This window comes from Gavia stellata, chromosome 39 (genome assembly GCF_030936135.1).
Source record: "Gavia stellata isolate bGavSte3 chromosome 39, bGavSte3.hap2, whole genome shotgun sequence".
Lineage (NCBI taxonomy): Eukaryota > Metazoa > Chordata > Aves > Gaviiformes > Gaviidae > Gavia > Gavia stellata.
The window spans coordinates 551,902-613,457 of record NC_082632.1 but is presented as its reverse complement, the minus strand read 5'-3'; the positions used below and the strand labels follow the sequence as shown (position 1 = coordinate 613,457).

The following is a 61,556-nucleotide window of genomic DNA, read 5'->3' as shown; positions in this document are numbered from 1 at the left end:
TCCCATGTCCCTGTCCCCACAGCCCCACATGTCCCCACAGCCCCACGTGTCCCCCGTGTCCCCCATGTCCCCCGTGTCCCCTTACGTCCCCCGTGTCCCCACACCCCCCATGTCCCCCGTGTCCCCTATGTCACCCGTGTCCCTGTCCCCACACCCCCCAGGGTCCCACATGTCACCATGTCCCCATGTCCCTGTGTCCCCATGTCCCTTATGTCCCCGTGTCCCTTATGTCCCCGTGTCCCCCGTGTCCCTTATGTCCCCGTGTTCCTTATGTCCCTGTGTCCCTTATGTCCCTATGTCCCCCATGTCCCTTATGTCCCCGTGTCCCCATGTCCCTTATGTCCCCGTGTCCCTTATATCCCTGTGTCCCCCATGTCCCTTATGTCCCCCGTGTCCCTTATGTCCCCGTGTCCCTTATGTCCCTGTGTCCCCCGTGTCCCTTATGTCCCCGTGTCCCTTATATCCCTGTGTCCCCCATGTCCCTTATGTCCCCGTGTCCCCATGTCCCTTATGTCCCCGTGTCCCTTATGTCCCTGTGTCCCTTATGTCCCTGTGTCCCCCGTGTCCCTTATGTCCCCGTGTTCCTTATATCCCTGTGTCCCCCATGTCCCTTATGTCCCCGTGTCCCCCATGTCCCTTATGTCCCCGTGTCCCTTATATCCCTGTGTCCCCCATGTCCCTTATGTCCCCCGTGTCCCTTATGTCCCCGTGTTCCTTATGTCCCTATGTCCCCCATGTCCCTTATGTCCCCGTGTCCCCATGTCCCTTATGTCCCCGTGTCCCTTATATCCCTGTGTCCCCCATGTCCCTTATGTCCCCCGTGTCCCTTATGTCCCTGTGTCCCTTATGTCCCTGTGTCCGGGTGTCCCTTATGTCCCCCATGTCCCCGTGTCCCCCGTGTCCCTTATGTCCCCGTGTCCCCATGTCCCTTATGTCCCTTTGTCCCTTATGTCCCTGTGTCCCCGTGTCCCTTATGTCCCCGTGTCCCCCGTGTCCCTTATGTCCCCCGTGTCCCCACACCCCACGTGTCCCCGTGTCCCCTACGTCACCTGTGTCCCTGTCCTCACACCCCCGTGGCCCCACAGCCCCACATGTCCCCGTGTCCCTTATATCCCCGTGTCCCCGTGTCCCTTATGTCCCCGTGTCCCTTATGTCCCTGTGTCCCCCGTGTCCCTTATGTCCCCGTGTTCCTTATGTCCCTATGTCCCCCATGTCCCTTATGTCCCCGTGTCCCCATGTCCCTTATGTCCCCGTGTCCCTTATATCCCTGTGTCCCCCATGTCCCTTATGTCCCCCGTGTCCCTTATGTCCCTGTGTCCCTTATGTCCCTGTGTCCCCCGTGTCCCTTATGTCCCTGTGTCCCTTATGTCCCTGTGTCCCCCGTGTCCCTTATGTCCCTGTGTCCCCCGTGTCCCTTATGTCCCCCGTGTCCCTTATGTCCCTGTGTCCCTTATGTCCCCGTGTCCCCCCGTGTCCCTTATGTCCCCCATGTCCCCACACCCCACGTGTCCCCGTGTCCCCTACGTCACCTGTGTCCCTGTCCCCACACCCCCGTGGTCCTACATGTCCCCCGTGTCCCTTATATCCCCGTGTCCCCATGTCCCTTATGTCCCTGTGTCCCCCGTGTCCCTTATGTCCCCGTGTTCCTTATGTCCCTATGTCCCCCATGTCCCTTATGTCCCCCATGTCCCCCGTGTCCCTTATGTCCCTGTGTTCCCCGTGTCACTTATGTCCCCTGTGTCCCTTATGACCCTGTGTCCCCCATGTCCCTTATGTTCCCCATGTCCTCACACCCCATGTGTTCCCGTGTCCCTTATGTCCCCGTGTCCCCATGTCCCTTATGTCCCTTGTCCCCATGTCCCTTATGTCCCCGTGTCCCTTATGTCCCTGTGTCCCTGTGTCGCTTATGTCCCTGTGTCCCTTATGTCCCCCATGTCCCTTATGTCCCCGTGTCCCTTATGTCCCTGTATCCCTATGTCCCTTATGTCCCTTGTCCCCATGTCCCTTATGTCCCCGTTGTCCCCTGTGTTCCTTATGTCCCCATGTCCTCCGTGTCCTTATGTCCCCGTGTCCCTTATGTCCCCCATGTCCCCCGTGTCCCTTATGTCCCCATGTCCCTTATGTCCCTGTGTCCCCCGTGTCCCTTATGTCCCCATGTCCCTTATGTCCCTGCATCCCCCGTGTCCCTTATGTCCCCATGTCCCTTATGTCCCTGCATCCCCCGTGTCCCTTACATCCCTGTGTCCCTTATGTCCCTGTGTCCCCCGTGTCCCCCATGTCCCCGTGTCCCTTATGTCCCCGTGTCCCCACACCCCCCGTGTCCCCCGTGTCCCGTGTCCCACATCCCCGTGTCCCCTCCCAGGCCACGGCCACCCACGCTGGGCTGGGGCCGGATGGGGACCGGGCAGACCGGCCTCGCGGCCCGGTGATGACACCGTCACCCGTCACCGTCCCTGTCACCCATCACCGTCCCCCGTCCCCCGTCCCGGGGATTTAAGGGCGGCCCCGTGGCCCCGCGGCACCGACGGGACCTTGGGGTGAGTGGGGACACGGGGACGGGAGGGGGACACGGGGACAGGGATGGGGACACGGGGACAGGGATGGGGGGACAGGGACGGGAGGGGGACACGGGGACGGGAGGGGGACACGGGGACAGGGATGGGACACGGGGACAGGGATGGGGGACAGGGATGGGATGGGGACAAGGGGACGGGAGGGGGACACGGGGACAGGGATGGGGACACGGAGACAGGGATGGGGGGGACAGGGATGGGAGGGGGACACGGGGACAGGGATGGGGACACGGGGACAGGGATGGGGGACAGGGATGGGAGGGGGACAAGGGGACAGGGATGGGGACACGGGGACAGGGATGGGGGGACAGGGATGGGAGGGGGACAAGGGGACGGGAGGGGGACACGGGGACAGGGATGGGGGGACAGGGATGGGAGGGGGACATGGGGACAGGGATGGGGACACGGGGACAGGGATGGGGGGACAGGGATGGGAGGGGGGACAAGGGGACGGGAGGGGGACACGGGGACAGGGATGGGGGGACAGGGATGGGAGGGGGACAAGGGGACGGGAGGGGGACACGGGGACAGGGATGGGGGGACAGGGATGGGAGGGGGACAAGGGGACGGGAGGGGGACACGGGGACAGGGATGGGGGGACAGGGATGGGATGGGGGACACGGGGACACGGGGGACACAGGGATGGGGACCTGGGGATGGGAGGGGGACACAGGGTCAGGGATGGGGACACAGGGACGGGATGGGGACATGGGGAGGGGGACATTGGGATGGGGACCTGGGGACGGGAGGGGGACACGGGGGACAGGGATGGGGGACACAGGGACGGGATGGGGACACAGGGATGGGATGGGGACACGGGAATGGGGACACAGGGACAGGATGGGGACACAGGGATGGGAGGGGGACACGGGAGGGGGACATTGGGATGGGGATGTGGGGATGGGAGGGGGACATGGGGACAGGAGGGGGACACGGGGACAGGATGGGGACACGAGGATGGGGCAGGGATGGGGACGTGGGGACACGGGAGTGGGATGTGGGGATGGGATGGGGACATGGGGACAGGATGGGACAGGGACATGGGGATGGGGACAGGGACACGGGGACAGGACGGGGACTTGGGGGATGTGGCGATAGGGATATGGGGACAGGATGGGGACACGGGGACGGGGACAGGGACATGGGGACAGGATGGGGACACGGGGATGGGGACAGGGACATGGGGGCAGGATGGGGACGTGGGGATGGGGGGGGACACAGGGATGGGGACAGGGACATGGGGGCAGGACGGGGACACGGGGACAGGATGGGGAGACGGGGATGGGGTGGGACACGGGGATGGGGACAGGGATGTGGGGATGGGGGGGACCTGGGTACGGGATGGGGACACGGGGACGGACATGGACACAGGGATGGGGATGGGGACAGGATGGGACACGGGGACACGGGGGGACATGGGGACAGGATGGGGACATGGGGATGGGGACAGGGACATGAGAGCAGGACGGGGACACGGGGACAGGATGGGGATGTGGGGATGGGGGGGGACATGGGGATGGGGACAGGGATGTGGGGATGGGGGGGACCTGGGTACGGGATGGGGACACGGGGACGGACATGGACACAGGGATGGGGATGGGGACAGGATGGGGACACGGGGACACGGGGGGACACGGGGACAGGATGGGGACATGGGGTTGGGGGCATGAGGACGGGGACACGGGGTTGGGGGGACATGGGGCCGGGGGGGACATGGGGACAGGGGGGACACAGGGATGGGGATGGGGACAGGATGGGGACACGGGGACAGGGGGACGGGGGGGACATGGGGATGTGGGGACATTGGGGGACAGGGGGACATGGGGACAGGGGGACGTGGGGACATGGGGACATGGGGACGTGGGGACGTGGGGACATGGGGACGTGGGGACAGGGGGACGTGGGGACACAGGGACAGGGGGACAGGGGGACATGGGGACGTGGGGACGTGGGGACATGGGGACGTGGGGACAGGGGGACACAGGGATGTGGGGACGTGGGGACAGGGGGACGTGGGGACGTGGGGACAGGGGGATGTGGGGACGTGGGGACGTGGGGACGTGGGGGACATGGGGACGTGGGGACAGGGGGACGTGGGGACGTGGGGACAGGGGGACACGGGGACGTGGGGACGTGGGGACGTGGGGGACGTGGGGACAGGGGGACGGGGTGCTGGCCTCTGCCCCCCGCCCCTGACGCCCGTCCCCCGCAGGATGTGTGCGGTGTGCGCAGTGTCTGCTGAACCTCCTGCGCTGGGCCTGGGGGTCCTGCGGGGCCTCTGGGGGGGCCACGGCGGTGAGGGGGGGCCCAGGGGGGCACGGCACGGGGGGGCACGGCACCCATGGGGGGGTACGGCACCCACGGGGGGGTATGGCACCCATGGGGGGGGCACGGCACGGGGGGGGCACGGCACCCATGGGGGGGCACGGCACCCATGGGGGGGGTATGGCACCCATGGGGGGGTACGGCACCCATGGGGGGGTACAGCACCCACGGGGGGGGTATGGCACGGGGGGGCACAGCACCCATGGGGGGGTACGGCACCCACGGGGGGGGTATGGCACCCATGGGGGGGGTACGGCACCCATGGGGGGGGTACAGCACCCCACGGGGGGTATGGCACCCATGGGGGGGGTACGGCACCCATGGGGGGGTACAGCACCCACGGGGGGGTATGGCACGGGGGGGCACAGCACCCATGGGGGGGTACGGCACCCACGGGGGGGTATGGCACCCATGGGGGGGGGTACGGCACCCATGGGGGGGTACAGCACCCACGGGGGGGTATGGCACGGGGGGGCACAGCACCCATGGGGGGGGGTACGGCACCCATGGGGGGGGGTATGGCACCCATGGGGGGGGTACGGCACCCATGGGGGGGGTACAGCACCCATGGGGGGGGTATGGCACCCATGGGGGGGGCACGGCATGGGGGGGTTATGGCACCCATGGGGGGGTACAGCACCCATGGGGGGGGTACGGCACCCATGGGGGGGGTACAGCACCCATGGGGGGGGGAACGGCACCCATGGGGGGGGTATGGCACCCATGGGGGGGTACAGCACCCATGGGGGGGTCATGTGGGGTCTCTGGGGGGGGGCACAGTGGTGAGGGGGCACCGGGGGGGGGCAGAGGGACATGGGGGACACCGGGGTGCCACGGGGGGGGGGGGACACCCCCGGATCTCGGGGGGGGGCACAGTGGGGGTGGGGCGGGCGGGGCACCCCCACATCCTGCCCGCAGCCACCGCCCGGGGGGGGGGGGTCAGGGGTCAAGGCCGGGGTGAGGGCAAGGCTGGGGTCAAAGGTCACCACTGACCCCCCCCCCCGTGCCCCCCCCGCAGCGAGCCCCCCCCCCCCGCCGGCAGAGAGGAGGACGCTGGTTCCCGGCAAAGAGGACTGAGACAACCGGGACCCCCCGGGACCCCCCCGGGACCCCCAACACCCCCCTGACCCCCCTCTGACCCCCCCCCGGCGGACCCCCCCCCCGACCCCCCCCGACCCCCCCCCGACCCCCCCCGACGCAATAAACGACCTTGAACCCGCGGCCGGGCTCGTTTTTTTGGGGGGGGACACACTTCGTACTGGGGACCCCGTCACCCCCCGCCCCCCCCCGGCACCCACCCCACCCCCACCCCAGGGGACCCCACCCCACCCCCACCCCCGGGGCGGGGCGATGGGGGGAGGGGCGATGGGGGGGAGGGGCCCCCCGGGCGGGTCCCCCCCCGCCCCCCCCCCGCCCCATTGTTCCCCCTGAGCGGCGCCCATTGACCCCGATGGGCCGTTAAGTGCCGGCGGGGCCCCGGGGGGGGCACAGACCCGGGGGGGGGCACAGACCCGGGGGGACCCCGACCCCCCCCCCTCCCCCCCCGTGCCTCAGTTTCCCCGCGCGGGGATGGGAGCGGGGGGGGGGGCGGGGCGGGCAGGGAGGGGTTAACCCCCCCGGGGTGGGGGTGGGGTGGGGGTGGGGGGGGGGCTGTGAGTGTGACCCCCCCCCCCCCCCCGGCACCGCCCCCTCACCCTGAGCGCGAGGAGCCGCATCGGACGTCTGCGACCCCCCCGCGCCCCCCCCGACCTGTGGGGACCCCCCCGAGCCCCCACGGACACGAGGGACACCCGACCCCCCCCGGGGACCCCCCGAGACCCCCGAGACCCCCCCCCACGCGACCCCCCACGACCCCCCCCCACGCGACCCCCCCCTCGACCCCCCCCGACCCCCCCCCGCGACCCCCCGCGACCCCCCAAGACCCCCCCGCGACCCCCCACGACCCCCCCCCCCACTCGACTCCCCCCCGACCCCCCCCCCGCGACCCCCCCCGCCCCCCCATGGCGGCTCCCCTGGGGCAGGACCCCCCCCCCGGGACGCCCCTTCCCCCCCCCGGGCACCCCGGAGCCCCCCGACCCCTTCGGCCCCGGGGGGGGGTTTCGGACTGGGCGCCCCCCCCGGCCCCGAGGGCGGCTCCCACGCGTGGGGGGCGGCCGAGCCCTGGGGGGGGGTCCAGAGCCCCTTCGCCCCCCCGGAGTGGGCTCCCCCCCCCCCCGCGCCCCCCCCGGAGCCCCCCGAGTCCGGCGGCGCCCGCGGCCCCGACGGCGATGCAGAGGTGGGGGGGGGCGGGGGGGGGCGGCAGCACGTGGGGGGGGGCCCGGACACGGGGGGGGGGGTCGTGGGGCTCCTTAGACGGGGGGGTCCGGGGGGTCTCGGGCACTGGGGGGGGTCCCCGGGGGGTTCCGGGGGGGGGGTCCCGGGGGGGGTCCTGTGGGTGGGGGTCCCTGGGGGGGGGTCGTGGGGGGGTCCCGGGGGGGGTCCGGTGGTGGGTTCTCACGGGGGGGGGGAGTGTCCGGCGGGGGGGGGTGTCCATAGGGGGGTCCCATGGGGGGGGGGTCCCTGGGGGGGGGGTCCTGTGGGGTCCGGGGGGTCCCTGGGGGGGGTCCATGGGGGGTCCCGTGGGGGGGGGGGTCCCGGGGGGGTTCCCATGGGGGGGGTCCCTGTGGGAGGGGGTCCATGGGGGTCCCATGGGGGGGGGGGTGTCTGGGGGGGAATCCATGGGGGTCCCGGGGGGGGGGTCTCAGGGTGGTTCCCTGGGGGGTCCCATGGGGGGGGGTCCCTGGGGGGGGGTCCCATGGGGGGGGGTCCCATAGGGAGGGTATGGGGAGGGGGGTCCCGGGGGTGGGTTCCCATGGGGGGGGGGGGTGTCCTGGGGGGGGGTCCCATGGGTGGGAGCCCCGTGGGGGGGTCCTGGGGAGCCCTGGGGGGGGGGTCCATGGGGGTCCCGTGGGGGGGGGGTCCCCGGGGGGGGGGTCCCATAGGGAGGGTATGGGGAGGGGGGTCCGGGGGGGGGTCCCTGAGGGGGGGTCCCATGAGGGGGGGGTCCCGGGGGGGTCCCGGGCGTGGCACCCATGGGCGGTGCCCCCCCAGGCCCCGCCCTCCCCGCAGGAGCTGGAGCGCTTCGCCCGGGAGCTGAAGCGGCGGCGCGTGACCCTGGGCTTCACCCAGGCCGACGTGGGGCTGGCGCTCGGCCTCCTCTATGGTGCGACCCCCGACCCCCGACCCCCGACCCCTGACCCTGGCCGCGGGCTCAGTCCCCGGGGTCCCCACGGCCCCTGCTGACCCCTGACCCCAGGGCGGATGTTCAGCCTGACCCCTGGCCCTTGGCCTTGACCCCTGACCCCAGGGTGGACCATCAGCCTGACCCTTGACCCCTGGCCCTTGACCCTGAGCCTTGACCCCTGACCGCAGGGCGGATGTTCAGCCACACCCCCTGACCCTTGACACCCGACCCCAGGATGGATGTTCAGCCAGATCCCCTGACCTTGACCCCTAACCCTTGACCTCTGACCCAGGGCAGACAGTCAACTTGACCCTGACCCTTGCCCCCTGACCCCAGGGCAGATGTTCAGCCAGACCCCCCTGACCCCTGGGGCGGATGGTCAGTTTGACCCCCCTGACCCTGACCCCTGACCCTGACCCCTGACCCTTGCCCCCTGACCCCAGGGCGGATGTTCAGCCAGACACCCCTGACCCCTGACCCCTGGGGAAGATGGTCAGTCGGACCCCCCTGACCCTGACCCCTGACCCCTGACCCTTGCCCCCTGACCCCAGGGCGGATGTTCAGCCAGACGACCATCTGCCGTTTCGAGGCGCTCCAGCTCAGCTTCCGCAACATGTGCAAACTGCGCCCCCTGCTGGAGCGCTGGCTGCGCGCCGCCGACGAGGGGGGGAACCTGCAGGAGGTGGGGGGTCATGGGGGTCATGGGGGACATGGGGGTCATGGGGGTCATGGGGGTCATGGGGGACATGGGGGTCATGGGGGGTCTGGGGGGGCATGGGGGACATGGGGGACACGGGGGGTCATGGGGGTCATGGGGGTCATGAGGGGTCATGGGGGTCATGGGGGTCATGAGGGGCCATGGGGGGCATGGGGTCATGGGGGACACGGGGGGTCATGGGGGGTCATAGGGGGTCATGGGGGACATGGGGGTCATGGGAGACATGGGAGATGGGGGGTCATAGGGGTCATGGGGGACGTGGGGGGTCATAGAGGACATGGGGGGGTCATGGGGGACATGGGGGTCATGGGGGGTCATGGGGGGGTCATGGGGGTCTTAGGGGGTCATAGGGGTCATGGGAGATGTGGGGGGTCATGAGGGGGTCATGGGGGGAGATGGGGGTCATGGGGGGTCCTGGGGGTCCTGGGGGGGGTCCTGGGGTACATGGGGGTCCTGGGGGGCCATGGGGACTTGGGGGTGAGGGGCTTTGGGGGTCCTTGGGGGCCCCAGGGGGGTCCGGGCCCTGACGCCCCCCCCCAGCTGTGCCTGGCGGGAGAGCGCGGCGCTGCAGGCGCGGAAGCGGCGCCGGACGAGCATCGAGGCGGGGGTGCGGAGGGCCCTGGAGTCCTCCTTCCGCCGCTGCCCCAAGCCCCCCCCTGCCCGAGATCGCCCGCATCGCCGCCAGCCTGGGGCTGGACAAGGACGTGAGCGGGGGCACGGGGGGTTTGGGGGGGCTGGGGGGGGTTTGGGGGGGGCACAGGAGTGGGATTGGGGGGCTCCAGGGGGGTTTGGGGGACCCCCCCTGCCCGAGATCGCCCGCATCGCCGCCAGCCTGGGGCTGGACAAGGACGTGAGCGGGGGGCACGGGGGGTTTGGGGGGGGCACAGGAGTGGGATTGGGGGGGGCTCCAGGGGGGTTTGGGGGACCCCCCCTGCCCGAGATCGCCCGCATCGCCGCCAGCCTGGGGCTGGACAAGGACGTGAGCGGGGGGCACGGGGGGTTTGGGGGGGGCTGGGGGGGGTTTGGGGGGGCACAGGAGTGGGATTGGGGGGGCTCCAGGGGGGGTTTGGGGGACCCCCCCTGCCCGAGATCGCCCGCATCGCCGCCAGCCCTGGGGCTGGACAAGGACGTGAGCGGGGGCACGGGGGGTTTGGGGGGGCTGGGGGGGGTTTGGGGGGGCACAGGAGTGGGATTGGGGGGGCTCCAGGGGGGTTTGGGGGACCCCCCCTGCCCGAGATCGCCCGCATCGCCGCCAGCCTGGGGCTGGACAAGGACGTGAGCGGGGGCACGGGGGGGTTTGGGGGGGCTGGGGGGGGTTTTGGGGGGGCACAGGAGTGTGGGATTGGGGGGCTCCAGGGGGGGCTTTGGGGGGGTTTGGGGGGGTGGAGGAGTGGGATTAGGGGGCTCTGGAGGGACTTGGGGGGTTTGGGGGGACACAGCAGTGGGATTGGGGGGCTTTTGGGGGGCTTTGGGGGGTGGGGGAGTGGGATTGGGGGGCTCCAGGGGGGGTTTGGGGGGGGGTTTGGGAGGGCGCAGGGGGCTTGGGGGGCTTCGGGGGGGGTTTGGGGGAGGCGGGGGGAGTGGGATTGAGGGGCTTTTGGGGGGTTCCAGGGGGGTGCAGGAGGGCTCTGAGGGGGCTTTGGGGGGGTTTTGGGGGGTTGGGGGGGTGCGGGAGTGGGATTAGGGGGGCTCTGGGGAGGGTTTGGGGGGTTGGGGGATTTGGGGGGGCACGGGAGTGGGTTTGGGGGGGTTGGGAGGTGCAGGAGTGGGATTAGGGGGCTCTGGGGAGGGTTTGGGGGGGTTGGGTGAGGGGCTCAGGGCTCGGGGGGGGGTGGGGGGGTGCAGCGCAGCGAGGGGGGGTGTCTCTGGGCCCCCCCTGACCCCCCCCTTCCCCCCCCCCCCCAGGTGGTCCGGGTCTGGTTCTGCAACCGGCGGCAGAAGGTGAAGCGCAGCACCCACGGCAGAGGGGGTCCCCCCGGGGGCTGGGGGGGGCCCCCCGCCCTTCCCCGCCCACCCCCACCCCCCCTTCGGCCCCCCTGCCCCGCCCCCCCCCTTACGGCCCCCCCTACGCCACCTTTCTACCTGCCCCCCTGGGGCCCCCCCGGCCCCCCGCCCTGCACGGCTGAGGGGGGGCCCCTCGCCCACCCCCCCAAATAAACCTCTGCTCTGGGCTCCGTCTCTCACTGGGGGCTCCGGGGGATGGGGGGGGCTCTGGGGGGGGCTCCGGGGGGGGGCTCTGGGGGATGGGGAGGGCCGGGGGGGCTCTGGGGGGGGGCTCCGGGGGATGGGGGGGCTCTTGGGGGGGCTCCGGGGGGGGCTCCGGGGGATGGGGGGGGGCCGGGGGGGTTCCAGGGGATGGGGGGGGGCTCTGGGGGGGGCTCGGGGGGGCTGGGAAGGGGCGACGCTGCCGGGACGGGACCTCCACGCACGGGGACCCCAAAAAGCTTCAGAGGTTTTTCCACCCGAGAAATTCCATCTTCATCCCCATCCCAATCCCATTCTTATTGTCATCCTCATCCCCATCCCAATCCTCATCCCCATCTTCATCCTCATCCCCATCCCAATCCTCATCCCCATCCCAATCCTCATCCCCATCCAATCCCACCCCCATCCTCATCCTCACCCCCATCTTCATCCCTGTCCCAATCCCATCCCCATCCAATCCTCATCCCAATCCCCATCCTATCCCCATCCCAATCCTCATCCCCATCCTCATCCTCACACCCATCTTCATCCCCATCCCAATCCCATCCCAATCCTGTCCTCATCCCCATCCCAATCCTCATCCCCATCCTCATCCTCACACCCATCTTCATCCCCATCCCAATCCCATCCCAATCCTGTCCTCATCCCCATCCCAATCCTCATCCCATCCCATCCTCATCCCAATCCCACCATCCCAATCCCATCCTCATCTCAATCCTGTCCTCATCCCCGTTCCAATCCTCATCCAATCCCACCCTCATCCTCATCTTCATCCCAATCCCATCCTCATCCCCGTCCCATCCTCATCTTCATCCCCATCCCATCCTCATCTTCATCCCCATCCCAATCCGAACCTCATCTTCATCCCCATCCCAATCCCATCCTCATCCCAATCCCATCCTCATCTCATCCCCATCCCAATCCCATCCTCATCCCAGTCCCATCTTCGTCTTCATCCCCATCCCATCCTCATCCCAATCCCATCCTCATCTTCATCCCCATCCCAATCCCATCCTCATCCCAATCCCATCCTCATCTTCATCCCCATCCCAATCCCATCCTCATCCCAATCCCATCCTCATCTTCATCCCCATCCCAATCCCATCCCAATCCCATTCTCATCCCAATCCCATCCTCATCTTCATCCCCATCCCAATCCCATCCCAATCCCATCCTCATCCCAATCCCATCCTCATCTTCATCCCCAATCCCATCCCAATCCCATCCTCATCTTCATCCCCATCCCAATCCATCCCATCCCACTCCCCTCTCCAACCTCACCCCCACCCCACCCTCCCTCACCGCAGCACCCCTGTCCACGCACACGGACACACACGGACACACGTGGATGCACATGGACACACGCTCACACACGGACACACACGGACACGTGTGGATGCATATGGACATACACGGACGCATACGGACACGTGGACACACACGGATGCACACAGACGCACACGGACACACACGGACACACACGGACACACACGGACACACGCAGATGCATATGGACACACACGGACACACGCGGACGCATACGGACACATAGACATACACAGATGCACACAGACGCACATGGACACACACAGACGCACACCGGACACACACGGACACACACGGACACACGCGCAGATGCATATGGACACACACGGACACACGCGGACGCATACGGACACATAGACATACACAGATGCACACAGACGCACACGGACACACACAGACGCACAGGGACACGGAACCCCCCGGCACCCGCGGCGCCCCGTCCCTCGCTGCCGGAGCCCGGCGCCCCGCTCCCGCCTCCTAATCCGCGTGCGCCTTCCCGTGGGACAGCAGGGAGCCCCTGCTCCGGTAGCGGATCCCGCAGCGGGAGCAGCGGTAGGGAGCTTCTCCGGTGTGGCTCCTCTCGTGCTCCAGGCACTTGGAGCTGACGGCGAAGCCCTTCCCGCAGCGCCGGCACCGGAACGGCCGCTCGCCGGTGTGGATCCGCTGGTGGACGACCAGGTGGGAAGCGCTGGCGAAGCTCAAGCCGCACTCGGAGCAGGCGTGGGGCCGCTCTCCGGCGTGGAGTCTCCGGTGGAGCTTGAGGTTGAAGCTCCGAGTGAAGCTCTTCCCGCACTCGGAGCAGAGGTGGGATTTGGCCGCCGCGCGCCGGCTCAGCCGGAAGGGCGTGGGGCTCGGCGCGACGCCGGGGCGCGGGTCGGACGCCTCCGAGCGGCGGAGCTGTTGGCGGGACGCGGGGTCGGAGACGGCGACGAGGCTCTTCCCGCCTTCCGGGGAGCGTTCCTCCCGGGCGCGGAGCTGGACGTTCCCGCCAGCCACGGGGTGCCGGATCTGGCGCGTCCGCTCTCCGGCGCCGGCCGGCTCCTGGGGGTCCCGCGCCGCGTCCCCACCGTCCCGCCGCGGCGGCTCCTCTCCGACGGTGCCCCCCTGGGGACCCCAACACCACGCCCCCTCCCCGCCACCCCCGGGCTGGATCCCTTCGGATCGCCGTGCCGGGAGTCTCCCGGCCGGGAATTCTCCGGGCAGCCACCAGCACCTGCCAACAGAGAACAGGGGCGAGGAGTGACCCCCCCAAAAAACTGGGGGTCTCCACGCCCGGGGACCTTCTGCCCTGTGGGTTTGGGGGGGTCCCATGGGGTGTGGGGGGGGCTCCCTGTGGGTTTGGGGGGTCCCATGGGGTGTGTGTGGGGTCTCTGTGGGTTTGGGGGGGTCCCAGGGGTCACTATGGGGCATAGGAGGGGGCCCTGTGGGTTTGGGGGGGTCCCCATGGGGCATGGGGTGGTCCCTGTGGGTTTGGGGGGGTCCCAGGGTTCCCCATGGGGTGTGGGGGGGTCCCTGTAGGTTTGGGGGGGGTCCCTATGGGGTGTGTGTGTGGGGGGGTCCCTGTGGGTTTTGAGGGGTCTCAGGGGTCCCCATGGGGTGTGTGTGTGGGTCCCTGTGGTTTGGGGGGGTCCCATGGGGTGTGTGTGTGGGTCTCTGTGGGTTTGGGGGGGTCTCAGGGGTCCCCATGGGGTGTGTGTGTGGGTCCCTGTGGTTTGGGGGGGTCCCATGGGGGGTGTGTGTGGGTCTCTGTGGGTTTGGGGGGGTCCCAGGGGTCCCCATGGGGGTGTGTGTGGGTCCCTGTGGCTTTGGGGGGGTCCCATGGGGGTGTGGGGGGTCCCTGTGGGTTTGGGGGGGTCCCCATGGGGCATAGGGGGGGTCCCTGTGGGTTCGGGGGGATCCCAGTGGTCCCCATGGGGTGTGGGGGGGTCCCTGTGGGTTTGGGGGGGTCCCTATGGGGTGTGTGTGGGGGGGGTCCCTGTGGGTTTTGAGGGGTCTCAGGGGTCCCCATGGGGTGTGTGTGTGGGTCCCTGTGGTTTGGGGGGGGTCCCATGGGGTGTGTGTGTGGGTCTCTGTGGGTTTGGGGGGGGTCCCAGGGGTCCCCCATGGGGTGTGTGTGGGTCCCTGTGGGTTTGGGGGGGTCCCATGGGGTGTGGGGGGGTCCCTGTGGGTTTGGGGGGGTCCCCATGGGGCATAGGGGTGGTCCCTGTGGGTTCAGGGGGATCCCAGTGGTCCCCATGGGGTGTGGGGGGTCCCTGTGGGTTTGGGGGGGTCCCCATGGGGCATAGGGGGGTCCCTGTGGGTTTGGGGGGGGTCCCAGTGGTCCCCATGGGGTGTGGGGGGTCCCTGTGGGTTTGGGGGGTCCCCATGGGGAATAGGGGGGGGTCCCCATGGGTTCGGGGGGATCCCAGTGGTCCCCATGGGGTGTGGGGGGTCCCTGTGGGTTTGGGGGGGGTCCCCATGGGGCATAGGGGGGGTCCCTGTGGCTTTGGGGGGGGTCCCATGGGGTGTGGGGGGGTCCCTGTGGCTTTGGGGGGGGTCCCATGGGGTGTGGGGGGGTCCCTGTGGGTTTGGGGGGTCCCCAAGGGGCATAGGGGGTGGTCCCTGTGGGTTCGGGGGGATCCCAGTGGTCCCCATGGGGGTGTGTGGGGGGTCCCTGTGGGTTTGGGGGGGTCCCCATGGGGCATAGGGGGGGTCCCTGTGGGTTCGGGGGCTCCCCGGGTCGCTGGGGAGCCCCACGCTGTGGGATGCCCCCCCGCCCCGGACCCTCACCGGTGTCCGGCAGTCGCCGGCAGCTCCAGCCCGGCTCGGCTGGAGGCCACAACCGGCCCCGGGTTTTCGGGGACGGGCGCTGCCGGGGGGGGGTCCGGAGGGGAGAGCCGGGGCGAGCGGCGGTTACCTGGGGGTGCCGCGGGCTCGGGGCTGTGCCGGGACGGCGGTCGGTCGCCCCCCTCCTGACCGTGGACCTTCTTGTGGGCGTTACAGCGGAAGTTTTGGGTGAAGCCCTTCCCGCAAACGGGGCACTTGAAGGGCTTCTCGCCCGTGTGGACCGTCTTGTGCCGGACCAGGTCGGAGCTCTTCCGGAAGCTCTTCCCGCAATCCCGGCACTCGTAGGGCCTCTCGCCCGTATGGACGCGGCGGTGCATGAGGAGGTACTGCTGTCGGGCGAAGCTCTTCCCGCAGTCGGGGCAGACGTAGGGTTTCTCGTCGGTGTGGACGGTTTGGTGGGAGATGAGGTGGGAACTTTGGCTGAAGCCCTTCCCGCAATCCAGACACTTGTAGGGCTTCTCCCCGCGATGGAGCATCTCGTGGATGAGGAGCGGAGAACCGTCGCTGAGCCTCCTTCCCGCAGACGGAGCACTTGTAGGGCCGTTCCCCGGTGTGCAGGCGCCGGTGCCGGACGAGGTGGTTCCTCCAGTTGAAGACCCGGCCGCACTCCTCGCACCGGTGGGCTTTCCTCCTGGATTTCGCCGCCGGCTGCGACTCGACGGAACCCGCCTCGTCCGCATCCCCGCCCCCGGCCGGCGTCGCACCACCTCTCCTCGGACGGTTGCCGCTTGCCGTCGCGCCGCGTTGCCGCCTCCTCCTCTTCGCCCTCCGCCATCTCCTCCTCCGTCTTTGCCTGGACACGCTCCGGGGTCTCCTTGCGGGCCCACCCCATGCCTGTGGGGACGACAGGGGGCGGGGCGGGGCGGGGGGGGTCACCGACACCCTGGCCGACGCCCTGACCGACACCCTGACCCCCTCACCGACACCCTGACCGACACCCTGACCGACGCCCTGGCCGACGCCCTGGCCGACGCCCTCAGCCAACGCCTTCACCAACACCCTCGCCGACACGTTCACTGATGCCCTGACCAACGCCCTCGCCAACACCCTGACCGACACCCTGACTGACGCCCTGACCGACACCCTGACCGACGCCCTGACCGACGCCCTGACCGACGCCCTGATCCCTAACCGACACCCTGACCGACACCCTCACCGGTGCCCTCACCAACGCCCTGGCCAATGCCCTGACCGACGCCCTCGCCAACACCCTGACACCCTCACCGGTGCCCTCGCTGACATCCTGACGGACACTCTGACGGACACCCTGACCGACACCCTGACCGACACCCTGACCGACACCCTGACACCCTCACCGATGCCTTCACCAACACCCTGACGGACACCCTGACCGACGCCCTGACCGACGCCCCTCGCCAACACCCTGACACCCTCACCGATGCCTTCGCCAACGCCCTGACGGACACCCTGACCGACGCCCTGGCCAACGCCCTCACCAACACCCTGACACCCTCACCGGTGCCCTCACCGATGCCCTGACTGACACCCTGACCGACGCCCTACACCCTCACCGATGCCTTCACCAACACCCTGACGGACACCCTGACCGACACCCTGACCGACGCCCTGGCCAACGCCCTCGCCAACGCCTTCACCAACACCCTCGCCGACACGTTCACTGATGCCCTGACCAACGCCCTCACCAACACCCTGACCGACACCCTGACGGACGCCCTGACCGACACCCTGACCGACGCCCTCGCCAACACCCTGACACCCTCACCGATGCCTTTGCCAATGCCCTGACCGACACCTTGACCAACACCCTGACTGACGGACGCCCTGACCGATGCCCTCATCAACACCCTGACACCCTCACCGGTGCCCTCGCCGACACCCTGACGGACACCCTGACGGACACCCTGACGGACGCCCTGACCGACGCCCTGACCAACGCCCTGACCGACGCCCTCCCCACGCGCCACGCCCCGCCGCGAAGCCGCTCGGCCGCTCGAGCCCCGGGGGGGACACACACACATGACGGAGCCCCCACCCATGGGTGTCCCCGATCCGGCAGCGGCGGCGGTGGGGGGCCCATCCCCAGGGAAAACGCACCATCCCCCACCCCCCCTCCGGCACCTCCGCGCGCCCCAAAAATAAAAAAAGGGGGAAAAGGGGTTTTCCACGCGGGGGGGGGGTGCGCATCCCCACCCCCACCCCCCGCGCTCGGGGTGGGGGTGCGCCCCGCGGGTGGTGTGTCCCGTCCCCCCCCCCCCGCCCCCCCGGCCCGGGGTTGGGGGTCCCCCCGGCGCGGCCGCCGCCCCCCTCCCACCGCCGCGGCGGCTCCGGTTGTGCCAACCCCTTCCTGTGCCTCCGCGCAGGCGGCCGTGCTGCAACCGGGGCTGCAACGGGGCTGCAACGGGGCTGCAACGGGGCTGCAACCGGGGCTGCAATGGGGCTGCAACGGGGCTGGAACCGGGGCTGCAACCGGGGCTGCAACCGGGGCTGCAACGGGGCTGGAACTGGGGCTGCAACGGGGCTGCAACGGGGCTGCAACCGGGGCTGCAACGGGGCTGCAACGGGGCTGCAACCGGGGCTGCAATGGGGCTGCAACGGGGCTGGAACCGGGGCTGGAACCGGGGCTGCAATGGGGCTGGAACCGGGGCTGCAACGGGGCTGCAACCGGGGCTGCAACCGGGGCTGGAACCGGGGCTGCAATGGGGCTGGAACCGGGGCTGCAACCGGGCTGGAACCGGGGCTGCAATGGGGCTGGAACCGGGGCTGCAACCAGGGCTGCAACAGAGCTGGAACCAGGCTGCAACCAGGGCTGCAACGGGGCTGCAATGGGGCTGGAACTGGGGCTGCAATGGGGCTGGAACCAGGGCTGCAACGGGGGCTGCAACGAGGCTGCAATGGGGCTGCAACGGGGCTGCAATGGGGCTGGAACCAGGGCTGCAACGGGGGCTGCAACCGGGCTGCAATGGGGGCTGCAACCGGGCTGCAACAGGGCTGTAACTGGGTTGCAATGGGGCTGGAACCGGGGCTGCAATGGGGCTGGAACCGGGTTGCAATGGGGCTGGAACCGGGGCTGCAACGGGGCTGGAACCGGGGCTGCAACCAGGGCTGCAACAGAGCTGGAACCAGGCCTGCAACGGGGCTGCAATGGGGCTGGAACTGGGGCTGCAATGGGGCTGCAACGGGGCTGCAACGGGGGCTGCAACCGGGCTGCAATGGGGCTGCAACGGGGCTGCAATGGGGCTGGAACCAGGGCTGCAACGGGGGCTGCAACTGGGCTGCAACGGGGCTGGAACCGGGGCTGGAATGGGGCTGTCGTGTCGGGAGGGAGCACCGCGTCCGCCGGCCTTTGGTGTGTGACCCCCCCCCGGCGGTTCTGGGGGGCGGATTTGGGGTTCGGCAGCCGCTGCCGGCGGAGGTCGGGGCTCCGCTGCCGACGGCCAAACGCCGGAGGAATGGAGACGCTCCCCACCAGCCGCCTCCGCTCCCGGCTTGACCCCGGATCCGCTTCATCCCTGCGGACGATCCGGCCCCTCGGCTGTCCCCCAACATCCAGGCAAACCCCAATCTCCGGGCGATCCGGGGAGGTCGGAGCCCAGTACTTGCCAAGATCCTGGCTGGAGCGGTTGGGTTGGTGCGAGCTGCTCTCTGCCAGCGCAGAGAACGGCCCCAAACTCAGTTCACTTGTGAGGAGCCTTATGAAACCTCTGGGTCTGCCTCTTCCCCATCCCGCGACCCTCTTCCCGGGGGAGCTTGGCCGGGAGCGCCGTCCGTCCCCTCCTCTGACACCCCGCTTCCACACGCGCCGGGCTGGGCGCCGAGACGCCGGCTCGTCGGAAATTGCCAAAAAAACCCCAAAAAAGGCAGAAAAGGACGGGGCGCAGACACGCTTCGCTTGGGTAGACCCGAATTTAACGTATTTTACCACGTAGACGCGTCGAGGCGGGGACCTGGACGCCGGTGGGGTTCGGCGGTGGTTGTCCGCCCCCCCCCCAGCATCTGCATTCCCCTTTTTGCCCCTTTTCTCCCCCAAAATGCTGCGCGACGCCTCCCCCCGTGCCGCGGCCCCCCTCCGCCACCAGCCGCGGCGGCTTCGCGGGGGACCCCAAACTGGGGTGTCCCCCCCCTTGTCCCCAGGGCCGGTGGGCGGTGGGGGGTTCCCCCGCCCTCACCGTTACCTGGGGGGGGGTTTGGGTGTCCCCGATTTTGGGGGCGAACAGCCTCGTCCCGGAGCAGCCGGTGCTGCCTCCGGTTGTTATTTTTCCCAGCTCCAACCCCTTCCCGTGTCCCTCCGTACCCAACCCGGCCTGCAACCTGCGCCCGAAACGGGGTCCGCTGGGTCCGGAGGGGGGACCCCAACCCTCCCGCCGCCCCCCCTGTGCCCCACAGCAGTGGGGCAGAGTGGGTCCGTGGTCTCCTCGGGTGCTTGGGTGGGTGTAGGGTCCCTTTTCCCGCCTCTCCCAAATTTCCCGGTTGGGTCGATGGATCCGGAGTCCCGAATCCCCCTCTGCGGGGCCACTCGCCGCCCTCCTGACACCCTTTCCTGCCCCAGTGCGCCCCATTTGGCCCAGCAAACTGGTTGTACTGGGACGGAGGTAGAGCTGGGAGCGGGATCCCACCCGGGATAAAGCATCGTCAGTGCCGCCATCCCCAAAACGCCCCTTTCCCGCTCCCGTCTCCCCTCCGCGTCCCAGCGGCGGCCGAAGCCCCGGGGAATCCCGGGGGGAAAATCCCCCCAAAATTGCTAAAACGAAGAGGAAAGACATCTTTTTTTGTGTGTGTGTTTTTTGCAGCCTGATGGGAATAAATTCATCCCCCGGATAATAAACGGGGAGAAGCGGAGCCGCCGGGAGCGGGGGTCTGCGGGGACTCGGGCGCTGTCGGGGGGTCTCGCTCTCGGACCCGCTCTTTTGGTGTGAAATTGGGGGGAAAAGGGTCCGCGCCAGCGCTCGGGGAGGAAAAGCGCTGCCTCCCGCTGCGGCCTCTCACATTCCGGGTTTTTTCTTGGCTTCCGAGCAGGGCAGAAATTTGGGGTTCAGGCAGGTGTGTGTGTGTCCCCCCCTTTTGGGGCAGAAAACTGCTTTTTTTCCCCTTTATCTTTTAGCTGAGGAATTTCAAATGAATGGGCAAGAACCCGCCTTAAGGCATCCAATTCATGTGCAGGACCTTCCGTTGTCTCACTCTCCTCTCCGTTAACCCAATCCTCCAGGAACCTGAAATCTCGGGATGTAGGAAAAGCTTTTAATAAATGGTAAAAAACATTTCAATATCCACTGTACAAAAATTAGACGATAAACCCTCTTCCCTATGATCGGCGCGTGAGGCGACGGAATTTCCCGTTATTAAGGGTCTGAAGGAGACGGTTGATCCTTCTGAAGTTATTTTGGGGGGGATTTTCATTTTTGTGGGCTGCCCAGTTGCCCGCTGAAGAGGATGCGCGTCGGAGGGGTCCGTAATAAAATATCCCGTGGACTTCCCGACTTTGGGACCTAAAGCCGCGTTAAAGCCCTTTCCAGCCTTGGCCAGGGACGGGGTTGGCGTGCCGGGGGATGCGATCAAGGCTCGTTTGGGGCGAGGGGGGCTCGTCTCCGGGGCAGGACTCATTTTGGGGTGAAAGCAGCGGGTTTGGGAGGATATTCCCAACCTGTTGGCTCTTGCCGGGAGGTTTCCCTTCGGCTCCTGGCGGGAAGGGGAAGGGTTAAGGCCGTCGCTGCTGGAGGGGCCCTTGGGAAGCTGATGGGGCTCTGGTTGGGCACAATGGGCAGGAATGTCCCGATGGCAAATTGACCCCCTGTGGGGTGCGGAGCCCCCGGGGCGTGGGGGGAGAAACCGCCTCCATCCCGGCCCTGCGGCCCTGGCCCTGCCGGTGTTCCCGGGGTGATCCCAGTCCTGGAGATGTCTGGGTCCCTGGGGTGATCCCGGTCCTGGAGATGTCAGGGTCCCCGGGGTGATCCCAGTCCTGGAGATGCCGGTGTTCCCGGGGCGATCCCGGTCCTGGAGATGTCCGGGTCCCTGGGGTGATCCCGGTCCTGGAGATGTCAGGGTCCCCGGGGTGATCCCAGTCCTGGAGATGCCGGTGTTCCCGGGGCGATCCCAGTCCTGGAGATGTCCGGGTCCCTGGGGTGATCCCAGTCCTGGAGATGTCAGGGTCCCCGGGGTGATCCCAGTCCTGGAGATGCCGGTGTTCCCGGGGTGATCCTGGTCCTGGAGATGTCGGGGTCCCCGGGTTGATCCCGGTCCTGGAGATGTCGGGGTCCCCGGGGTGATCCCAGCCCTGGAGATGTCAGCGTTCCCAGGGTGATCCCAGTGCTGGAGATGTCGGGGTCCCTGGGGTGATCCCGGTCCTGGAGATGCTGGTGTTCCTGGGGCAATCCCAGTCCTAGAGATGTCGAGGTCCCCGGGGTGATCCTGGTCCTGGAGATGCCAGTGTTCCAGGGGTGATCCCGGTCCTGGAGATGTCGGGGTCCCTGGGGCAATCCCGGTCCTGGAGATGCTGGCGTTCCCAGGGTGATCCCGGCCCTGGAGATGTCGGGGTCACTGGGGTGATCCGGTCCTGGAGATGCTGGCATTCCCAGGGTGATCCCAGTCCTGGAGATGTTGGGGTCCCCGGGGTGATCCCGGCCCTGGAGATGTCAGCGTTCCCGGGGTGATCCCAGCCCTGGAGATGCCCATGTTCCCGGGGTGATCCCGATCCTGGAGATATTGGGGTCCCCGGGGTGATCCTGGTCCTGGAGATGCCCTGGAGATCCCGGGATCTCCATGGGATGCCGAGAGAACCAGGATGGGAGACCTGGAGCCAGTGGGTCAAGCGCGAGGCCAAGCGCCTCGGTCTGGAGAACTCCGCGTGGGATCGCTTCCCGACGGACGTGCCTGAATCCCACCGACGCCCAAAACCGAGCTGCGTTTAGGGCGGCCGGTTCTCGCTCCCTGTTTTTGCCAGGTGTCCCAGACTTCCGGAGCTCCTCCGTCAGCGGGGGCACGGGGCTAGCGAGAAAATACTCCGGAATGCCCGGATTTCATTCACCTGAGGATGTCTTTCCGCTCAGGGGGCTGATGGGTTTGGGTTGATCGTGCCCCAATGGCAGCCATGGAACGTGGCGTTCCTCCAGGAGGAGCTTCCGGAGGGATTTGCCCCCTGCTCAGACCTTTCTGGCCCCAAAAATGGCCGGCAATGGCGGAGTTGGGAAGAGGGGACCAGCCGCTGGCCGGAGGTGGCTGTGGCCCTCGGAGTGGCCACCGTGGAGGTGACCACCGGCCTTGGATGAGTTGGAAGTTGCCCACGGCCGCTCCGGCTGGCGCTGGGGACCTGCTGCCCGGAGCCCAGCTGTGGGCAGGATTGGGGCCGCTTCCCATGGGAATCCCCTCCGGTCTCGGGGCTCCGGTCAGGGCGACGTGGGGACGGTCACCCCTTGGCCAAACCGGGCGGGACATCCGAGATGTCCAGGACGGGACGGGGGAAGGCGATTTTCCCCACCGGCAGACGCTTCCGGAGTTATTTTTGGGGAGCAGGGAGCCTGGCGGGGTGTCCGCTGGGAGAGGGGGGGGAAGATCCCTTTTTTTTTGGGGGGGGGGGGGATCCCCCTTTCTGCTGCGCTGGAGCTGCGGGGGAAGCCGCCCGCTCCAGGGGGATGGGATAACCCCAGAAAACATGGAAAAATCCCAATTTTCGCTGCCCAGGTGAGCTCGGGACAGAAAAAAAAAGGGAATGCCCTGGGCGCTGTGGCTCGGGTGCGGGTTGGGGTGTTTTTCCATGGAAAAAAAAAGGGAAATAATCCAGGTGGGATTTATTATCCCCTTTGGGGGGGGGGGAGCGGGCAGAGCCCCCCGCCCTGGGCCCTGGAATAGCCTGGGAGACTTCCCGGCGGAATTTGGGATGCATCAGAGGGTGATTTGGGGAAGAAAGGGCAGTTGGCACCTGGGGGTGGTCCGGGAGAGCCGGGAGATAAGCGGGATTCCTTCCTCCCGCGGGGAGGAGGAGGAGGAGGTTTTCCAGGGATGAGGAGACGGCGCCTGGAATTGGCCCGTTTGGAATTGGCCCGTTTGGAATTCCCCCTTTGGCCCCGGACCCCCGGAGGTGCCCCCTCCCCTCCAGACCCCCCGCAGGGGGGTCCCACCTCACCCCGTCCTGCCCCGGCCCCCCCAAACCGCTCCCCTCCGGCGGGGGGCAACCGGTCCGGCCAGTGGGCAACCGGTCCGGACCGTGGGCAACCAGTCTGGGCGGTGGGCAACTAGTCCAGATTGTGGGCAACCAGTCCGGATGACGGTGGGCAACCAGTCTGGATGGTGGGCAACCAGTCCGGACTGTGGGCAACCAGTCCAGACAGTGGGCAACCAGTCTGGACCGTGGGCAACCATTCTGGACCGTGGGCAACCAGTCCAGATGGTGGGCAACCAGTCCGGACTGTGGGCAACCAGTCTGGGCGGTGGGCAACTAGTCCAGATTGTGGGCAACCAGTCCGGACGACGGTGGGCAACCAGTCTGGATGGTGGGCAACCAGTCCGGACTGTGGGCAACCAGTCCAGACAGTGGGCAACCAGTCTGGACCGTGGGCAACCAGTCTGGACCGTGGGCAACCATTCTGGACCGTGGGCAACCAGTCCAGATGGTGGGCAACCGGTCCGGACCGTGGGCAACCAGTCTGGGCGGTGGGCAACTAGTCCAGATTGTGGGCAACCAGTCCGGACGACGGTGGGCAACCAGTCTGGATGGTGGGCAACCAGTCCGGACTGTGGGCAACCAGTCCAGACAGTGGGCAACCAGTCTGGACCGTGGGCAACCAGTCTGGACCGTGGGCAACCATTCTGGACCGTGGGCAACCAGTCCAGATGGTGGGCAACCAGTCCGGACTGTGGGCAACCAGTCCGGAGCAGCTGGCCTGGGGAGCTCCGGTGGCTGGTAAAAAGGGTAACAAGTGGGGGGTAAAGGGGGAGAAAAGGGGGAAAAAGGGGTAAAAATTGGGAAAAAAGGGGAAAAGGGGTAAAAAGGGGGAGCAAAAGGGTAAAAAGTGGGGGAAAAGGGGTAAAAAGGGGGGAAAAGGGGTAAAAAGTGGGAAAAAAGGGGGAAAAGGGTAAAAAGTGGGGGATAAGGGGGAAAAAAGAGGGAAAAGGGGGGGGGAATGGGAAAAAGGTGGAAAAGGGGGAAAAAAGGGGCAAAAAGAAGGAGCAAAAGGGTAAAAAGTGGGGGATAAAGGGGAGAAAAGGGGGGAAAGGGGGAAAAGGGGGGAAGGGGAAAAAAGGGGAAAAAAGGGTGAAAAGGGTGAAAAGTGGGGGATAAAGGGGAAAGGGGTAAAAAGTGGGGAAAAAGGGGGAAAGGGGTAAAAAGTGGGGAAAAAGGGGAAAAGGGGGAAAAGGGGGAAAAAGGGGGGAAAGGGGAAAAAGTGGAGCAAAAGTGTAAAAAGTGGGGGATAAAGGGGGAGAAAAGGGGGGAAGGGGAAAAAAGGGGGAAAAAGGGTTAAAAAGCTGGAAAAAAGGGGGAAAGGGGGTAAAAAGGTGGGAAAAAGGGGAAAAAGGGGTAAAAAGCTGGAAAAAAGGGGGGGAAAAGGGGGGAAAAAGGTGGCTAAAGGGGGGGAAAGGGGGAATGGGGAAAGGGGGCGAAGGGGGGGAGGGGCGGGGGGGCGGGGGCCGGGGGGGGCGGGGTCGGCTCCACCCCGCCCCCGGTGCAGGGGCTGCTCGGGGCCCCCCCGGAGCGCGGGGGGCTGCGGGCGCTGAGCCCGACCATGGCCGCGCCGGAGCCGGCCCAGGTGGGGCATGGGGGGGCAGTGGGGGGCGATGGGGGGTGATGGGGGCAGTGGGGGCAATGGGGGGCAATGGGGCAATGGGGGGCTGGGGGGGCAATGGGGGCAATGGGGGGCTGGGGGGGCTGGGGGGCCGTGGGGGCAGTGGGGGCAATGGGGGCAATGGGGGGCTGGGGGGGCTGGGGGGCCGTGGGGGCAGTGGGGACAATGGGGGGCTGGGGGCAGTGGGGGGTGATGGGGGGCAATGGGGGCAATGGGGGGCTGGGGGCAGTGGGGGCAATGGGGGGCAATGGGGGCAATGGGGGGCAGTGGGCGGTGATGGGGGGCAGTGGGGGCAATGGGGGGCAATGGGGGCTGTGGGGGCAAGGGGGGGCAAGGAGGGGTGATGGGGGCAATGGGGGCAGTGGGGGGCAATGGGGGCAGTGGGGGGTGATGGGGGCAGTGGGGGCAATGGGGGGCAATGGGGGGCGATGGGGGTGATGGGGGGCAGTGGGGGGTGATGGGGGGTGATGGGGAGCGATGGGGCAGTGGGGGGTGATGGAGGGTGATGGGGGGTGATGGGGGCAATGGGGGCAGTGGGGGGCAGTGGGGGGCAAGGGGGGGCGATGGGGGTGATGGGGGGCAGTGGGGGGTGATGGGGGCAGTGGGGGGTGGGGGCTCAGCCCCGCTCCTCTTCCCGGGGGTCTCCCCGCACTTGGGGGTGTTTCAACGTCCTCTCTCGGGGTGTGGGGTTCATTTCTCAGCTGCGGTTGTTTCATTCCTCACGCGGTCTTTTAAACTTTATTTCTCACCTTTGGGACCGCGTTTCTGCTTCGGATTTTGCGTTTCTCTTCACTTCGGCTTTTGGAGCTCCATCTCCCGTCTCGTCCGTCTATTTCCCACCGGGATGTCTCAGCGCTCCCTCTTCCTTCCGCTCTTCCACCTCATTTCTTACTTCGGGGGGTTTAATTTCATTTCTTCTTTTTTCCTCATTTTATTTCTTACTCGGGATTTTCAATTTTATTTCTCACTTTTTAAATCGCGTTTCTTACTTCCTTTTTTCTTATTTTATTTCTCACTTGTTTTTTATTTTATTCCTTCCTTCGTTTTTTTTAATTTTATTTCTTACTTCCTTTTTTCTAATTTTATTTCTCACTTGTTTTTATTTTATTCCTTCCTCCGTTTTTTAAAATTTTATTTCTTACTTTCTTTTTTCTAATTTTACTTCTCACCTTTTAAATTGTGCTTCTTTGCCTTTTCCTAATTTTACTTCTTACCTGTTTTTTTACCTTTATTTCTCACTTTCTTCTTTTTGATTTTATATCTCACTTTGGGTTTTTTATTTTTTTCCTTACCTGTTTTTTCCTAATTTCATTTCTTGCTTGCTTTTTTATTTTATCTTGTTTTTTTCTAATTTCATTTCCACTTTGGGTTTTTGATTTTATTTCTTACCTGTTTTTTTCTAATTTTTTTTCTCACTTGCTTTTTAATTTTATTTCTTACTTTTTTTCTAATTTCATTTCTTGCTTGCTTTTTTATCTTATTTCTTACTTGTTTTTTTCTAATTTCATTTCTTGCTTGCTTTTTTATTTTATTTCTTACTTGTTTTTTTTCTAATTTCATTTCCCACTTTGGGTTTTTGATTTTATTTCTTACCTGTTTTTTTTTCTAATTTTTTTTCTCACTTGCTTTTTATTTTATTTCTTACTTTTTTTCTAATTTCATTTCTTGCTTGCTTTTTTATCTTATTTCTTACTTGTTTTTTTCTAATTTCATTTCTCGCTTGCTTTTTTATTTTATTTCTTACTTGTTTTTTTCTAATTTAATTTCCCACTTTGTTTTTTTTATTTTATTTCTTACTTGTTTTTTTCTAATTTCATTTCTCGCTTGCTTTTTTATTTTATTTCTTACTTCGGTTTGTTAATTTTAGTTCTTGCTTGGCCTTTTATTTCTCCTTTTGTTTTTATTTCAGTTCATGGTTTTCTAAAAACTTCAGCTCTCCCCCGCTTTTTAAATTTTCCTTCGGAACGTCGTGGTTTTATTTTAGTTCTTTGGTTTTTTTTCCTTTTTCCTTCCTGCTCTGGGATCTTTTATTTTGGTCCTTCGGGTTTTTCCCTGTTTTTTCCCCCCGGATCCCCCTCCCTCCCCTGTCGCTCCCTACTCGGCTTTTGGCGTTTCGCCTCCCGAATTCTGCCCACGCGACTCCTTCCCCCTCAGGTGCCCGAAGCTCTCCAGGAGGTGACCGTCACCGCCACCGCCACCACCGCCACCACCGCGCCGCCGCCGTGGCCACTCTCCCGCCGCCCCCCAGCAGGTAGAGACCCCCACGGTCCGTGGGGCACCCGCGTGGTCTCCCCGGTGCCTTTTCGTGGGCCGTGGGGGGCGGAGGACCCATCCAGCCCCCCCGGCACCCCCATTCCCCGGGGGCCTTTCCCAGCGGATCCCGCTTCCCACCGGCACGGCTCCTTTTAAGAGAAATCCTGCTTTTTCTCCCGTTTCTCTTGATCGCGGTGTCTTGCGGCGGAGAGCCGTGGCGGGCTTCCACGCTCCGTCCCCTTCGAGAGAATTGCTTGTCCTTGCTCTTCCACCTCGATTCCGGGGATAAATCCCTGCTCCCTGCTGGAGGGATGTGGGATCTGCTGGAGGAATGTGGGATCTGCTGGTGGGATCAGCTGGAGGGACGTGGGATCAGCTGGAGGGATGTGGGATCAGCTGGAGGGATGTGGGATCAGCTGGAGGGATGTGGGATCTGCTGGTGGGTTCGGCTGGAGGGACGTGGATCAGCTGGAGGGACGTGGGATCTGCTGGAGGGATCTGCTGGAGGGACGTGGATCTGCTGGAGGGACATGGGATCTGCTGGTGGGATCTTCTGGAGGGATGTGGGATCTGCTGGTGGGATCTGCTGGAGGGACGTGGCGTGAGCTGGAGGGACATGGGATCTGCTGGTGGGATCTGCTGGAGGGACACGGGATCTGTTGGAGGGACGTGGGATCTGCTGGAGGGATGTGGGATCTGCTGGTGGGACGTCGGATGTCCTGGAGGGATCTGCTGGAGGGACATGGGATCTGCTGGAGGCACATGGGATCTCCTGGAGGGATGTCAGATCTCCTGGAGGATCTGCTGGAGGGATGTCCGGCCGCGCCCTCTCCCGACAGCTCCTGGCCACCCGAAAAGGGACCTTAATCGCACCCCACCACACGTCTCCCGATGGTTTTTTAGGGTCCCTCTTGCTCTTTTCCCATCCCGTTTCACTTTGGGACCGGGCACCGTCGGCACTTAACCCTTCAGCTCAACCTTCCCGGTTACTGCTGATTTTTCTGGACGGTGCCCACCAGGAGACCGTGCCGCCCTTGGGCACGCCGGGCTGCTCCCGCCGGGAGATAATCCGCGGCAACAATTCGGTAAAAGTGGATAAAAACCACCAGCCACGCTGTCGCGCGCAGCTGGGTCCGCCAGCGTCGTCTCCTCCCTCACCGACTCCGGCTCCAGCGCCCTTTCCGCGGCGTGGGTGTCCGATGGCCCCAAGCGGCTGATTTCCCTTAATTTGGGAGCGCGGCTCGTCCAAAAAACGGGGTTTTTTTCCTCAAAGGAAAATCGGGGTCACGCGGGCGAGATGCCTCCAAGCCGCGCAGCCGGCGTGCCTGGTTTTACTCCCGGTGTTGCTCCCGGAGACCCCCGGGATGCTCCTTCTCTTCTTGAAGCGGGATGGCTTCTATGGTCTGCGACGCCGCGTCGCCCGTGACGCGGCATCACGGAGGGTTGTCCCCCACCCAATAACCCACCGCTCTCCGCCTCAGCAGGTTTCCCCGCGTATAACCCCGAGCTCCTGGCTCGGCCGGAGCGAGGGGAGGAGGTGTGGATCCCCGACATCCCCAGCTCCGAGGAGGAGGAGGAGGAGGAGGAAGCAGCCAGACCCCTCTTGCGGCTGTGGGCGCGGAGAAGGAAAGGGTGGAGGAACGGCCGAGATGCCGGCAGCTCCTCCGGCTCCCACTCCTCCCACTCAGGTAAGGGACTCGCTTTCCACCCCGACAAGGGAGATGCCAGGCGCCGCTCCGCGCCTCCGGCAAGCGGGATCCTGCCGGAAACTGGCGTAACTGGGAATGGGGGGGTGCAGGGGCGGGAGGACCCCCTTGGGTGTCGGCAGACGGAGGTGCCGACGCACCTCCTGGCAGAAGGATGCGGCTGCTTCTGGGTCAGCGTGGCCAGGTGGGACGGAGGGAGGAAAGCAGCCACGTTTCGTGGCGGAAAGCGTCCACGTTTCGTGGATGAAATCAACCGTGTTTCTTGGGTGAAAAGTGACCACGTTTCGTGGATGAAATCCACCAGATTTGTGGAGGAAATCAACTGTGCTTCATGGATGAAAGTAACCACGTTTCTTGGGTGAAATCAACCACGTTTCGTGGATGAAATTGAAATCAACCACATTTTGTGGATGAAATCCACCAGATTTCATGCATGAAAGCAACGATGTTTCATGGATGAAGTCAACCACGTTTTGTGGATGAAGTCAACCACGTTTTGTGGATCAAGTCAACCATGTTTCATGGATGAAAGTAACCACGTTTCGTGGCTGAAAGCAGCCACGTTTCTTGGGTAAAATCAACCACATTTTGTGGATGAAATCCACCAGATTTCATGCATGAAAGCAACGATGTTTTGTGGATGAAAGTAACCGCATTTTGTGGATGAAGTCAACCACGTTTCTTGGATGAAATCAACCACATTTTGTGGATGAAAGTCACCACGTTTCGTGGATGAAACCCACCATGTTTTGTGGATGAAATCAGCCATGTTTCTTGGATGAAATCAACTCTTTTGTGGCTGAAAGCGACCGCGTTTCATGGATGAAAGTAACCGCATTTCGTGGATTGAATCCCACCCCGTTTCGTGGATGAAAGCGACCACTTTTCGTGGATGAAATCGGCCACGTTTCGTGGCGCTTCTCTCCATCCCCCCTCCAGCACCCTCCCCGACACGTTCAGGGCAGAGGGAGAGGGGGTTTCCCTTTCTCTTTTTTTCTCCTTTCTCTTTTCCCAGCGGAGGAATGGTGGACGAGCGAGACGGAGGAGGACAGTTCCCAGGAGGAAGACGGCGAGGCGCGCGGCGGGTCGGCGAGGAAGCCCAAAGGTGGCGTCTCCCTGGGCTACGAGCACCACAAGAACCACTCGGGACGGAGATCGGCTTCTTCCAGCCACAACGGGAAAAAGCCTAACGCCAAGAGCCCCTCGGGGGTGCGGCCAGGGCAGCACCGGCACGCCTGCGGCAAGTGCGGGAAGAGCTTCAGCCGGGGTTCATCCCTCAACCGGCACCAGAGGGTCCATCTCGGGGAGAAATTCACCTGCTCCAGCTGCCGGAGAAGCTTCACGTGCAGCTCCACCCTGAAGGACCATCAGAAGACCCACTGCCAGGAGAAGCCCTACAAATGCCCCAGCTGCGAGAAACGCTTCGCTTCCACCAAGACCCTCAAAAAGCATCGCAAGCTCCACCTGGAGAACGGGGCGTACCGCTGCTCCGACTGTGGGAAGAGCCTCACCTCCAACTCGGCTCTCACCATTCACCGGCGGATACACACCGGGGAGAGGCCCTACCAGTGCCCCGACTGCGGGAAAACCTTCATGGCCAACAAGTCCCTCAACAAGCATCGCAAGAGCCACACGGAAGGTGCGGTCTTCGCCTGCCCCGACTGCGGGAAGAAGCTGACTTCCAAGGCCGCCCTCGTCATCCACCGCCGAATCCACACCGGGGAGAGACCCTACGAGTGCCCCGACTGCGGGAAAAGCTTCATGGCCAAGAAATCGCTCAGCAAGCATCGCAAGACTCATATGGAGGAGGGGACCTATAAGTGCTCCGAGTGCGGGGAAACCTTCCCAAAAAACTCAGCCTTTGTAGCCCACCTCCGGACCCACAGGCGCCAGCCCCCGTTTCCGTGCTCCGACTGCGGGGAAGCCTTCTTTGAAAGCTCCTCTTTCAAGCGACACTGCAAAAAGCACTTGGTCAAGAAACCCTACCAGTGCTCCGACTGCGGGATGGGCTTCACCGTCCACTCGGCCCTCCTCCTCCACCAGAAGAGCCACATCGGACCCAGGCCCTACGTCTGCTCCGACTGCGGGAAAGCTTTTCGGGAAGGCACCACCCTCCGTAGGCACCAGCGTATCCATACGGGTGAGAAACCCTACCAGTGCTCGTACTGCGAGAAGAGCTTCCGGGCCAGCTCCACCCTCATCATCCACCAAAGGATCCACACCGGCGAGAAACCTTATAAATGCACTAAATGCACCAAGTGCTTCATGTCCAGCTCATCCCTCATGAAGCATCTGCGGACGCATCTCCGCAAGGAGCTGCTGGTGGGTCCCGATCAATGACTTCTTTCGCCCGACCCCTTCGAGGTGCCTTTGGGTGTCCACCTCAGCCACGGGCGGACGGACGGACAGACAGACGGATGGACGGTTGGATGGATGGGTGGTTGGGTACCCCCTTCCACGCCCCCATCCACCCCCAGAAATGCATTTCAGCGGAATTTTCACCCTTCCTCCAAAGACACGCAATGGCGGAGGACGCTCTCCGGACCAGGCGTGCGGCGGTGGGTCGCGGCACGGTGCCGGGGGATGGCGGTGGCTGCTCCGTCCCCAACCCTGGGGATGCCGATGCCCCGGCGGGACGGAGGGCTGTGGGGTTTGGGGACCTGGCTCGGCTTGGCTCCTGCGTGGGGGACCCGCCGGAGGAGAACATCTAGGTCCGCCTTTAGAAGCTAAAAAGCCTCTTTTTAGCTTCCCACCTTCAAAAACATTTAAATATTTTAAGAGAAGGCCCATCCTGAAACCGAGGGGTCTCCGTCCCCCCCGAGGTTTGGTCTGTTCAGATCATCTGCTTTTATGGGATACAGCGTTTTCCAAACACACGTTTCCTTCCCCGATTTCCCCCTCGTGCTCGCTGTCTCTCGTCTGTTTTTTTTATGCTGCCGCCTTCAAAATACACCACGATGAATCCGGCTGGGCTTGTTTGCGGGAACCCGCTTTAAAATGAGGCGCAATAAAGTGGAACTGGGTTTCCGGGAGTGCGGGATGGTGATTCGATTGCTCACAGTCGGGAAAGCTGGAGGAGAGAGATGGAGAGGGGGAGAACCCCGTGGCTCCTCTGCCCCACATCTCCGGCTGGTCCTGGCGCTCTCCTGAGCGGGTACGATGCTCCCAGCTGGCAAAAAGCCGAGCTGCCATCGGAGGTTGAGCGCGCACATGGGGTACGTGGGGACGTGCCGGGGGACATGGTCCTGGGGACCACCTGCGCCCCAAACAGGAGCTGGAGAAGCCGTTGGAGCTGGGGCCGGAGAGCCGGAGCCCCCGATCGTGGAGCTGGAGGGGACATGCCGGCAGGTGGGGTGGCCTCGGGGTGCTCCTGCACCCGGGGAGGGCTGAGATGGGTCCGAATTCCTGTGGATCCCAGCTCCACGGGCACGATGGAGCTGTGGGATGGCGGGGACAGGCTCTGGGATTTGCTCCAGCCCCGCTGTTGGGGGGGCTTTGCCCCACAGCGCTCCCCATGTGGGACCCCACGTGCTTCCCTTCTCCAGGACGTGCTTCCCTTCTCCAGGACGTGCTTCCCTTCTCCAGGATGTCAGGAGCGCCGTGTGCAGGTATGTCCCATCCTGGGCATCCTCACCATGGGGTGGGATGCGGGTGGGCTCCCGGAGAGGTCCGAGAGGGACCCCCGGGTGGGGAGAGGCAGGGCGGTGGGCACCGCGCTGCGGGGAAAGGTTTGGGGAAGGCAGGAGCTGCTGCGCGGGGTGAAAATACCCCACCTGAGTCCAGCGTCTCCGCTGGATCCCGCACGCCCACGCTCATCTGGTCCTGGGGAAGCCCAAAAGTGGGCAGGGAGCGCTCCTCCAGATGTGGTCTCCCCCCGCCCCGTTCCCCGCAAGGCTCCAGATGTGGCACCAGGGCCACGCTCCAGCTGTGCTCCCCGCCGAGCCCAAAAGGGACCTGGCAGCGGTGGGATTCGAACCCACGCCCCCGAAGAGACTGGAGCCTTAATCCAGCGCCTTAGACCGCTCGGCCACGCTACCCTGCTGGAAGGAAAATGGGCTGGTTTTGTCAGGGAAGAAGGAAAAAAATTGGGGAATTCTGCAAAATTCCCAATGGGGCTTTTTAAAGGGGGGCGGGAGGGGGGTCTCAGCCCCAGGGTGACGCGACCCCGGGGGGAAAAATTGGGTTTGTTACGCAGAGCAGTTCGGAAAAGAATTTGGGAATTCTGCAAAATTCGTAACGGGGTGTTTCGAAGGGGGTCGGGAAGGGGGTCTCAGCCCTGTCCTGCCGCCCCGGGGGTCGTGCGCGGCTCCTCGTCCCTGTGGGAGCCAAAGGACGGAGCTCTGGGTGGGTGACGCCAAGGAGGGAGCTTGGGGACGGTTCCCAGAACCGCCTGGTTTTGGTCTCTTCCCCAATTTTTCTGCTCAGCTTCGCTCCCCCGACTTACGCAAAAACCCCGGCAGCCTTTTTTTTTTTTTTTTTAAAGCAATAAAAAAGACCTGGAATTTCCAAGACAGGATGGTGGATGTTTAGGGAGACTTGTCCCAAACACCTGTGGGTTGTTTTTTTTCTAAATACCAGTGAATTAAAATCACATCGACACCCCCAGGAACAAAAAAAAGGAGTTTCATAAGGGGGGGAAAAAAACCCCATTATTTTCTGCCGTGGCTTGGTTGTCATCCTATTTTAGGGACATGCAACTGCTCTGACCCCAAAACCTCCCCAGCGTGGGGACCCGAGGCGAGTCCCCCAGGATTTGGAGGTGGGGCCGGGCAGCCAGCTGCCCTTATCCCTGCTCGGCGGCCGGGCGGACCACGAGGGGCTCGGTGTTGCTCCCTCCCTGGGACAAGCCGGGGCTGAAGAAGGGTCGCAGGACACCGGCGAAGACCCCGCTGTAGGTGTAGAGGTGGGTCTGGTCGGTGGCGTTGTAGAAGGTCACTTCCCCGCCTTTGTAATCCAGGTAGATCCCCACTCTCCTGGGCTTTGCTCGGACGGAAAGGGTGATGGGGTGGGTGAGCAGGACCTTGTACTGGTTGCTGTTCCTCAACCACATCCTCCAGAAGCCCGCCAGTGGGGAGAGAGGACCTTTCCCCTTCCTCTTCACAGCCTCCCTGCACACCCCGATATCCCACTCGGTCTTGTCTCCCACCTCCACCTCCCAGTAGCACCTTCCGGACGCGATCCTTGGAGATCCCAGCACGAAGACGTACGGGTCAAACCTCTCGGGGTGGTCCGGCAGGTCCTGCCGTGCACCCCCGTGACTCACGCTCCTGCCGTCCTCGGACAGGAGGAGGCTGGGGTGCGCAGAGGTGGGGTCCAAGGTCACGTCCACTGGAAGGAAGAGCAGAAGAAGGTCAGAACTAGGGTGGGACGGTGCTATCTGCTGCCCAGCGCCTACTTCCAGGACCGCAAGGTGTGGAGACCCAGACGATCGCACTCCGCTTTGGGAGCTGCTGGCCTTCGCTACGCCCTGAGAAGGTGCCTCCAAGCCTGGTTTTTCTGAGGTCTTCTGAGCTGAGATGTTTAATTGAGCGCCAACGTCGTAATCAGTCATCAGTCTGAGCAGGGTGCTCCCCGATGAGAGACGTCTCCTCCTGCGGACACTCTTGGGTGGTTGAGCTTTCACCCAACCTCCCTATTGACAGAGACTCTAACTGGGTCCCCCTCCTCTACGTGGGACACCTGCTCATGAAACCCACCTCTGAAACCTCCGGGTGGGACAACAGCCGGCTGAGGGATGGAGAAGGTGCCAGCGCACCTCCTTCCAAAAGCGATGGGTGCTGAACCCCCCCGGCGCTGCAGACGGATGGGCTCCGTATTACACCCGCACTCGCTCACCTTTAAATCGGTTTAGAAACTGAAAAATGCCGCCGGTGGGAACATCATACGCGCCCCGCAGCTCGGTGGGAAGAGCTGCCGGTTTCAGCGCCCGGATAGTTTCGCTCCTGGGAAGAATGACAGGGAAGCGGTGACTCACCTGCTGCTTCCAAACCCTCCTGCAGGGAACCCTGGGGGAAGATACGGTACCTGTTCAGCAAGCTTTCCATGTCCTGGAAAGGAACAAAAATCAGGCAAAAAAGAGGGATTTACACTCTGCGTTTTCCTTAGGAGAATATTCCGATTATTTACAGGCTATAACCTTGCCTTCAGCCTATCCTGAACTACAAGCATCCCATTTTCCAACTTTTCCTCTGCAGGAAAATAGGAAAAACATGGTTATGGAAACCCAAAAAGCCGCAGCTTTGCTCTTTGAGGGTCCGTCCTCTTCCTCCACCAGCCACGCTGCCGGACAGTCATTGCATAAATGACTAAGGGCCTTTTGGGCTTGGGTCTTGCTAAAAATGAGGGGAATTTGGTGTCGGCAGTCGCTGCAAAAAGCAGGTCCTGGGAGCTGTAGGAGCGGCACGTGTGAAGGTAGCGGTAACCCCTCCCCAAAGCTGGTGTGGTCAATCCAAGGAGGGTTCTCACCTTCAGCAGCCCCAAAGCTGGCTGCTGGCACCTCTTGTTGATCTCATCGATGAGGTCATCCAGTGCCTGGCTCTGCTTGGTCATCTGGGCGACGTTGCTGCGTAGCTTGGTGGCCGTGTCCTTCGTCTCCCGCTTCAGCCTCCGCTGGAGCTCCTCCTCCTCCTCGTCCAAGAAGCTGTGCAGCTTCTCAAACTCCTTGTTGATCTTCTCGCTCTCTCTGGAAGTTTTATTCTTTGCAAGGGGAAGGAAAGAAAGGGGAAAAAGGTGGGAAATGGTGGTGGAAACTCATTGGGAGCTCAGGGAGGTGGTTACTCATGGCACGTTGCAAAGAAAGACGCCGAAGAGACACAGCGTGGATTGGGGACAACTGCTCCTGGGCTTTGTCCTCGCATCTCTGCAGAGCTTCTCTCCTGCTAACCTACAGATGGGCAGCTGCTGTGCGGAGCTTCCCATAAACACCCCAGAGAAACATGGGTCAGAGGAGGACACGGGGGTCGGAGCGGTGGGATGAGCTTTTTGGAATCATGGTTGGGGATGGTGGCAGAGCCGGAGCAGTCCCCATCGCGGCTCAGAGTCATCACAGCCGCTGTCCATGCCCGGATGGCAGCACCACGGCTGCTCCCGCTGGTGTGTATCCGAGCCGTAATCAAGTCCGTTCAAGGACCAAATTATGCCCTGGTTGCCCTTGGACTGGGATTCAAGTTCTCGTGGTCACGGTGAGCCACCTCCCGCTGGGTGTTACAGCTGGGGGGGAGGAAGGGCACCTTCCCACCGTGTGTAACGAGGTGTTACCGTATCGTATTGCTAACGGCAAACAGAGGGGCTGTGAAGTCCGGAGGCTTTGCGAGGACCCAGCCCTTTGTGCTGCCGCAGCAGCATGTCAGCATCTCCTCCTGCCACAGCCGACCCGCGCCCGAGCAAGCGCCTGAAACCGCGGCATGTGCCAGACCCCTCCGAAATCCTGTGGGACAAAGCGAAACTGCTCGGAAAGGGCGATACTTGCCTTCCACTCAGCCAGCTTCTCTTCCTCCTGGGATTTCAAGCGCCACGCTTCCGCCTTCTGCTGCTGCAGGAGTTTTACAGCTGCCTCCAGCTTCGTCTGCGGCGGGGGAAGCAAACGTGGTGAGGGAAGGACGAGACCGTATCCGCGAGGACGTGGCGAGAGTTACAAACGCAAGAGAAACCTTGTGCGTGTCAGCTGGGCACACCCCCAGCTTTGCAGACACCGAAGGGGGCTTTGCCTGGAGAAACCAGTGCCTGAAAGTGTTGATGGACCACCTTACATCACCCACCGCGTCATTACCTCGCCGTAATGCCGTCACCTGGCCGCTTAGGCGTGCAAACCCATCTCCCTTGAAGCAGTGGTGGTGAATTTGCTGAGCCCAACCGCCACCGCAGCCTCCCCACTCATCCCCGCGAGCATCCACGGCTGCGAGACCTCGGCAAGGTCTGGTCCTCCTGGGTGCTGGTGCGGGCAGCACCCTCCGTACCTTGTACTCCGCGGCAGCCTCCTCAAGGGGAACGGTAGCGTGGGCACGGTGAGCCTGCGACTCGGCGCAGTGCCGGCAGACGGGGCTTTGGTCCTCCACGCAGAACCTCTCCAGGGCTTCCTGGTGCTCTTGGCAAAGCTGCTTGAGGGGTTCTGCCGGCCGTTCCCAGCCTTGTCTCCATCCATCTGCCCCTTGTCCTTGCCGTCCTTCCCTGCCGGAGGGAGCAGGCAGCACCGAGGGCATCGTCCAGCTGCGCCCACGCAGAGCCAGCTGCTGCAAGAGCCACAGATGTGATGCTTGCACCCCGTGAAGGTCAGCAGGGTCTTGAAAGGCTCCTGGCAAAAGGAGCAGAAAGTCATCTTCCGGCGTTGCTGAGCTGCCATCGCTCCTCCTGGCAGCTCCCTTTCATCTTCCAGGTCGATGTCCGGGGAAGGGCAGGATGGGCCAAAGTCCGGCAGGGACGTCGCCCGCTTGGGAAGTGAAACTTTGCTGTTATCGGAGCTCTGGAGGCTTTTCCTGCCCTCAGCTCCGTGGGGACATCCCCACCAGCAGCGCAGCTGCAACCCTGCCCGGGTCCAGGTGGGTGGGAGCACATCTGGAGCAGCAGAAGGGTGAGCGCACATCTGGAGGAGCACCTGATACATCCAGAGCACAGTGTAGTACTACAGCGTGGCCCTGGTGCCACATCTGGAGCCTTGCGGGGAACGGGGCGGGGGGAGACCACATCTGGAGGAGCGCTCCCTGCCCATTTTTGGGCTTCCCCAGGACCAGATGAGCGTGGGCGTGCGGGATCCAGCGGAGACGCTGGACTCAGGTGGGGTATTTTCACCCCGCGCAGCAGCTCCTGCCTTCCCCAAACCTTTCCCCGCAGCGCGGTGCCCACCGCCCTGCCTCTCCCCACCCGGGGGTCCCTCTCGGACCTCTCCGGGAGCCCACCCGCATCCCACCCCATGGTGAGAATGCCCAGGATGGGACGTACCAGCTCACGGCGCTCCTGACATCCTGGAGAAGGGAAGCACGTCCTGGAGAAGGGAAGCACGTGGGGTCTCACATGGGGAGCGCTGTGGGGCAGAGCCCCTCCAACAGTGGGGCTGGAGCAAATCCCAGAGCCTGTCCCCGCCATCCCACAGCTCCATCGTGCCCGTGGAGCTGGGATCCACAGGAATTCGGACCCATCGCAGCCCTCCCCGGGTGCAGGAGCACCCCGAGGCCACCCCACCTGCCGGCACGTCCCCTCCAGCTCCACGATCGGGGGCTCCGGCTCTCCGGCCCCAGCTCCAACGGCTTCTCCAGCTCCTGTTTGGGGCGCAGGTGGCTCCCCAGGACCATGTCCCCCGGCACGTCCCCACGTACCCCATGTGCGTGCCCAACCTCTGACGGCAGCTCGGCTTTTTACCAGCTGGGAGCATCGTACCCGCTCAGGAGAGCGCCAGGACCAGCCGGAGATGGGGATTTGGAACAGGCTCCCCTTCCCCCAGGGGCTGCCCGGGGATGACGCGCGGCCTCGCAGACGCCCTTTCTTGGCTGGCCTGGGCTGTGTGGACGCCTTCCGGGCGCCGAGCGGCGGCTTTGGGCTCTCCTTGCTCCGGCCCGCAGCGCGTCCTGCCCAGGCGCGGCAGGGCTGGGGTCAATAAAGGTTTGCAGGCGACCCTGGAGTCTGGCCGCAGCGGTTCTGGGCGGCTTCTTGTCCTTGTTCCTTGCCGCCGGTCAGGGGCTCTTGCAGCGGAGCCGTAGCAGCGCTTCGGGCCGGGGAGCCCCACGCTTTGCCGGCACCCCGTGTCCTGGGCCGCCCCGGCTCTCGCAGCATCCTTCTGCGCCGCACAACCCTCTTCTTCTGGGCCGTGCACCCCTCTCCTGCGCCACGTAACCCTCTTACGAGCAGTGCAACGCTCTCCTCCCATCTGCGCAACCCTCTTCTGCATCACGCAATGCTCTCCTGCACAGCACATCCGTCTTCTTCCGTGCCGCGCAACCCTCTCCCGCACCGCGCAACCCTCTTCTCCTGCGCCGCGCAACCCTCTTCTCCCGCGCCGCGCAACCCTCTCCTGCGCCGCCCGGACTTTGACGGAGGGAATTCCCTTTCCGGCGGGCGCTGGGGGAAGGCGGCTGCGGCTCTGCGCTTAGTTTAGGGGTCTGGCTCCGGGCACGAAAGCGCCTTTCTGAGGTGTCGAGGGTCGTGTGGACGTGGCACTGTGGGACGCGGTTTCGTGGGCAGGGTGGTGTTGGCTGGTGGTTGGACTCGATGGTCTGAGTGGCCTTTCCCCACCGCCGTGATTCTGCGGCTCTGCGCTTTTTGCCGGAGCGGCTGTGGGTGCAGAGGGGAGGAAACTTCCGCGCCCAGAAGGGATTTCCCGGCCCGGGGCCGTTTCACGCCGCCGTTTCCCATCTCCGGTCCCGCTGCTGCTGCGCGGGGCTTTGGCACGGAACGGGGGGCTGCGGGGCGGGATGCTGCTGGCCCGGGCGTGCCGGGTGTCAGGGCTACCCGGGGCCGGTTTTTAATAGCAAGACCCATTCTCAGGGTCCCGGGGTGCGGGTAGGGTGCTGGTGGCGTGAAAGGGGTTCGAAGCACCGTGGGGGGCTCTGGGTCCCCCCCGGAGAGGCAAGCTCACCATTCTGCAAGAGCTAAGGGCTTTTCCCAGTGCGGGGACCACGTCAGCTGGCTCAGCGCTCTCTGCTCCGCACCCCGCTGCATCGCCCTGCGCTTCCGCCCCGCTGCACGGCACTGCCCTGCAAACCTCTGCTCCAGGTCCCACGGGCAGCCCCTGACCGGGTGCTGCGGGGGAGAGGGTGCAGGTGCTGAGTGGGATGTGCACCCCGGAGGTTGGGGGGGTGGTGGGAAATGAGCCGGTTATTAAAGCTGCGGGCGCGCAGCGATGGGTGCAAGGGAGCCGTGCAGCGCTCAGAGGGAAGGGCCGGCGTCCGACCCCCCCTTGGAGCCCCGCTGAGTCGTTGGAGCCTGAGCAAAAGGGGTGCAGGGATGCTTTTGGTCCAGCCTACGCTTGCCGGCACGCTCCCGGGAGAGAAGTGAAAGAAATGGGCTCATTTCCAGCCGGATTGGGGCAGGCAAGGCCATGCTGCGGGCTGGGGCTGCAGCCAGCTGCCATCGTACCTCGGTCCAAGCCTCAAGACGTTTGGGACAGGGAATCCTCATCGCTTCCAGAAACCCCAGGGTCACGGGGAACGCCGTGCGGTTTATTTGTGAACAAAAGCCCGGAGCCCTGGCGCGGGCCTCTCTCTTCGCACCCGCGCCGCAGCGAGGCGGCAGAAGAGCCTTTACCCTCCTTCCACCCCCACCCCCCCCCCAAATATTTTTCCTTTTGCAGGGGTGCATCTTGCCCGCCCTCATCCCCTCTCCCATCTGCGGCCAAGGGACGGAGAGCAGCCGGGGATGAAGGGCGCTGGTAAATAAGCACAGGCATCTCCCCAACAGCCTCAGCACAGCCGGAACTCTGCCCCCCCCGCCTCCCCCCTGGCTTTTTCCTGTGCCTCGGCACAGCAAGCCGGCCAGCAACGCCGAGCGGCCGCGTCTGCTGCGGGCTGAGCATCCCCGGGGCCCGCATCCCCCAGCCCCGCGGCGTCGCTCGCCCCAAGGAGAGGATAAAGAGTCGCTCAGGGGCTACGGGATTTTTGGGTGGGGGGAGACCCCATCGCAGTCGAGAGGGTGGTGGAGAATAATCCCCCCCGCCCAGGAAAGAGTGGGTGTCCCACCCGCGATTTGGCCGTAGCGCTCCTGGAAAGGGAGCGCTGACGGTGGCGTCCACCCCCCTCCCCCAAAACAGGGTTTTCCAGCCCCAAACCAGCCTCTGGATGGAAGAAGGGGGGGAGACGGCGGCACCTGGTCCCACGGGGAGAGAGGACATGGGCGGCCCCGGGCGCAGCCGTGCAGGTGAGAAATCGGAGTGTGGGAGAGGAGCCGCCAGGCATCGCCTTCCTTTCACCCCGCCAACGGGCGAGGATCGTACCGGGGGGGTGGTCCTTTGGAAGTCATCCCTCCGCGGTCATCCTCCCTCCCACGACGCCTCGCCAGTCCCTGGAAACAGCGGCCGCCGTGTCGGGTACCGTCCCATCCCGGGGCAAAACGTAACTCCGTCTCCATCTAACCCTGCAGGAGACGGGATGCAGAGGGAGGGTGAAGGATGCTGCGTGGAGCAGGGGTGTCCTGATGGAGCCGAAGCGGGTGAAACAGTGGTAAAATCCGAAGGGAATAACGGCGGGAGAGCTTGTGAGAGCGACCGGGGGATGGAGGGATGCCCGGGTACGGAGCAGATGGATGAATTCACCCATGGCAAGGGAGATCGGCAGCTCTTTGCAGAAGAAAGTCTCTACGAATGTTCCCATTGCAAGAAACGCTTCCAGGACAGGTCAGAGCTCATTTGCCATCAGAGGTTGCACAGAGGAGGAAAGACCTTCAAATGCCAGGAGTGCGGAAAGGAGTTTGGGAAGAGCTCGGACCTTAGCTCCCATCAGAAAAGCCACATGGCGGAAAAGCCCTACCAGTGCTCGACGTGCGAGAAGTTCTTCAAGGACAGGTCCACCCTCATCAGGCACGAGAGAGTGCACACGGGAGAGAAGCCCTACAAGTGTCTGGAGTGCGGAAAGAGGTTCACCCGCAGCTCGGACATCATCGTCCATCAGCGGATTCACACGGGGGAGAAACCCTTCGAGTGCTCCGAGTGCGGGAAGAGGTTCAGCCAACGGTCCAACCTCTTCACCCATCAGATTGTACACACGGGGGAGAAACCCTTCACCTGCCACGAGTGTGGGAAAACCTTCGCCCGGAGATCGGAGCTCACCATCCATCAGCGAACGCACACCGAGGAGAAGCCCTACCAGTGCTCCCAGTGCGAAAAATCCTTCCGGGGAAGGTACGGACTCTTCAGGCACGAGCGGTTGCACACGGGGGAGAAACCCTACGAGTGCTCCGAGTGCGGGAAGAGCTTTGGACAGAGCGGGGACCTTATCACCCACCAGCGCTTCCACACGGGCGAGAAGCCCTACCACTGCTCCGAGTGCGGGAAGTTCTTCTGCAATAAATCCAGCCTTGTTAAACACCAGAAATGGCATTCAGGGGAGAAGCCCTACAAGTGCCATGACTGCGGGAAGAGCTTTGGGCAGAGCTCGGACCTCATCGCCCACCAGCGGACCCACACCGGGGAGAAGCCCTATCCCTGCGCCGAGTGCGGGAAGAGGTTCACCAGGAAATCCAGCCTCATCGTCCATCAGCGGGGACACAGAGGACGGAGAACTGGAGAATGCTCAAAATGTGGGAAGAGCTCGGAGGATGACTCTGTCGCCGGTGCTGCCGGAGTCGGCTCATCCCCGTGCTCCGAGTGTGCAAAGCCCCTTGAGGAGACATCGAGCCTCCTTGACCGGCAGAGATGACGCACAGAAGAAACAACTCCCAAGTGCCTGGAAGAGGAGAAATGGCTTGGCTTGGCTTGGCTTGGCTTGGCTTGGCTTGCCTTGCCTTGCCTTGGCTTGGCTTGGCTTGCCTTGCCTTGGCTTGGCTTGCCTTGGCTTGGCTTGGCTCGGCTTGCCTTGGCTTGGCTTGCCTTGGCTTGGTTTAGCTCGGCTTGCCTTGCCTTGCCTTGCCTTGCCTTGGCTTGCCTTGCCTTGGCTTGGCTTGGCTTGGCTTGGCTCGGCTTGCCTTGCCTTGGCTTGGCTTGGCTCGGCTTGGTTTAGCTCGGCTTGCCTTGCCTTGCCTTGCCTTGCCTTGCCTTGCCTTGCCTTGCCTTGCCTTGGCTTGCCTTGGCTTGTCTTGGCTTGTCTTGGCTTGCCTTGGCACAGCACGGCACGGCACCAAGATCAGGCAAGACGAGAAGAAAGGAGAGCAGCGTGGGCCATCTGCCCGGGTGAGATCAAACCTTTTTTTTTTGGCGTGTATCGGAGACCACACGGGGGAAGAACGGAGTTAAACGCTACAGCGTGGGTTCGCCAGTGACGGAGAAAGGCCGATTCCTCCTAATTCCTCACGTTACGGCGTAGATCGCGTAATAGGCTTCGTTTTGCTCCTCTGGCAGCGGCATCCGAACCTCTGCTCCCTGGCGAAAGCCCGCCTGTCACCCTCTTGTTTTCAACATCTTGCTGTTCTGGGTCTTACAGTTGGCTGAGACGAGGTCCCCGCTCCTGTCCCAGCGTCCGCCGCACGTCCAGCCTCGACGCGTTGAACCTTGACTTTAAAACTCCTGGGTTGGTTGTTCCTAAGGAGATATTTTTTATTTTCCTATCAGGTATTTGCGCCTATGATAAAAATATAAGGAAATTTTATATCGCTAGAGGAATATTAGAGCGTTTTCCCTCCGGAAGGCGTCGGTGTTTTTAACGCTGGCGAAAAACAAAGGTCTCTGCTGTTGGGGAGCGGAGCGAGCGTCTGCTCCACCCGCTCCGAGGGGAAACGGTGAGATTTCAGTGAAAGGATCACGCCGTGAAAGCATCGGTGTCCCCAGAGGAAACCCTCAGGGGCAATTTCTACCAAGCGGTCAATAAATAACCCGGTTCTTTCCTTGGCCGGCGTGCGCTGGGTCATGGCTGCTGCTGGCGGGAGGACGGTGGTCCGTGCTCGTGCCGTGGGTGGGGTACGCACCCCACCACGGGAAACACCAGTGGGAGCTCCGTGCTGGGGCCGTTGGGATTTACTGGGAGGACGCGGCAGTGGCGGGGAGAAGGCGGGAGGGCAGCCCATGGGGCGGGGGAACATCTGGGGTCGGGACAGAGCCCGGCGCTCCTCCGGCAGAACCAGGCCGGTGACCCCGCGGTGGGCTTGGAGGATTTTGGGGGGGGGGATCCGAGCGATGCGGTGACGTCGTAGCGGTGTCCCCACCCGGTCACAGCCAGAGGATGGGGGGAGCCCCCCCACCCGTAGATGCTCCGTGATGGCAGGAGGGTCACCCAGGAGGGGACCCGCTGAGGTCACACGCAGTCGTGGGTGGGGGGGCCACCAACCCCTCTAAAAACCACCCCCGGAGACCCCGGGGGGGCCATGCTGGGAGGGGGACCCAGGGGTCTGGGGGGGGGGACCCAGGCGTCTGGGGGGGGCACCCAAGTGTCCGGGGGGGCACCCAAGTGTCTGAGGGGGGACCCAGCCGTCGGGGGGGGGACCCAGGCGCCCGGGGGGGGGGACACACAGGCATCCCGGGGGGGGGACCCAAGTGTCCGGGGGGGGACCCAGGCGCCCGGGGGAGCGGCGGACAGGAAGGGGCGGTCGCCGGTGCGGGCGGGGCGGAGCCGGAGCTGTCGGGGCACCGCTCGGTGCGGGGCGGCCGCAGGTAGCGGGGAGGGGGGGGGCGCGGGGGGGCTCGGCCTAGAGCTGGGAAAGTTCCCCTTGCAAAAAAAATTAACCCCTTTCCAGGGTGGTTTTGGGGTTTTTTAGTGTTTTGGTGTTTTTTTTTTTTTTGGGGGGGGGGGATGGATTCTTATGGGGGTTTTGCAGCTGGAGAGAAGGCAAAGGGGGGGGACATCACTTTTTGCAACAGTGGGGGGGTTGCAGAGGTGATGGACCCCCCCCCACTTCACCCAGGGCAAATTACACCACGGGGAAAAATAAATAATGACGGTGGGGGCGGGGAGACCCCCCCGATTATTGGGGTGCGGGGGGGGGGCTGTCGCCATCCTTGGAGATGGTCAACCGGCGCTGAGCGAAGCGACGGCGTCGGCTCTGCCTTGAGTTATTCCGGGGTTTCCTGCCGCTGTGGCAGATCCACGGCTTAATCGTCCGCGGTGCCATTTCTCCGGTGGGTGCGGAGAGTTAAAACGCGGCGGCATCTCAGGCGTGAGAAGGATTTATCGCGTATTTTGTCTTTTCCTCTCCCCTCAGACAAGCAGTTTTTTCCCTCCCAAGGGCGACAGCGACACTGCTCGCTTCCGTCGGCCGCTCCGGAGCCAGACCGAGCCGAGGGGATGGAGCGATGGGAAGGAGCAGGTGAAGGCGAGCCTCAACCGAGGGAGCAGCCGGAGACCCCGGGAGACCCTCGCAGAGGTGCGAGCTGCACCCCGGGCTCCCATCTTTGTCCTCCGTCTTTTCCCCTTTTTGCCGTGCCGCGTTTCCGCTCAGAAGTGATGTTATGACTTCTAACCCCGCAGGACACGGGATGGAGAGCGGGAATGAGAAGAGTCCCCGGCAGGAACGCCCCGAAACGAACAGCCCGTCATCCGTAAACTCAGAAGGAAGTTTCTCTGGGAGTTTTCGGCAGAGAAAAGCGGGCGCAAAGGCCCACGGGCTGCAAGGACGCCCAGGGAAGGACGCGAGCACCTTCGCGCACCATGAAGGAAACCGCAAAATCCTGGAGGAACCCACCGCCCCGTGCAGAGCCCTCGCCCGAGAAAAGAAATATATCTGCACCGAGTGCGGGAAAAGCTTCAGGCAGAGCGCGAACCTCATCATGCACCGAAGGACGCACACCGGGGAAAAGCCTTACAAGTGCTGCGGGTGCGAGAAGTTCTTCAGCGACAGGTCGAACCTTGCCAAGCACCAGCGGCTGCACGCCGAGAAAAAGACGTTGAGGTGCTGGAAGTGCGGGAAAAGCTTCGGGAACAACCCGGATTTCCTCGAGCACCAGCGAACGCACGCGGGGGACAGAGCGTTTAGATGCTGCCAGTGCGGGAAGAGGTTCGGGCAGAGGGAGAAGCTCGCTCTGCACCAGGAATTGCACGCGAGGGAAAAAGTCTACAAGTGCCCCAGGTGCGAGAAACGGTTCAAAGACCGGTCGACCCTCGTCAGGCACGAGACGCTGCACACGGGGGAGAAGCCCTACAAGTGTCACGAGTGCGAGAAGAGGTTCACCCGCAAATCGGACCTTACGGTCCATCAGAGAATCCACACCGGGGAGAAACCCTTTGCTTGCTCCGAGTGCGGGAAGAGCTTCAACCATCGGTCGAACCTTTTTACCCACCAGAGGCGGCACACGGGTGAGAAGCCCTTCCCGTGCCAAGAGTGCGGGAAGAACTTTGGCCACAGGGCAGATCTGGTTGTCCACCAAAGGACCCACACCGGCGAAAAGCCCTACCGCTGCTCCGAGTGCGGGAAACGCTTCAAGGGTCGCTCCACGCTCGTGCGGCACGAGCGGTTGCACACGGGGGAGAGACCCTACCAGTGTCCCGAGTGCGGGAAGAGCTTCGGGCTGAGCGGGGACCTCGTTGCCCACCAGCGCTTCCATACGGGGGAAAAACCCTACAAGTGCCCCGAGTGCGGGAAGGTCTTCAGCAACAGCTCCAGCCTCGTGCGGCATCAACGGCAGCACGCGGGCGAGAAGCCCTACAAGTGCCACGAGTGTGGGAAGAGCTTCGGGCAGAGCACGGACCTCATCGCGCATCGGCGAACCCACACCGGGGAGAAGCCCTACCCCTGCGCCGAGTGCGGGAAGAGGTTCGGTAGGAAATCCAACCTTATGGTGCACCAGCGAGTGCATGGAGCGGATGGACTCAGCAAACGCCGGCAGCGTGGGAAAAGCATCCCGGAGAACTCGGCTCTTTCGATCCATCACGACGTCTTGACGGAGGACAACGCTGCCCCGTGCTCAGCCCCACTGAGCATCAGCGGTGACGCAGAGGAGAAAAAACATTGAATTCCTGGGGAAAAAAAAGAGACGGGATGGAGAAAAAGTTCAGACCTTCCTAGATCTAGAAGGAAAAGCACGGAAGAAACAGCCGCTGGCGTTTGGGAGGTGCAGGATCTTTGTGTTCCACGTCGGAGTCAGCAAGGACGGGGCGGGGGAAATGCCTGTATATATGTTTTAGAGTAAAACATGACCCTATTTACTAAATAACGTGTATTATTGCAAGCCCAGGGAATGGGCTTGGCATTCGCCACGTGGCTCCCGTGCATCCCTCTTCTCATGGTCCTTTCCATCACGGAAACGTGGTCCCCAGGCACCTCCTTTACCTTCTTTCCCTGTCCCTGGATCAGCTCTGAGCTGAGCCTCCACCCTCGTCACCATCAGCCAGCGACCGTCCCATCTTCATCTCACCGTGGTCCTCGGGGAAGTGGGGTGGCCTCAGCGCGACACCGTTGGTGTGGCACTGCCGACGCTCCTGCTGTTGCGGTATCTCCGTGTCTACACCTGTAAGGGCTGTGGTTGGACCGCCAAGTCCTCCTGTTTTGGGCTAGGTGACCCTCGCTAGATGGGATGGTGCCGTCACCTTGTCAGCTGGTGCCCGGGAGATGGGGAGATCCCCGCGGGGAAGGCGCCTGGGCTTGCCAGAGACCCCTTTAAGGTCTAGGGTGGCCACGGTGGCAAATAGAAGTAGCCACAAACTGGAATTTGGTCAAGAAGCAGCAGTGATATTCTCACTTCTCTATCCAAATCCTAGATAAACCTTCTCTGGACCATCTACCCGTTCAGAAACTCTGTGTGACATGACCCTCACCACCACGACCGCCGGTTCACGGCCAGGACGTTATTAGTGCACCTCCAACCCAACCACGCAGGGAACAGCGTGGGAGGAACCAACCAACCGTCTTTAATAGAAAAAGCAGCACTCTGGTACCACGGTTTTGGCTCAGATACTCCTCGGTTTCGGCTGTCAATGAGATACTGACTGCCCCGATGGACCACCTGCGGTCTAAACACGTCAGAGATTAGCGCTGATTTCAGGTCAGAAAGTTACAGGGCAGCTACATCGAAGTAAGAGGTGGAAACAACCACCCCAGCGAGCAGAGGTGACGCCGTTTCCATGGGGTTCCCGCGGATCTTGGCCGTGGCGGCCGCCACGGGCGGCTGTAAGTCTTTGGAGGAAAGGGGGAGATAAGGAGATAGAAGGGAATGGGAGGTAGGTTCCACCACGCGGAGAGGAGAAGAGGGAAGAGGAAGATGAAGCCAAAGAGCCAAGCTCTTGGTGAAATACTTGGAGCATCCCAACGGCTGTGGACCTTCTCTCGCCCTGGAGGCCTGGCAAGGGACTCGCAGGTCGTCTTCATCCCTGTGAGCCTGTGTCCAGCACGGCAAAGCCAAGCAGATGCCGGATCTTCTGGAAACTGGCCAAAGAGACCCGTTTCCCCAGTTGTGGTCAGGAGTTTCCCGTGCCAAGGCTTGTTTTGGCCCCACTGACCAAATCCGAGCAGCTTCCAAGCTCAACCCCAGCTCAGGAACAAGAAAAACCCACCCACCCAACTCTGCAAAACCCTGTTGGGAAAGCACGACTTCCCCAAAATTTGCTTTCCTCCAGGACGCAGAGCTGGAAGGGACGCGAACCAGCCCCGGGCTGGTTCCCGGACACTGCAATCACGGTTTCGCCAAGATCTCCCCGTTTTCTCTTAGGTTATAAACAGGCAGTTCCCGTCCCCGGGTCACCAACGTCTTTACGAAGCTCTTTGCGGTTTTCCCCTCTTCGCTTTTTAACAGCGGTAACTTCTCCCTGCCACGCAGGAGCAAATACAAAATTAATATATGGCTATTTAGCTAGCAGAAAAATACAAGGAAAACGTGATATTCCTTAGGAACAGAGCGCCTTTTTTTATTGAGGTTGCATACATACGCGGGGAGGGAAGGATGAGCGGGGAAGACTGATTTCTACGGCGTCTTTGGGGTGCTGATGGGTACCCAGCCTGGAAAACGTCAAAGGATTTAAGGAAAGGCTTTAAAGACAGACGACGGGATGGCGGACAGCCTGAAACAGCAGACGGTTTGACTGGGGAGCGATGGGAGCGAGTGGATCGCGGACCAACGCGTCAAGCCCTTTGAGCAAACTCAATAAGAAGAGGAAATAATTAGCAAAAAGTGTATTATTTACTGACCAGTCTACTTTAGATCATTTGCTTGGGGTTTTTATAGGGTTTTTTTTTTTTTCCACTTTTGCAGTCTTTTAAATGGAAGAATTTTACCTAGGAGAAGCACTGATTTTTTTTTTTTTTTCCCCTCTTTCACATACGACGTCTCAACTCTTCCCAAAACTCCTTCCCCGCTCCGGGCGCTTGCAAAGCCGCCTCTCCCCGGCGTTACCTCTGGTGTTCGAGGGGGTTTGACCCCTCCTCGAAACCCTCTGCACACTGGGGGCAGCGGAGAGAGTCCTTCCCCACCGTCACGCCAAAACGTGAGTTGGGCTGGAAGCTTCTCCCGCACCTCTGGCACTTGCAAAGCCCTCTGTGCACCCGCTGGTGGACGATGAGGTTGGATCTCCTGCTGAAGCTCTTCCCGCACGCCGGGCAGGGATAGGGCTTCTCCCCGGTGTGGGTCCGCTGGTGGGCGATGAGGTCCGAGCTCTGCCCGAAGCTCTTCCCGCACTCGTGGCACTTGTAGGGCTTCTCGCCCGCGTGCAGCCGCTGGTGCCGCACGAGGCTGGACCTGTTGCTGAAGAACTTTCTGCACTGGGAGCACTGGTAGGGCTTCTCGCCCGTGTGGAAGCGCTGATGCGCGATGAGGTCCCCGCTCTGCCCGAAGCTCTTCCCGCACTCGCTGCACGCGTAGGGCTTGATCCCGGTGTGCAGCCGCTCGTGCCTGAAGAGGGTTGACCTCCCCCTGAAGAACTTCTCGCACTCGGAGCAGTGGTAGGGCTTCTCCCCGGTGTGGGTGCGCTGGTGGACGATAAGCTCCGAGCTTTGCCCGAATCGCTTCCCGCACTCTTCGCACTTATACGGCTTCTCCCCCGTGTGCATCCGCTGATGCCGGAAAAGATTTGACCGGTGGCTGAAGCTCTTCCCGCACTCGGAGCACTGGAAGGGTTTCTCCCCCGTGTGCGTCCGCTGATGGACGATGATGTCCGAGCTGCGGGTGAACCTCTTCCCGCACTCCAGACACTTGTAGGGCTTCTCCCCCGTGTGCACCGTCTCGTGCCTGATGAGGGTGGACCTGTCCTTGAAGCACTTCTCGCACGTCGAGCACTGGTAGAGCTTCTCCTCCACGTGGATCCTCTGGTGGAGGTTGAGGTCCGCGCTCTGCCCGAACTCCGTCCCGCACTCGTAGCACTTGTAGCGACGCTCTCCCGCGTGCCGCCGCTGATGCTGGAGGAGCTTTGATTTCTCCCCGAAGCCCTTCCCGCAGGCGGGACACTGGTGGAGCTGTTCTCCCACGTGCGCCTTCTCGTGGAGGAGAAGCCTCGACTGGTGGATGAAGCTCTTCCCGCAGCGCCGGCACGGGAAAGGCCTTTCTCCCGCGTGGACCCTCTTGTGCCGGATGAGCAGCGACCTCTCGGGGAAGCGCTTCTGGCACCTGGGGCACTCGTGGAGCTTTTCTCCCGTGTGGGTCTTCCGGTGGGCGATGAGGTTCGAGCTCTGCCTGAAGCACTTCCCGCACTCGCGGCACTCGTAGGGCTTCTCCCCGGTGTGGATCCGCTGGTGCACCGTCAGGTTGGAGCTCTGTCCGAAGCGTCTGCCGCACTCGTTGCAGGCGTACTTCTTCTCCCTGGGGACGGGTCGGTGCCGGGCTCCGGATTCTCCGAGGACCTTCTGGTTTCCTCCGCGGGGGGGGAGCTGAGCCCCTCCCGGTCCCGTCTCGCTCTCGGGATCCGTCTGCCACCGAGGGCTCTCCGAAACGCCTCCGTCCGCGGCACGTCCTGCGGCGGGTCGCAAGCCAGAGCAACGTCTCGCTTCGCGAGGACGTGGCGGTGGGGGGCGAGAAAACAAGGGGGGGGCCCGGCGAGCGCGGAGCTGTGCCACCCCCTTGGCTGGAGCGGGGGGGTCCCTCCGCGGGAACCGGCGCCTCACCTGAGTGGGGGTCCCCCGGGGTCTCCCCTTCTTCCCCCCCCCGGGGATGGGGGTCCGGCAGCTCCATCCGAGGGGGCTTCGGGAGGGGGCACCCCCGCTCCGGGGGCTGAAAGCAGCAGAGACCCCCCCGGCCCCGGTGCCCCCCCCGGTGCCCCCCCGGCCCCGGTACCGCCCCCCGGTGCACCCCCCCGGCCCCGGTGCCCCCCCCGGTGCCCCCCCGGCCCCGGTACCGCCCCCCGGTGCACCCCCCCGGCCCCGGTGCCCCCCCGGTGCCCCCCCGGTCGCTCCCGGTACCGCCCCCGGTGCTGTCCCCGCCGCCCCCCCCCGCCGTGCCCGGTGCCCCCCCCCGGGTCCGACCTGCCGCGGCCTCCGCCGGGCCCCGCCCGCCGCCGCTCCGCGCTGCTCCCGCCCCTTCCTGCGCGGCGGCCCCGGGGGCGGCTCCGCGGGGAAACGCCCCGCGCGGGGGGGGCGGAGGGGCGGGGGGGGTGCGGGGGGGGTGCGGGGGCCACGACCGCCCGGGGGGGCGGGGGCTTTGTTGATTAGGGCCCTCTGCAGCCGTTATTCGTATTAAATTTTTTAAATTATTTCTGTGTTAATTCTTTTCTTATTTTTTTTAATTAGGTTTTTCTTAATTCTGTCGTGTTAAGTCTTTTTTAAATTATTTTTCTTTTTAATTATTTTTTCTTTTTTAATTATTTTTTTAATTATTTTTTCTTTTTTAATTATTTTTTTAATTATTTTTTCTTTTTTAATTATTTTTTTAATTATTTTTTCTTTTTTAATTATTTTTTAATTATTTTTTCTTTTTTAATTATTTTTTAATTATTTTTTCTTTTTTAATTATTTTTTTAATTATTTTTTCTTTTTTCTTTTTATATTATTGTTTCTTTTTTCTTTTTTCTTTTTAAATTACTGTTTCTTTTTTCTTTTTTCCTTTTTTAATGATTTTTTCTTTTTTAAACTATTTTTGTTAATTCTTTTTTAAACTATTTTTGTTAACTCTTTTTTAAACTATTTTTGTTAACTCTTTTTTAAATTATTTTTATTCTTTTTTACATTATTTTTTCATTAATTCTTTTTTAAATTATTTTATTATTTTTTAATTATTTTTTATTACTTCTCTTTTTAATTACTTTTATTACTTCTATTTTTAATTATTTTTTATTAATTCCTTTTTATTAATTATTTTTATTCATTATTTTTTAATTGATTTTTATTCTTTTTTATTAATTCTTTTTATTAATCATTTTTTATTAATTTTTCAATTATTTTTAATTATTTTTAACTAATTCTTTTTTAATTAATTCCTTTTTTATTTAATTATTTTTATTCATTCTTTTTAAATACTTTTTAAAATTATTTTAAATTTTTTTTTAATTAATCCTTTTAAAAATTAATTTTTAAATTAATTCTCTTTTTTAAAAATTAATTCTCCCCCCCTTAATGAACACTGCCCCCCGCCGGTGCTCACCCAGATTCTGGTGCCCGGGGTGGGGGTGTCCCGCACCCAGCCCAGGGCAGCACTGGCTCCGAGCCCCGAACTGCCCGGGCTGCGCTTGGCCCCCGGTTCCCGCAGCCCCCCGTTCCGCGCCAAAGCCCCGCGCAGCAGCAGCGGGACCGGAGATGGGAAACGGCGGCGTGAAACTGCCCCGGGCCGGGAAATCCCTTCTGGGCGCGGAAGTTTCCTCCCCTCCGCACCCACAGCCGCTCCGGCAGAAAGCGCAGAGCCGCAGAATCACGGCGGTGGGGAAAGACCGCTCAGACCATCGAGTCCAACCACCAGCCAACACCACCCTGCCCACGAAACCGCGTCCCGCAGTGCCACGTCCACACGTCCCTCGACACCTCAGAAAGGCGCTTTTGCGCCCGGAGCCAGACCCCTAAACTAAGCGCAGAGCCGCAGCCGCCTTCCCCCAGCGCCCGCCGGGAAGGGAATTCCCTCCGTCAAAGTCCGGGTGGTGCAGGAGAGGGTTGCGCGGCGCGGGAGAAGAGGGTTGCGCGGCGCAGAAGAGGGTTGCGCGGCGCAGAAGAGGGTTGCGCGGCGCGGGAGAAGACTGTTGCTCAACCCCTCTTTAGTTCTGGGCTTAGTTCTAATCCTCCGGAGTGCCAAAGATAATGACTGGCCAGGACAATCCGGCCTCCTGCCCTAATTTTACAATCTGTCACTTAATTAAGGGGTTCATCTCTTCCACTTGACCACTTGTGGCCTATATGAGGTATGTAACTGCCAATCCCAAGAGTTCACTAACTTGCTGAACAATTTTTGCAATGAAATGTGGTCCTCTATCCGAGGAGATTGTTGCAGGAATTCCGAATCTCGGTATTATTTCTTGTGATAGTGCTTTAGTTACCTCTCTAGCCTTATTAGTTCGGCAAGGGAATGCTTCTGGCCAGCCTGAAAAGGTGTCTGTTAGAACCAGCAGCTATCAAAACCCCCCTTTTCTTGGAAGTTCTGAGAAATCCATTTGCCACTGCTGCCCTGGATAGTTTCCTCTCCCTATCTGTCCAGGTTGGACTTTAGGGCTTACCTTAGGATTACTTTGCAAACATCTTTCACACTGCTGTGTCACTTGTTTAACAGCGGTGTAGAGGTTCCGGGCAACTATACGCTGACTCAAATGTTTATACAATGCCTCCGCTCCCCAGTGGGATTTCCTGTGTTCTGCTATAACTATGGCCCACAATGAGGCAAATGGGACTATTATTTTGCCCTGTGGGGTCTTTGCCCACTTACCTTTCCCTATTTTTCCACCTACATCTTCAACTAATTTCTGATCTTCTTTGGAATACCTGGGTTCACAATCAATTTGTATTTTACCGTCTGGGACCAAAGACTGCACCTCTAATTCACCTTTCTCAGCTGCTCTTTTGGCTTCTCGATCCGCCATAGCATTGCCCAACTCTTGAGCGGTATCTCCTTTCTGATGAGCCTTGCAGTGCATGATAGCTGCTTTTTCAGGTTGCTGCACTGCTTCCAGGAGCCTAAGAATTTCTTCAGCATGTTTTATAAGTTTCCCTTGGGTGGATAGGAGTCCTCTTTCTTTCCATAGGGCTCCATGGGGATGGACTACCCCAAAAGCGTATTTGGAGTCCGTCCAGATATTCATCTTTTTGTCTTTGGATGGCTCCAACGCTCGGGTTAAAGCGATTATTTCTGCTTTTTGTGCCGAGGTATTTGGGGCAAGGGCTGCAGATTCTATTACCTGATTCACGGTGGTTATTGCATGCCCAGCTCTGCGGACGCCTTGTCGAACAAAGCTACTTCCATCTGCGTACCAGGAATCCTCAGCGTCTTCCAGTGGCTCCTCCTTTAGATCTGGTCCACCAGAACAGTTTGATATTTAAGGAATCTCTGTGGTGAGAGCCAATGCCCCCCTTTTACCTCTAATCCTGTGGATACAGTATGAGATGTCAGCACTGTAATCTTTTGGCCCAATGTAAATTTACGTGCTTCTTGAATATTTAGCACCAATGCTGCTACTGCCCTTAAGCAGCTAGGCCAACCTTTACTTACTTCATCGAGTTGTTTGGAGAAATACGCCACTGCTCTTCCATATGGTCCCAAGTTTTGGGCTAGGATTCCCAGGGTGATTCCCTGTTTCTCATGGGAGAACAACCAGAACGTCTCAGTAATATCTGGTAACCCCAAGGCAGGGGCTTCCATTAATTTCCTTTTCAGTTGCTGGAATGCTCTTTCTGCTTCCCCATTCCAGGTGAGGTCTTTTGGATTAGATTTTAACAGTTTATAGAGTGGTCTTACCAAGAGTCCGTAGTTACAGATCCATAGACGACACCATCCCGTCATCCCTAAAAACGTACGGAGTTCTTTAGCTGTCTGTGGTCGAGGAGTTTGGCAGATGGCCTCCTTTCTTGCTGTCCCCAGGGTCCTTTGGCCAGCAGTTATCTCGTACCCGAGGTAAGTTACCTGTGCTGAGCTCTTTGGGCTTTCTGTGGAGAGTCTCGATAGCCATTAAGTCCAAGGAAATTCAGCAGACTGACTGTCCATAGTATACATAGTTCTTTTGTTTTAGTGGCTATCAATAGATCATCTACATATCGTAACATTATTCCGTCTCCATGCGGTCGCTCCCACTGTTCCAAGTCTTTAGCTAGTTGGTTCCCAAAAAGAGTGGGGCTGTTTTTAAACCCCTGTGGTAACACAGTCCACGTTAGTTGTGTCTTTCTCCCAGAGTCCGGGTTTTCCCACTTGAATGCAAACAGCAACTGGCTCTCTGGACTCAAAGGTAGGCAAAAGAAGGCGTCTTTTAGGTCCAATACGGTAAACCAGGCCAATTCAAGTGTCAGTTTAGTTGATAATGTATATGGGTTTGCCACGACAGGATGCAGAGCCTCAACAATTTTATTAATAGCTCTGAGTCCTGTACTATTCCATAATTACCATCTGGCTTTTTGACAGGTAGAATGGGAGTGTTATATTCCGATTCACACTCTGTTAGTAGCCCATATTTGATAAATCAGTTGATTATTGGTCGGATTCCTTCCCTATCTTCAGTTCTAAGGGGATATTGCTTAATTCTTACAGTCCGCGCCTCTAATTTGACCCTGACCATTATTGGGGAGGCATTTTTGGCTTTTCCTGGTATTTCTGAGGCCCATACCCCTGGATGTACTTGGTTCTGGATTTCCTCAGGTACTTCTGAGCTATCAGGAGTATCTATGAGGGCCAGACTCAGAAGTTCAATTAGCTGGTCATCCCCCACTCGAAGCTCTATTTTTCCTTTCTCAAATTTTATTTCCGCTTTTAGTTGTTCCAGTAAGTCTCGCCCCAATAGAGGTTTTGGCGAGTTGGGCACATACAAGAATTTGTGTATTCCCAATTGTTTTCCCAATCTAAATTTAAGAGGCTTTAAAAAGTACGCCTTTTCACTTTGGCCAGTAGCTCCTTTACCGTTACAAAACCATCATCCGTAGGTGTTAAAGTTGGTTGATAGGTTTCATCTTGAGCAAATAAAATCAAGGACAGGGTCTGCCCTTTCTCTGTCATTCTGAGCAGCGGGGCTGCTGCCTCCAGAAAGCACCGTTGAGGCGGGAGGGGCCCCCTTGGGCGCTGGTTGGGGCACACACCACGCAGCACCGCGCTCGGGCATCGTCACAGTGGTTTTACTGGGCTCCAGCTCCCTCCCCAGCCGGGGGAGGCCGCGGGGACGTTTCCCTGCTTCCCCCCCATCCGGGAAACGCGGTACCGGCTCCCCCTCAAAAACAACATCAATTGCACCAAGGTATGATAATTCAAGGTTCCATTGAAGGGCCATTTCTCCTCATCATCCAATTTATACAAAGGCCACCATTGATGACAATATTTTATTAAAGTCTTTCTGCTCACGCTTCCTCCTGGCAGCTCTCCTATCTCCTTCCAGTGAGCTAAAATACAGCCTAGAAGGCTCCTTTTCTATATTCCACCACTTTGTTTACCTCCCATAATGAAGACCCTGCCCGCAGGGGCTTATTCCTCAGCCTAAGAATACAACCGGATTGAATTGACAACAATAATACCTTGTCCAAGGCAAAAGACGTGAGGGCGTACTCGCCCCACAGCGAATGCACCTAAATTCAAGACAATTGTCAAAAAGGAAATACTGTACTTATGACACTCCAACACTTGGCACAACCAACCAACCAACACCAATGGCAAATCAGACAGTGCTCCACGCCAAATAAACCCGTCACTATTCTGTTCTACATTTCCCCCCACATACCAGCGACATTCTCACCGATTCCTTATACCTTTTATATTTCCACAAAGCACCTGCCTAAGCTGGCCTGAGCGCTCAGTCTTATGTCATTTCCTTGACACTCGCTACGCCAAAAATCATCTCGTCCCCAAACCGTACTCAAACGTTCTGTTTACAACCAAAACATTCAAAAACATATATTGGGTTGCATGAAAAATCCTGATATCTGTGTATAGGACAATAAGGGTTAACAATCGGTTCGATTAACACAGTCTGTCATACGCTTCGTCCGTCTCCGGCCGCTCTCCTCGTGGAGAACACGGAACCGCGGATCAGGACTCCGCACTCGCCCCGCAGTCCAACAGCGTCTCACTCACTCAAACACTCACCCAACTTACAACAACTTACAACAACATCCATTGTATAATGAAGCACTTTTCACAAAATAGACGGTACCGGGAACAAACCTTCTTAAGTATATGGATTGTAATGACTATCATAAAATACCAATTATAGCCACAATAATATAAATTTCAATTCCCATGGGTTATAATAGTTGATCCAAACGATAGCAGCCCCGCGTACTTCCCTTAATCAGGGATTCCTGCGTTCATGTAGCTATCCCGTACTCCCGCAATTTCAGCGAAGAGCTCCCCCGCATGTACTTCCCTATCCAGGGATTCCCGCGTCCGCGTACTTCCCTTAATCAGGGATTCCCGCGCCCTCACTGCTGGATTCGAATCCCACCCGGGGTGAGCACAACGCTCTTTACCTCCCGTAGGACGTCTCCTCACGACTTAGAGGTTCCCCTCCCTTAACGCACCGGGTCCGCTGATGGTCCTTGTCTGTCCCCGCAGCGATCGGGCGAGCGAGGGAGGTCCTCCGAGAAATCTCGGGGCGCGCCAAGGGTGTCCCCTCTCAGCCGGTCCCGCAGGCGGGCAGAGAGGGTCCCATCTGGGGCGCCAAAATTGACACGTGGAAGCAAACTTCCCAACTCACACGGAGTTATAACGCAGGCATGTTTATTGCGGCGCCGGGTGCAAGGGGATTTCTCCACAAAGCTTGCACACAGGGTTAAAATCATGACAGGTATTTAAAACCGTTAACAAAGTTAGTTACGCCTACTGGTGCTACCCCTTAATTAACTATTGGTTAATACTTTTCTTACTTCATCTGAAAGTTACAGTTCTCTTTTAATGCACCACGCATGCTCAGAGAGTAGGGGGCTTAATTGGGTTGGGGCTTTTCTAGCTAGGAGGTGTGTTTCTTAGTATTAAAATGAGATTATAATGAGACAGGTTAACTCTAGGGCACTATTTCGGCAGTCCATTCTATTTTTCTACGATTCGTCCTTGTGCTAATCATTATTGCCAGTTAGCAGAGAGTCAGTGGAGACAGTCTTTATCTCTAATATGTCTAAGTACCGGTGCAGTTGTTATGAAGTATCTTCTCTACATTCTTCTTTCTTACTTTTAACCCTTCTTTCTCAAGATGCGCTGTAACAGCGCGGCATGGAAGAGGGTTGCGCGGCGCAGAAGAAGAGGGTTGTGCGGCGCAGAAGGATGCTGAGAGAGCCGGGACACGGGGTGCTGGCAAAGCGTGGGGCTCCCTGGCCCGAAGCGCTGCTACGGCTCCGCTGCAAGAGCCCCTGACCGGCAGCAAGGAACAAGGACAAGAAGCCACCCGGAACCGCTGCGGCCAGACTCCAGGGTCGCCTGCAAACCTTTATTGACCCCAGCCCTGCCGCGCCTGGGCAGGACGCGCTGCGGGCCGGAGCAAGGAGAGCCCAAAGCCGCCGCACGGTGCCCGGAAGGCGTCCGCACAGCCCAGGCCAGCCAAGAAAGGGCGTCTGCGAGGCCGCGCGTCATCCCCGGGCAGCCCCTGCCCCTCACTCCCCCTCTGCTCCCCGGGCTGGGGCAGGGCAGACGGGGACATCTTCTCCCGCGGGATGGAGGAGAGGAGAGCAGGGAGCGTCCGGAGAAGGGGGTCAGCTCCTGGAGGCTGAGGAGGGGACGGGAGGGGGACAGGGGGTCTGGGGGCTGCTGCCCCTGAGGCACAGATGGGTTTGCTTTGACTCCAGCCGAAACCAAGGGCGGATGCTCTCCCCGTTGAACGAGGCTGGGGGGAAAGCGAAGATCTCTGCCCCGTTGTCGGCGTTGATGAACGTCACCCGCCCTCGTGTACAGTCCAGACAGACCCAGATTCTCCGGGGGATGGGGGACAGGGCAGTGCGAGATTCGGTGAGAGACCAAAAGCGCCCTTTCCAGTGTTCCACGGCCCAGACCCCTCCATTAGGGCTCAGGTACATGAGCCCCTTCCTCCCCACAGAGTCCCTGGCCACCCCCACAGCCCACCATGCATCACCTCCGAGCTCCCCCTCCACCTCCACCTCCCAGCAGTGACTTCCCTCCCTGAACCTCTCCCGGCCCAGCACGCAGCAACAAAATTCAAATCTCTCAGGGATGTCGGGCAGGTCCTGTTCTTCACTTCCCCATGTGAGTCTTCTCATATCCTTCGACAGGAGAAGTTGGGAATGAGCCGTGTCCGGATCCAGGGTCACCACATCTGCGGGGGACAGGCGGAGCCAGAGCTCAGCCCTGGGACGGGTTTCGGCAGCCCGGGGCCAGGATCAGCCCCGCGGGGCAGGAGCCGGGGGTCTCCTTCCTCCGAAGATCCCCGGCACTGCCCTGGCCACGCTCGGTCCCGTGGGAAGAGGCAGCGCTGGGGCTGCAGCCCAGGCAGGGAGTAGCAGGGTGGGGAGGCAGCGGCCGGGTCTGGGCCATGCGTGGGGTGTCAGGGGGAGACGGCTCCTCTGTGCCCCCCAGGATGCAGCTCCGAAGGGGTTGGAACGGCAAGAAAAGGGGCAAGGTGCAGGCAGTGCTGGGGTCTGGGGGGTCTGGGGCACCAAACGCACCCAGGCACGGCCAGTCCCTGGCACTGGCCAGCCCAGATCCCCCTTGCACACAGGGGAAGGGAGGAGAACCCAATTGAAATACCCAATTACCTGGAAATTCAGGAAGCAGAAACTTTCTCAACGCTGCAAGGAGAGAGGAGAGCTGGTCACATCCCACGGCCGGTCCCCAGCGGCTCCGGGCAGGGGAGAGCGTCCAGCCCTGGGCTGGTCTCCCCGAGCTGCCCTCCCTCCCGGGCACATCCCCTGGGCTTTCCCGACTCAGGGGACACAGGGATGGAGAGGACGGGCAAGGAGGGAAAGGGCCGAGCACAGAGACACCGGGGAAGGACCCAACGCCGTGCTGGACATCACGGAGACTCACCCAGTGCTTTATCTCGTTCCGCTGAAAAGTAAAAATAAAGCAATGTGTGATCAGAGGGGACAGCTTCTCCTCCCACGGCTGCTCCCGCAGGAGTTAACACAGCTTGGGCAACTCCAAACACCTTCTTTTTGGGAAGTGGGAAAAGACCCCCAAACCCCAGGGCTGGTCTCCCCGAGCTGCCCTCCCTCCCGGGCACATCCCCTGGGCTTTCCCAACCCAGGGGACACAGGGATGGAGAGGATGGGCAAGGAGGGAAAGGGCCGAGCACAGAGACACCGGGGAAGGACCCAACGCCGTGCTGGACGTCACGGAGACTCACCCAGTGCTGCAGCTTGTTCCTCTGGAAGGCAAATAAAAGAAAAAGAACGTGTGATCAGAGGGGACAGCTTCTCACCCACGGCTGCTCCCGCAGGAGCGGGCAGAGCTTGGGCAAACCCCAAACTACTCCTTTTTGTGGAGTGGGAAAAGACCCCCAAACCCCAGGAATGGCTCCCTGCCAGCCTGGACACGTCCCACGGCCGGTGCCCAGGGGCTCTGGAACTCACGGAGACTCACCCAGTGCTTTATCTCGTTCCGCTGAAAATTAAAAATAAAGCAATGTGTGATCAGAGGGGACAGCTTCTCCTCCCACGGCTGCTCCCGCAGGAGCAGGCAGAGCTTGGACCCCAAACTCCTCCTTTTTGGGGAGTGGGACACGAGCGCCTTGCTCCCGGGTAGGGCTCCCTGCCAGCTTGTCCCCCCACAGCCCACCCAGGTCCAGTTAATCCGGACTTCAGGAGCCCTCCAAAGCCACGTCCCTCCCAGGGGGCTCCTGTGCCAGGAGGTTTTGCCGGTGGAAGGGGCTGGAAGGACTCACCCAGCTCTCTGGACTGCGCCGCTGGAAAGCAAAGGCAGAGGAAGAGGCGGTCAGGAGAGCAGCGTGGTTCACCAGCGGGAACATCTCAAGAGGGTCCTGGGACCTCCCCGCCAGCCAGACGCACGGCCACACTCCCTGTCCTCCCACCGCCCGCGTCCTCCGCCCCTTCCCTCCGTTGCCCAAAGAGCTTTTTAACGAAGGCAAAACATTCTTCTGGCACAAACTCACCTTTCCTTCTGAACAGGTAAGCGCTGAGGCCGAATAACACAACGGAAAGCACGAGGAACACGCCCAGAGCTGCCATCCAGGGCCGGGCATTGTGGAAAAAGGGAGCTGAGAAAGAAAAAAGTGTCAGGAAAAGGGCAAGGCAGCAACCCCCAGCCCTGCTGCCAGCGCCGCAGGGGCCGGCTGCCGTCGTTGCACCTGAGATCTGCAGGGATGACTCCTGCTCCTGGTTGAGGCGGCTGTTCCTGACCACGCAGGACCATCTCCCATCTCCGTTCCCGGCCACGACGATGATGTTTTCGATCTCAAACAGGCCCCTCTCATCAGAGGAATGTCTCTGGGAGACCGAGGGGAGATGCTGCCCGCTGGGACCCTTCCACAGCACCTCCGGTTGCGGGTACCAGCCGGCCGATCGACACGCCACCCGGATGCCTCCGTCCTCGTAAGCCTCCAGAGAGAGCTGAGGGGCCGAGCCTGTGGCTGGGGGAAGAGCCCGTGGCTGCGGTGAGGTAGGGATGGACTCAACTCAATGGCGAAGACCGAACCCCACGCCAGACACACGGCAGGTCCCGAAGGGGCTGTGGGACCGGGCACGGCACACGCTCCTCACGCCACCAAAACCACCCCAACTCGCACAGGAACCGGAGAGCGCCGATGCCAAATGACCCCAGGTCTCCCATCAAACAGCCTGGCAGAGGAAGACCGAGCTTCAGCCTCAAGGCAGCGTCTCCGCACCGACCCGTCTTTGTCCGAGAAGCCCTGACGCTTCCAGACAACGCGCCAGGTCTCCTACGGCACAAGAAGCAAAGCCAAAGCTGCTCGGACCTGGGAAGAGGTCTCTTCCCAACTCCAGACACAGCGCTAGGTCCCATCCTTGGCACCGTCGGCAGCCCGGGCTGTGAGCCGAGGGAGCTGCTCCGCAGCTTGTGCCCTCTGCCTTCACAACGTCTCGAGGACACCCTGTACGGACATCATGGAGGCCCAGCAAAGCCACCGCGTCCGTGCAGCTCTG

The 61,556-nt window shown here is 61.7% G+C and overlaps 2 protein-coding genes and 1 non-coding gene across 3 annotated transcripts; 1 reads left to right on the top strand and 2 right to left on the bottom strand.

Annotated features, from left to right (window-relative positions):
• Positions 1 to 23,429: 23,429 nt before the first annotated feature.
• LOC104260052 (zinc finger protein 585A-like) lies at positions 23,430 to 46,475 on the top strand. Its single transcript, XM_059833098.1, has 6 exons — positions 23,430 to 23,861; positions 27,103 to 27,199; positions 28,686 to 28,889; positions 29,923 to 31,215; positions 41,259 to 42,098; positions 45,179 to 46,475. The coding sequence occupies exons 1-6, from the start codon at positions 23,430 to 23,432 to the stop codon at positions 46,420 to 46,422; spliced, it is 4,110 nt and encodes a 1,369-aa protein (XP_059689081.1). The 3' UTR covers positions 46,423 to 46,475.
• TRNAL-AAG (transfer RNA leucine (anticodon AAG)) lies at positions 32,863 to 32,944 on the bottom strand. Its single transcript has one exon. It is a non-coding gene; the product is annotated as a tRNA-Leu (tRNA).
• LOC104256207 (E3 ubiquitin-protein ligase TRIM39-like) lies at positions 33,691 to 37,105 on the bottom strand. Its single transcript, XM_059833099.1, has 6 exons — positions 36,863 to 37,105; positions 36,376 to 36,471; positions 35,373 to 35,603; positions 34,932 to 34,954; positions 34,743 to 34,849; positions 33,691 to 34,418 (listed from the first exon to the last, which is right to left on the bottom strand). The coding sequence occupies exons 1-6, from the start codon at positions 37,103 to 37,105 to the stop codon at positions 33,691 to 33,693; spliced, it is 1,428 nt and encodes a 475-aa protein (XP_059689082.1).
• Positions 46,476 to 61,556: the final 15,081 nt, after the last annotated feature.

Bases quoted from the DNA above. Each gene is read 5' to 3' on its own strand.
- LOC104260052 (XM_059833098.1), top strand. From the start codon at position 23,430: ATGACGGTGGGCAACCAGTCTGGATGGTGGGCAACCAGTCCGGACTGT. The intron at 23,862-27,102 runs GTGGGCAACCAG...CTTCCCCCTCAG, and splicing joins GGCAACCAGTCCGGACGACG to GTGCCCGAAGCTCTCCAGGA. The intron at 28,890-29,922 runs GTAAGGGACTCG...CTCTTTTCCCAG, and splicing joins CTCCCACTCCTCCCACTCAG to CGGAGGAATGGTGGACGAGC.
- LOC104256207 (XM_059833099.1), bottom strand. From the start codon at position 37,105: ATGCCCTCGGTGCTGCCTGCTCCCTCCGGCAGGGAAGGACGGCAAGGA. The intron at 36,472-36,862 runs GTACGGAGGGTG...CCCCCGCCGCAG, and splicing joins AGGCTGCCGCGGAGTACAAG to ACGAAGCTGGAGGCAGCTGT. The intron at 34,850-34,931 runs GTACCGTATCTT...CATTCTTCCCAG, and splicing joins ATGGAAAGCTTGCTGAACAG to GAGCGAAACTATCCGGGCGC.